This window comes from Triturus cristatus, chromosome 3_1 (genome assembly GCF_964204655.1).
Source record: "Triturus cristatus chromosome 3_1, aTriCri1.1, whole genome shotgun sequence".
Taxonomy (NCBI): Eukaryota; Metazoa; Chordata; class Amphibia; order Caudata; family Salamandridae; genus Triturus; species Triturus cristatus.
Window position 1 is genome coordinate 581218167 of NC_140583.1, and position 72089 is coordinate 581290255.

General features: G+C 44.4%; 1 long non-coding RNA gene across 1 annotated transcript; it reads right to left on the minus strand.

Annotated features, from left to right (window-relative positions):
- Positions 1-2779: 2779 nt before the first annotated feature.
- Positions 2780-59505, minus strand: LOC146860588 (uncharacterized). The gene is made up of 4 exons (XR_014979180.1): positions 59321-59505; positions 36429-36498; positions 6151-6220; positions 2780-5794 (listed from the first exon to the last, which is right to left on the minus strand). It is a non-coding gene; the product is annotated as an uncharacterized LOC146860588 (long non-coding RNA).
- Positions 59506-72089: the final 12584 nt, after the last annotated feature.

Below are 72089 nucleotides of genomic sequence, written 5' to 3' on the forward strand. Positions count from 1 at the left end.
ATCATGGGAGAATCAGACTCAAGGGGCGGTGCCACGCTCTCTTGATTTTGTTAGGCAAGCATGGGTGGTGGGTTGATAAACTGTAAGTCAACCAGGACTCCAGAGGAAACACCAGGATGCTGCCACAAACATACCTGTCAGCAGCTTTGTGAACACTTAATATGGCCAGCAGAAACAATAAGGTATGTAAGGAATGACTAACTGGGGAACCGAGATGATGGAAAACAACAAACATGAGGGATGAAACATAGAAATGAACTAATACGAAAAATTAAGAACTAGTGCATCTAGCCACTTGTTCTCAAGCAAAGACTAAACATCAAGTGAGATCTTAATTATGGCTCTATCACCATTCACCTGAAAATGATCCCACTCCAAGGAAGTGAGTGACTACTGTGCAGTTAATGGTTCAGTGTTCCTACTAGTTTCTGCTACCAAGTTTTCCAATGTTTCAAGTCCTGAGTAGCTGATGCTTCTCCTGAGTTCTGACACACAAGGGATGTGATAGAGGGAACTAGTGGTTATAGTCTAACCTGAAAATCTGAAATACTTGGGTATCCTGATAAACCGAGGATTGAAAAGAATAGTCTCGGACAGCCCACAGCTTCTCATTACACAGACAACAATACTTTTTTTGTGATGGGCCACTTTGTGCTTTCCACTATGAGGTAGAGATTAAGAGCCTGATTTAGATCTTGGCGTACGGGTTACTCTGTCACAACAGTGACAGATATCTCATCCACTGAAATATGAATCCCATAGGATATAATGTGATTTATATTTCAGCGGACGAGATATCTGTCACTGTTATGACCGAGTAACCCGCCCACCAAGATCTAAATCAGGCCCTAAGTCATTAAGATGGTGTTGGTGCCAAAATACAATTTTCTGCTAGGCATGTTACCTTTCCTAGTTCCTAACAAAACACTATTTAGCATGGACAGGCTGATCAGGGATTTTATATGGGCAAACAGGAAACCCAGACTCAAACTGGACAAATTGCAAGATGCTACAACCCCAGGGGGTCTACATAATATGGTGCATCAACTCTTTTAACTGACACAATGAACCATTGTCTGTAAAGACCCCTGGTGTGGATGATGAAAGAACGTTCACTCCTGGGTGTCAAACCTGGTATTAGGGCACTTTATAGTCTGACTCCCCCTTGATTGGTTGACCACAACATGGACAACATGTTGAGGCAGCCATTAAAGGACACAGGGACATGGTACCCATTGAAATGCATCTAGCAAAAGCCTATTTTTGAGGATTTTGTACAAGAGCACAAATAAAGGATATTTTAAATTATTTGTTGGTGGTACCATCAGAATGTTTCCAGTTTTGGTTGGTGTTTTCTAAGGTGATTTTACCTTGTGAACAATGCTGATTCTCTACTTGGATGTGATAATCAATGTTTGGGAGGAAACTATTTTCTCTCATGATTTTCTCGTTGGGGTTAAGGATGGTGCTCCAGAAGCTAAAATGACAGCCAATTGTTTTTAGGTTAACAAACACTACCTTCCTCAGCCATGTGGAAAAAAAGTCTGATTTTCTGAATAAAATGTACTTCCACCAGCAGCAGCAGATAGTCAATTTAGTGTTTTACTGCAGCTCACCACAGTGTTCTAATTGTCTGAACAACTAGATTAATAACATTCTGTATTTATGACAAAACTGTAGCGCAACTGAAGCTATCTTGCTGTAATACTTAAAGCATTTCTTTTAGAAATTAACAAAATGCGTGGATTTGTTTGTCCTAGAAATTATAGTTAGTACCCTAAAAAACTAAAATAACAACACATTTTCTATCAGTTCTTAAATATCTTTTTCATCTTTGACAGTAAAACATTTTTACCTACAAATTGAAATGTGTACTTTCAACACGAGTAGCATTCTGTCAGTTAATACCCAAGTGTTCTACTGCAGCTTCCCACACCATTTTAATGAACAATGAATAACGAGAACGCTAACAATCTGTAAACTTAAAGCATTTTCTTTAGAAATGACGATGAGTGATCTCAAAAGTTAAAATGAGGACACATTTTCTAGGAGTTCTCAACTACCTTCCTCATCAATTTCCGTAAAGCATTCCTCCATGCAACTGAAACATGTATTTCAACACCAGCAGCAGTCTAACTCCCTAGTGATCAACTGAAGTTTTACCACAAAGATGCAATGAGCAATTAGAGTGTGAACATTCTCAATATCTGACAAATATTTAGAAAATCCACTTCTTCTGCATGGTCACCTCTGATTTTTTGCCTTTTGTTGGACCTTATATTTTTGCTAGTGTTGGAACAATCTGAACTTTACACCTGCTGGCCATGGGCAAAGTGCATGTGCTCTCCCTTTAAACTTGGTTGAATTGCCATACTCCTAAATGGTATATTTAACTTACATATAAAACCCTAGTGTATGTTACAAGTTGTACCCAAGGCCTGGAAACCACTAGTGGACTGCAACACCTATTGTGCCATTTCCTACAGTGGTGGTGTAAACATGGCTTCAGACATATCCTGTGTAGCCTGACTGAAGCAGCATAAAAACTGCAGTTTGACCTGTCAAAATGAATCCTTTTGATCGGTCCAAATTTCGCTTTTAAAGATTACTAAGCCACCAGTATGCATGGTTTGCAGTCCACAAGATAGTGCCCATCTTATTTACGTATAGGACATGTAGAAACTAATGTTAATATATCCTTACAGTGACTTGTACCCAAAAGAAATTTTTTACTGTGGCATGCCTAGCTGTCCTATGTAGAAAACCAGACTACAAATTAAATCATAATACTTTATTTCAGGAATGGGACTAGATTGAAAAATAATTAAACAACTATTTTCTATAGGTGTTGAATATCAAATCCAATAGTGAAAGTTGTGTAGAAAGTTGCTTTTTTCCATGCCTTTCCTAGAGGCTTCGGACAGCCCGTAATGAACATTTCAATAGGTGTGAAAAAGATGTGAAGTGCCTCCTAAGAGCATACAATAGGCTGACATGAATGGGGAGAAGTGTCCTGAACCTGACAGAATAGGCATGGTGGGGCTGAGAGCACCATGTTTGATATTAGTGTCAAATCCTGCTTCAAAGTGAAATCCTGCTTAACGGGGTTAACATATAACACTTTGGGAGGCTTCCAGAAGACCCATCGAGCGCAAATTGCGAGTTGCAATTTCCAATTGTTGTACATCTGGCCCCAAGCACTATAAAAACACAGTTAACATGAAGACACACAATTAGCATTCCATCTTACACATCATATTGCTCAGGGCTACTCTCATTTTCCAGAGCCATGATACCAATCTTTGGATTGAAAGGATATAATTTCAGCATATGATGTGAAGTCAAAGTTTCTTGATCAGCCCCATAACCCTCACCCAAAGCAACAGACGTGCCCTCCCATCCTTAGTGAGGACACTGCACCAGTGGCGTGAGAGAGCTGATCACAGGTGCCTGATGTCTTGGCACAGTTTACTGGAGTCCCACTAATCCACTAGCCACTGGCTAGCTGTAGGAGGGTAGTGCTAGAAAGAGTGCCAGTTCACCCTGACACCCCCAGATATTACAAAAAGAAAGTGGGGGCCTGTTTCACTGGCTTCTATTCCCTTTCAAGGACTGGGATCAAGCTTCCTCTTCTCTGTCTCCCTTAATGTGCTGCAAGATACCTTTCCACACAGACTCCCACAGCACATGGGAGGGGTCTGGACAAATCGATATCACCTTCAAGGACTGGGATCAGACTTATCATTCTCTGTCTCCCTTGATGTGCTGCAAGCTTCCTTTCCTCCTTGCGCAGCTGTCTGCAATTTCCTTGTTCAAACCGCCAGCTCAACAAGACTTAAATAAACAGATGGTCCTCTCCCTAGTGCTGCTGATGCTCAAAATGGCACATTCATTTTCAGCAGAATCCATTAGCTAAAGAGAAAACTTCCTCATGTTCCAGACACGGTGAGCAACTGTCTTAGTTCACCTTCGCACCGAGAGTTGCGTCTAGCTTCCTTAGGACAGACCTGGTGTGTGCCGCCTCTTCAGTCATAGACCAGTCGTGAACAAAACCTGACCACTAAGACATTTATCACCTCTGATTGACAGGCTGATCCAATCAGAAGGTCTGCTACTTTTGAATCCTGATTACACCTCCAATCACAAACCATTCATGGTGTGTTTACTACAGTGACCAAAGCATGCACAGGATGACCTACTGCCTTCCCTTGTACCACCCCGTGCTATTCCCTGACCAGGAGGCACTGACCAGGGGGGGAGGGTTCTCTTAGCAGAGTTAGTGCAGCTAAACCCAGATAAGAGCTGAGTGTCTACCTCAGCCCACCAGACCTCTCCAAGGAATTGAAAGGGGCACAGGGGTGTTGGGATGTCCAGCAGAACAGCTCAAATTAAACACAATAGCTCAACTCATCATCCCTCCCCAGTACACCCACTGGCTCTCAAATAAATGTCAGGAAGACAAAGCCAACAGGATCCCAGGCAAGGGTAAGACTGCTCAGACGTAATCAGGAGGGTGGCCAGTGACTCACCCCTCCTGACTATAGATGCATTGCTGCCACCACTGTCAGACTACTACAGCCTGGGTAGAGAAGGCAGTAGCCACTCTCTGAAAAATAGGTGTGCACTAGGCATGCCCACTCAACCTCAGTGCCTAACTCTAGGTTGTCAATCCATGTAAACAGGGACACCCTCAGTGGACATGTATGATTGTCATGCTCACTGGGGTAGGGATCTAGAAACTATACAGTAGCTTTTAAGTGACTTGTCTGGAGATCACCATAAGGCAGGGGAAGCACTCTCTCCAGAGACATGCAGAAGAATTCCCGTCCCAACAGAAGGTCACAGCAAGTTGCCTAATTAGGAGACAGAGGAGAAGACAGTCAGTCCTAGGAAGTGGTCATAACCAAAGAGGTCCATGTGAAGCACACATCACATCAAGAGGCCTGGTCAAAAGGGAGAAGAGCCTGGCACAATGCCACATCGGGGAAGAGCAAAAGAAAGAAGAGCATGACAAGATGTCTCCATGCCAAGTCACAAAGAAGAAGAGGAAAGAGGAGTAGAAAAGAGGCATGATGCCACCTCACACATAATACCAATGAGCAGAAGTGTGGCATGAGGCCACAGTACCACATTACAAAGAAAAACTTGAAAGAAGTGGAGAGAAAAGAGTCATCACATGAAAGACCACTGACCGACATCAGTAATTATCATCATCCTCGGTCGTGGGGCCTACGATACTCCAAACAAGCCACACAGGGCCCTGGAAATCCAGGGGCAAAGGGCTCAGGGAATTCCAGTGAGAGGGGAATTCCAACCCAAGAGATGCATCTGCAGCAGCTCCATGACAGGCACCAGGAAGCACAGGGATCACAGACAGAGACTGGCTGTCAGGACTGACCAGTGTAAGCCACCCATTTGTCTAAAGTTCCTCCCAGTTATTTGCAAGATCCAGAGTATGCGCAAGAACAGTCCAATAAAATACCTTCAAAACCGCTGGTCGTCCCATTTATTTAAAGGGAGATTGATTCCTTCACAGCGGAATCCACAGCGGAATTTCAAGATGGCCGCCAGCATTGAGCAGCGAGGTTGTCGGTCTAGTTTTTGTCCCTGTTTACCGGCGCAGCTGTGCTCGCGAGTATGCTCGCGGCAAACTGCGCACTTCAACTGAGGCATTTTGGAAAACGGTCGCTTCTCTCTTGGTGGCGTTTTCGATTCCAAGGAAGTTTCCAGGTAGTGAGTTTTCCTGAGCATTGGCAGTAAGTCCTCTTCCGCGGCTGCGGTGAGTAAGCCTTACCTTTTGGAAAAAAGAAAACAACAGTATCCTTAAACAACATAAGGCTTTTGAGAGAACTTCAGTCAGAGTAAGATGTATTAGTCCTTCAGGTTTTGAGGCAAGTTCTTGAAGATGGATTACTAGTACTCAAGCCTTGTTTATTTAATTCAGTCTTTGACAGGCTTGGAGACATCATTCCTGTGACTGAGAATCTGGTAGAATAATTAAAGAACATCTTTCGGGCAACTCAATTCCACACATTGCCCACAAAGACATTATAAAAACAAAGAGACAATTGTTGGGAGAAGAGTTAAATGGAAAAGACCTGCAAGTAGGTGTAGTTATATATATATATATATCTGTATAAGGACACTTACCGGCAATAGTCAAGTTCTCTCCCTCTACTAAAGAATCTTGGTGCTTCATTGACGAGTAGACCTTCAACAACTGAAAGAAAAAGAGAATAGATTAAAAGACTGCCTAAGGTTTTCGCAAGGTAAATGAAGGAAAAGAATATAGAAAGATTTAACAATCTAGATAGACCAGAGAAACTATTTAACCCTGTGTTGCTTTTCTATTTAGTATTAATCAACCTAGAGAACCACTGAGTAGCGGAGATCATATAGGCAGCAAAGCTACAAGAGAACAGATAGCCATCTACGTAGGACAGGTAAAACTCATTTTGGTATTTGTAGGATTAATTAGAAATGTCGAGTATAGTTGTTTAAGAAGTTTTATTTTACAGGAAGGCTACATGAGAATAGCGGCAGACCTGTCCAGTTGAAGAAGAAGTGGCGTTTCTCTTTTCTTCCCAATCCCCTTTCCCCGCTCTAGTTGCCAGAGTATATATTGCTCGGGTAACGGAGTTGGGGAATCGTGGAATTAACATCGGCTCCTGCGGAGGACTAGTTCTGGGACAGGTACTTGACAGATTGAAGTGCCATTTCCAAAATACTTCCGCCTGAGCAGGATGGCTGAGGGATTGGATGTTAAGACCCTAGCGACAGTGTTAGATGGGATTCAGACACAATTGAGTGAAGCGATGTTAGAGAATAAGTCTCTTAGAGAGGAAGTGAGAAAGTCCAGTCAGGAAACTCTGTTTTTGCAACAAAGGGTGGAAGAGTTATCAGTTAGTTCAGTTTCTGGATCGAAGGAAAACAAATCCCAGACTTTTGCACCAGCTCCCACAGCTGCAGAATTAACCACACAGGTCATACATGCCATTTCTCCCACCATTCCACTGGCAGCTCCGGAAAGGTTTAGTGGGGACCCACATAAGGCACAAATCTTCCTGACTCAATGCTCCTTACATTTCCTTTGCAGGCCCATTATTTTTAAGGAAGATCAGTCAAAGGTGGCGTTCATGTTGTCCTACCTGAGTGGTGACGCAGCGCTTTGGTCGATGCCTCTAGTGAATAACAACGACCCAATTGTGTATAATTTTGATGAGTTTAAAAGGGAGTTTTTGCGGATATTCGTCAGAAGAACTGTTTCTCAATCAACGGATAATGAGCTGTTGGATTTAAAACAGGGAAATAGAGATTTGGTTGCTTATTTGGCGCAATTTAATAAGTTAATTGTTGAGACCAATTAGCCCGAAGCTAAAAGAGCTTCCATTTTTTTATCGGGGCCTCAAGGATGAGATAAAGGATGGACTGGCACAGATTCCTAAGAGACCTACTGATGTTTCAGAGTTAATTGATCTAGTCTTGCAGAGTGACCAGCGCCAGTGTGAGAGAAGGAGTGAGCGTCGGAAGGAAGTCAAGTATATTCCCCCCCGCTTCGACCGAGTCAAATTTGAAAACTCTAAGACTAAAGAAACCCCTTCTGAAGAGGAACCTATGCAGATTAGTTCAGTGCGTGGGCCTTTATCTAAGGAGGAAAGAGAGAGAAGACGATTGGGCAAGCTATGATTGTACTGTGGAGATTCCGGTCATTTTTTGAAAGAATGCTCCAAGAAACCAAAGAATAATGCATTAGTAAAAGACAGGCTCCACCAGTAAGAGGAGTTGCTCTAGTGGGAGCAGAAGAAAAGTCGACTCCTGATTCTCAATTGGTGGCGAATACATTGCAATCTTCTACTCCTCATTTAATTGTCGCCAGCTCTATCGAGTTTGGTGGAACCAGGTTGGAGGAAATCTCAGTAATGATTGACTCTGGTGCTACGGGCAATTTTTGTGACATTGGTTTGTGGAAATTTAGCTTGCAAACTGAACATTATCTGCGCCATCTTGCCTCTCCCCAGCGCCACGCACAGCGAATGCACGGCCGCCATTTTTAAGCACCCCACTCTCTCCCCGCTCATTCTCAATCGCGGCGCTTTCCCCTGGCGCTGCGAGCATCCCCCCGCGCGCCGGCCGCCCCCGCTCTCTCATACACGGGCCATAAACCCTCTCATTCAGCGCGACCCTGCCATGGGACCACATCCCACACCTGACCGACATCCCATACATGGTCATGCCCCTCTTTGATAAACCCCCTTCCTCTGCGCCCCATTGTCCGAACCGATCCCAGGCCATCACCTAGCCCTGCGGATGCAGTTTATTGCTCCTACTGTAAGGGAAACACCCCACATCAAAGGGATTACGGTGGATCAAAGCCCCTACCCCCTGAGACCCGGCCGGTTGCACACACCCCCGGGAATTGGCGGAATATCCAGCTGCGTGATAGCCATCTCCTACTGTGGGTGGGGTGGGGACTTCTACTGTAGATATGTGTGGGAACGGGCTTGAAGTGGGGGTTCCAAGGAATGTCTTCCCGTACATCAAAGCCTCAACAAGAATGTACCATATGTAATAAAGCAATAAACCTGTGTATAAGAGACCAGGTCTCAGAGATGCAGTTAGAGCACCTCGTGACGATACCTTGCTGTCTGATCTGATGTGTTCTGCTCCGACGGAATAAAACTTTGTTTCCTGCCTTCCAGTCTCCGGCGCCTGCCTCTTTCATTGGTAAATTATCGAGTGGTATGAGAGGCGATTACCGCCGGGCAATACTTGAAAGGTTATCGACTGAAACTGCCGCTACCATTTAACAATTGGCTTCCCAAACGTGGGGCCCATCAGCGACACGTGGATCCAGTGGGAGAGGTCCCGACGACAGAGTGAACGACTGCAACGATCGGGAGAGCTCCTGCCCAATAGACCCTCGTCTGGCAGCCGATCATCCGAACTTCACTGGTTCCGAGCAGACCTCTCTCGAGTGATCTACGGTCCTGACTGGGAACCATCAGGAGTGCCGCGGCAAATACGGAGAGTAGAGGACGATCGGGCGCTGGAGGCGGAAGACGAGAAACTGTCCACGCGGTCCGGGTAAGGTCGTGATACACGACAAATTGCGAAATAATTGATTGATTGTTTGAAGCTTTGGAATACTAGTATTGCTCATTGATTGTGCTCATTGATTGTTCTCTTTGAGATATTCGCTGTCTACAAACGGGGAGGAGTAGAAATACTCTCTCTCTCTCTCCCTTTGCAGATAGTGAAGGGTAGGTAACGCAGACTTTTGTCCCCGTTGAAACCCGTCGTGCCTATCTTTATCTCCCCACTGATTGATTGTCCGAACATTGATTGTTTTGAAGAATAGTGCTCTTTGAGATATTCTCTGTTTGCAAATAAGGTAGAATAGAAATATTCTGTCTAGTCTTTGCAAATAGTGAAGGGTAGGTAACGCAGACTTTTGTCCCCGTTGTAACCCGTCGTGCCTATCTTTATCTCCCCATTGATTGATTGATTGATTGTCCGAACACTAGTTGTTCGATATTGGTTCTTTTGGAGGTATTCTCTGCTTACAAATAACGAGGAATAGAGATATTCTGTCTAGTCTTTGCAAGCAGTGAAAAGATAGGTAGTGCTGACTTTTGTCCCCATTGAAACCCGTCATGCCTATCTTCTCCCCACTGATTGGTAGTTGGTTCTGCCCGGACCGCTTATTAGAGGTGGACCATCCGGCCCCACTGGAAGGCACCCATAATAAGGACATGTTCACTAAATATGGACTAGTCGCCGTAGCTTATACCAAGCTATGGCATAAATATACAAAGAAGGACCCCGAGAGTCAGTGGCCACTGATGGGATCCTTCGACGACCATAAGATAGAAGCGCTAGAAGTAGCTCTGCGTAGCAATAAGACGACGCCTACTATGCTTGACAGTATTGGCATGTGGCGCAAAGAAGCAACGCAACGGAAAAAGAGGGAAGAAGTAAAAGCAGAAAAGGAATTACGAAAGGCAGCCCACCTTGCCGCTAGAAGGTTAGAAGAAGAAATAAAGGAGAGAAGGGAAACTAAACTAAGGCAGAAGCCCGAAACATCAGGCCAGTACGCTGTTAGGACCCCTTCTTTGCTCTACCCTGAGTTATCCTCTAAACAGCGAACGAATGATGAATTACTATTAGGTCCCCCGATCATTTACATGCCCCCTCCATACGCACCCTCCCAATCGGTAGTGCAACACCCACAACCTCCAAACACGAACGAAAGCAGTACAGGGGCCTCGGCCCTCACGGCCTCCGCGCCGGCCGAGCCTCCTATACTGAACACAACGTCGGCAATAACGTTGGATGACCCTGAGATGAGAAAGAAAGATTCCACCAGAATGAATCGACTAACGAAGGATGAACGAGCAGGAATCGACAAAATAGTAAAGACTCTAGTGGAGCGTAAGGAAAGTGAGGAGTATATAACAGACGCATATAACTCGTATGCAGACAGCCGCAGACGACACTTTGTCGTACGACTTTGTTATCATGCCCTAAATGCATATGAGGATAGGTACCGCGATAAAGGTCCCGAAGGCTTAGCGACCCTATATAGGAAGGTAGACATTGGGGAAGAAGGAGAGGGCGATGTAACGAACCTCTTCACTCGTACACTCGAGGTCTATCGACACCTTAGAGAACACAGGCAGACCACCAAAGCAGAAACCCCCATAGCGACTAAGCCCCAAGAAGGAAGGGCTGATACCATGATGCCCATCAAAGAGGCTGCCCCCTACTGGGTCCCCCCACGAGGTCAGGGAACACATGACGACATCAACCACCAAGATGCGAAGGGAAGGGTTGTATATAATTGGGTCTACCAGCCATGGGACCGACAAGATATTTTGACCTTTAGAAAAACTCTACCCGACTTGAGAAAGAACCCGACTGCCTTCTACACTGAACTGGGTACAGCCTTAGGTTCTACGATAATGACTTTAGCAGATATCGACTTGTTCTTTGGGCTATGTCTGCCGGCTGATGTGTGGAAGCAAATCCGGAAAGTTGACCACGCTGAGCCGTTCGGATATACCTGGGTACAACTCGATACCATAGATAAACAGCGAGAACCGGGACAGAAACCCCCGAAAGCCATATTAGAGCTCCCAGACAAGATTGTACTTAAGTTGAAGACTCTAATCCCGGAAAGAAAGGTAGATTGGTCAATAGTGACGGCTTGTCGCCAGAAACCCCAGGAGGATGTGTCTGAATATTTCTCTTGGTTCGAGACTGTTTTCCGATTATAGTGGCCAGGACATGACCACTGCAACCGGACATCACCTCTTTGTCCAGAATTATGTGAAGGGTCTGTCACAAGAAGTTTCCCAGAAGCTACAGACCAGCGAGAGTAGTTGGGCAGCCTCCAAACCCACAGGAATTCTCCAGATGGCCCAATATTACGAAAACCAGAAGAACGAGAACGATAGGGCGTCAGAGAGGAAGAAAAAGGAACTGAAGGAGAGGGTAATGATAGCACAGTTGCAAGGGGTGACCATAGGAAGGGAACCCCCGAAAGGGAATTACCAACCAACCGCCCCTAGAAAGCTACCCCCTAGAGACCATACACCTGCACCCTACAACGGACGGAGAGACTTAGATGGGAACCAATGTGCGTTCTGTAGAGGGTTCGGAAACTGGAAATCCCAGTGCCCGGCCCTTCTGGAGCTGAACAAAAATAGGGATCCCAGAGACACAGCATATGACCCCAGAAATAGAGGACAGGGACGAGGGCACACGAACGACGCAATCAACGACAGGCCAGGCAGACCAAACACCTTTGATCGCCCCCGACAAAACCAGTGTCAGCAGTCCGACTACGAAAGCACCCATGACTTCGCATAGGACCGCCAGGGGCAAGGGAGGGATCCAGTCGAACTCCGTGTTGACCAGCAAGGTCCTTACGTCACTGCTAAGGTCTTGGGCACAAAATCTCCATTCCTGGTAGACACTGGGGCGACACGTAGTGCGTTATCCAAACGACTGATCCCTAGGGCACCCTTGTCTGGCTCACATGTAACCTCAATAGGCTTCGATGGAATGCCCTCCACTAACCCCTTATCAACACCAATCTCCTTTGACTTAGAAGATAACACCACTGACATGACCTTTTTGCTCTCCTCCAACACCCCCGATGCTATTATGGGACTTGATTTGCTAAAACATTTTCGAGCTACCATCAGATGCTCCCCAGACGGAGTTCGAGTCATCCTACACGATAACCCAGATCTGTCCAGACCCTGTCACACGCGGCGTATGCTCTCTATAACCGATGCTGACATGTCCCTACTCGACACATTACCTTCACATCTATGGGCTAAAACCGACTCAGATGTAGGGCGCATGGTGATCGACCCGGTACACATAACCGTCCGACCGGACGCAGTGCTCCCAAAGCTTCCACAGTATCGGATATCACCCGAAGGCGAGAAGGCATTGGTGGAAATCATCGAGTCCCTAGTCGAGGCAGGAGTGGTAGAAGAAGTAGTCAGTAATGTTTGCAACAGCCCTATCCTACCCATTGTAAAGAAGCAAGGCGAGGGAGATGAGAAAGCCTACCGTTTCATTGTTGATTTGCGAGAGGTTAACAAAGTAGTCATACCCCAGTACCCCGTGGTCTCAGACATCACCACCATCCTCACCCTGATTCCATCCACTGCCACCACCTTTACTGTTATTGATCTCAAAAACGCATTCTTTTCCATCCCCATCCACCCAGACAGCCGCTACCTGTTCGGCTTCACTTTAAAAGCCCGTTCGTACAGATTCTGCAGGGCACCCCAAGGCTACACTGAGAGTCCCAGTATTTATAGCCAGGCCCTCAAGAGGCAGCTAGATGCAGTCCAACTACCCGATGGAGTGGTGTTGATGCAGTACGTGGATGACATTCTTTTGGCGGCCGACACCACTCCACTTGCCGTCACAGCCACCATTCACCTCCTCCACTTCCTTGCGGAGAACGGTCACAAGGTCTCCAGAAAGAAATTGCAATTCTGCCAGCCCCAAGTAACGTATCTAGGCCACCTACTATCCAAAGACGGGAGGAAGCTTACCCCTGACCGAATTCAGACCATCCTAGAAACCCCTGTTCCCAAAACTCAGAAGCAAGTGCGGTCCCTAGTAGGCCTCACCTCCTTTTGTCGACAATGGTTGCCAAACTTCAGTCTTATCGTAAAACCTCTGCTTTCCCTGCTGGCTAAAGATGTCCCCTTCCCCCTCCCCTGGACACCCGAATGTCAATCCTCCTTCAAAGAATTACGAGACGCCCTCTGTTCGGCCCCAGTCCTAGAAACCCCAGACTACACTAAACCTTTCTCCCTCTACACCCACGAAAGGGAGGGATGTGCGTTGTCTGTCCTAACCCAGTCCATAGGCCCTAAACAACGCCCTTGTGCCTACTTCTCTGCCACTCTTGACCCTGTAGCCAGAGCTTTGCCCGAATGCCTTCGAGCAGTAGCCGCCGCGGCTATCTCTATCCGGCAAAGCGAGGGGATCGTACTCTCAAACCCCCTCACAGTATTGGTACCCCATGCGGTTGACACCCTCCTGAACCAAACCAAGACTCAACACCTGACTACCGCACGACTGACCGGTTACGAACTGACTCTGCTTGCACCCCACATCACATTGAAACGATGCACCACTCTGAATCCAGCTACTCTACTACCTCTCCCTGACACTGATCCCAATGCGTCCCCTATACACGACTGTGTGACCCTCACCGACGAACAGACCAAGAGTAGGGTCGACCTCCGAGATACTGCCTTCCCGGACCCTGACGGAGAACTGTGGGTGGATGGCTCATGCATCAAGCTCCCCGATGGCACCACCTCAGCTGCCTATGCAGTCACCACTGCCCGAACAGTTGTTGAGACAGCCCGCATCACACAGCGATCCGCACAGGCGGCGGAACTAATTGCTCTCACACGAGCCTGCATCCTGGCAGCAGGGACAACCGCAAACATCTACACAGACAGTCAGTACGCCTTCGGGGTAGTTCACCACTTTGGGCTCTTATGGAAAGAGAGGGGATTCTTGACTTCTCATGGCACACCCATCCTGCATGGAGATCTAGTCTCTGCCCTGACCGAAGCGGTCCTCCTCCCCACACGGCTGGCTGTGATCAAATGCCAAGCACACAAGAAGGTGACAGACATTATAGGACAGGGAAATGCACTAGCTGACATTACTGCCCGAACCACAGCCAAGAATAGGTCCACGACCCGTATGTACGTGACCAGGTCACAAGCTGAGAAATGGAAGGATGCTAGGGAAACGATTAGGGACATCCAATTAGCCAGTACACCACACGAGTTAACTGAATGGGCACGGGTGGGATTGAAGGACGATGATGGTTGCTGGCGGACTAAAGACTCGAACAAATGGTTGCTACCAGACTCATACTTGATCCCCATGCTGACCATGGCACACTCCCCCACACACATAGGGTCTGCCCCCATGATCGAACTCATCTCCAAAGTCTGGCACAACGACAAGATCCCAGACTCAGCCAAACGTCTGGTCCAACAATGCCTAGTATGCCTCCAACACAACCCTGGGAAAGGAACTGCTGTACCCCGGGGAGGGTTCGGGGTCCCCAATCACCCTTTTGAAGTCCTACAAATGGACTATGTCCAGTTAGAAAGGTGCCAAGGTTTGAAGTACGTACTTGTCGTTGTGTGTGCCTTCAGCAAGTGGGTGGAAGCCTATCCAACCCACGACAACACCGCCTTGACTACCGCAAAAGTACTACTGAAGGAATTCTTCCCCCGATACGGCCTTTGTCGAATTTTGTGGAGCGACAATGGCCCTCACTTCGTAGCCGAAGTTATCCAACTCATCTTAAAGGGGTTGGGTGTAAAACAGAAATTCCATGCGGTCTTCCATCCCCAATCTGCAGGCTTGGTTGAGCAACACAACGCCACCTTGAAGCTTAAGATAGCAAAAATAGTCGCCACCACAGGACTGAGATGGCCAGACGCTCTCCCGCTAGCATTGCTATCAATGCGTTCCACCCCCACTAAACACCACTTAACCCCCTACGAGGTCGTTTTCGGGCGGCCCATGAACCTTTGGGCTGCTCCAAAGCCAACATCCATCCACGACGTCCCGGACGTCCTCATGTCTGACTATTTGTATACAAATCACAAAATGAAGAGGGGGGACTGGGAGCCAATTAGAGAAGGTCCTGAACCAATGCTCCCAAAGTTATAACTTAAGATTACAATGGATGGTATCAGTTCCTATGGATGAAGGGGAACATCCACTAATTATGTGGTGTTATAAAGAAAAGGGGTAGTCTCCTGGGATAGGTGAGTGTGTGAAGAAAGAGAAAGGTACTCCTAGGTTTTGTACGTAGTGCCCTCACACACCCTTTCGAGTGTATAGCATCATCATCGGGCAATGTTGCTCCTCGTGGGGGTGGCGCTGCAGTCCCTCACGGGCCCCAAGGGGCTCTCTAGCGGAGATCTTTTAGGAGTTTGCCACAGTGGTGAGTGCGGGTATGTGGGAAAAGGTGTCAGTGAATGTGAATTAAAATGGAGCAGGAGGCCCTGTCAGTTTTATTCGTAGGACCCCTGCTTCAGAGTAAAAGTCAACGGGGATGGAGATGCACGTATGTGCCGTTGTGAGAGGGGAAATAAAAACAAATAAATTCCCACTTCTCTCAACCCGAGTGTCAATGTGATAAAGTGTAGTTTAAAAAAAGGGGGTCGACATGTTTCGCGCTACAGATTGGTCCCTAAGGGATCCTAAGCGCTTCATCAGGACCAATTAAAGAAAAAGAAATACCAGGGATCAGGAAAAGACACTCTGTATCCCTAGACAGACCTGATTGTGGTAGTGATTGGGAGGACCCGTTCTTATACTAAAGTCCTACTTATCAACCTAAAAAGGAGACAAAAAGAGGGGGGGGGGGGAGAAGAGAGAAAACATACAAAAAAGGGAGTTCAGAGCCCAGTTACATATAAATTATATATGTTCCATTTACAAAGAGCTCGAAGTCACAGGTGCACTGGTTGCGCCCAAGTGAAAAATGCATGGGACTAGTGAAGCGTCGGTGCGTCTTCGATGTGACATGCATAGTAAAAATGAACAACAGTGTGAGGTAGGTTCTACCTGAGTAGCAATGGTTGACATTATCAACCACGTGCTGTTGTGACGGAGGTGCATAGAGGAGACTATGCTGCATACTAGACTGGTATGGTGACATCGTGCGTTTGGATAGTACAACTATGCCGCCCAGTGCCATGTATGTGGATAATGGGTAGCCCCAGGGTTATTGATGTACAAGGTGGCGCTGGTTACCATCACGTCCCTTTGTGAGTACGTTCGAAACGCGGCTAACCTGGAGAACATAGAACTGAATCCCGTGCAACTAAAGGTGTTTGTGTAAGGTCGGGAGCTGAACTAACCCAAACCTGGAGTCGGAGTCTCGACCCTGTGCAAAATAGAAGGGGGAGACGTGCCCGGAAAACAGGGAGCTCAGATCGAGTGCGTTCTTGTGTAGGGTCTGGCACGTGACTAGACCGGACCTGGAGTTAGGCGTGACCGATGTGGATACATAGAAATACAAATCGGGACAAAAATCGAGACATAAAATCCCGCCTACCCTCCCCTCGTCTGAGAAGGGCTCCTTCGGTAGTGCCGCGCCGTGATAAGCTAGAAAAAACAAACAGAGTACAGGATTGGATTTACATCGGGAGGGCCCATCGGATACAAAGGGGAACCAGCCTGGCAGCATTTATGAAAGGACACGGAGTTACTTACTTCTGTTCTTCCTTCACGGGACCGGAAACCTACCCGTCCTGCGGTACTGCCGGTAGTATACCAGGTCAGGAATCGGACTTCCCTAAATACGGGAAGCAACGCGGGAAGTTGAGGCCGTGACGTCATCACGCGGCGTGAAGGGGGGATATCAGTGGTTATCCAAACGGTGGCGGCCATGTTGGAGTGGGGACGCGAGTCGTGGGATACTATAGATAACGGTACTGACTATGCTCCAAAAATAGTGAAAAGGCTCCCAATGGGTTGCTGAGATTATCATCAATCTGAGTTTCTGTACCCTATAGGATTAGGAGTCAGTGTAGTAAATTAATAAAGGCTATAGAGGTACTCCTTTAATTCTCTATGTGTGTGAGATGCTTTTCGGAAAGGGGAGGGGAGGCCATCTTGGAGTGGTGACGGGGGAAAATGTCATCTGAATGAGCTGCCAGTGGTGATAAATCGATATCAATGATATCGTAACTCCCTAGAGTGTATGCTTTGCGTTAGAAACTGGAACAGGCACAGTAGTGGGGTCGGGATTGCTGAAGTTCTTAATAATTGATATGGTGTTATATTGATGGAGAGTAAGGTGCTATAGCAGGTATCTGGTAGCAACTAGCCCTGGTCTAGGAATATTAGTGTGAAAGATCCACCCAGGGTATATCCTCGTTCAATCCTCTTTTGTTACTACTGAGTTTGAACACCCAACGTTGTTCTTGTCTAAATAATGTGGTTGCTGACCACTGGGGGTTGGATTCAATTATTGTCCATTGTAAACTTTCTGGGGGGTGATCTTTGTCCAGAAAATGGCTTTGTAGTCTGGTGGCTGTGCGTTTGCGTCGGATTGTACTTTTATGCTCCCCTATTCGCACCTTCACTGGTCTGGTGGTCATGCCAATGTACTGTAGGTTACAGGGACAGGTAATTAAGTACACGCAATTCTTGGTGTTACAGTTCGTGTGCCTTGTCTGTTTCCAGAGCCTAGAAAGTCCCAAATCTATTTCCTTAGTAGGACTGGTCTGGGGGCATGCGGTGCATGAGCCACATGGATAATGTCCAACCACTGGAGGTAGGTTCCATAATGTGGGTTGTGTCTGAATGGTTTTCTTTGGCCGTGTATGCACGAGCATGTCCCTGAGGTTCTGGGTTCTTTTGAAGGAGAAGAGTGGTTGGGGACCTGGTAGGAACTGTCCAGTTTCCAGCATCTTCCAGTTCTTCTTAATGATTTTTTGAATCTTGTTAGAATTGGGTGTGTAAGATGTAACACAGGTCAGTATATCTGTGGTCGGTTTTTCTTTTATTTCAAGTAGTGCTTCTCTGTGGTTATTTCTGGCTCGTTTTCGGGCTTGGTTAATGATTTTCTTTGGGTATTCCCTTTGGATCAGGTTTTTTGTTAGGGTGTCCGCCTCTCTCTCATATTCTGTAATGGTATTACAGTTACGTCGTAACCGTAGAAACTGACCCACTGGTAAATTGTTCCTCAAGGATTTAGGATGGTGGCTGTTGAATAGGAGGAGACTGTTCCTGTCAGTCGGTTTTTTGTAGTTAGTAGTCATGAGGGACCCATCTTTCAAAGATATGAGGAGGTCTAAGAAAGGGATAGACTCAGATGACATCGTGCCAACAAAGTTGAGGAAAGGGTTAAGAGTATTGATCCATGTGAAAAAGGTTCGGCATGATTCTTCATCCCCTTTCCAAAAGATGATAATATCATCGATGTACCTTCGCCATAGTAGAATATTAGTCTTGTAAGGGTTGCCGTCTGTGAGGATGTGCTCTTCTTCGAAGTCTGCCATGTACAAACAGGCCAGACTCGGCGCGAAAGTACTCCCCATGCTGGTCCCCTGGGTCTGATGGTAAAGTTGTTCTTCGAAGGCGAAGTAGTTCTCTTTCAACGCTATAGTAGCACAGTCACAGATGAAGGTGATAGGTGTTTCAGATGGCCATGGGTCCACGTTTCGGAGCACTTTGTCCAGGACTAGGAGTGTCGCATCTTGAGGAATGTTCGTGTATAAAGCCTCCACGTCTAAGGTGACTAGGAGGGTGATTGATTCTGGTGTTTCAAATTGTTCGATGAGGTTCAGGACTTCTGTTGTGTCTCTCAGATAGGTAGGAGTCTTAGTTACCAAGGGGCGTAGAAATACATCGCAGAACTTGCTGAGTGGTTCTAACAGGGAATCAATCCCTGAGACAATGGGCCTGCCAGGTGGGGGGGTGACCCCTTTGTGGATTTTTGGTAGGCAGTAGAAGTACGGAGTACGGGGGTACTTGTTCATGAGGAATGAAGCCTCGTCCTTCGTTATCCAGCCTTCTGCTTCGGCCTCCACAGTCAGGTGCTGTATCTTGGTGGTGAGACGTGTGGTAGGGTCTTCTTCAATAGGCTCATAGTACCTAGTATTGGAAAGTTGTCGCAGGCATTCTTCATCATAGACGACCTTGTCCTGAATAACTATGGCGCCTCCCTTGTCCGCTGGCTTAAGGACGATAGTGTTGTCCTCTGTCAAATTTTTAAGAAGAAGTCGGTCTTTTTTAGACAGATTATTGTAGGGGCGGGTACTGATTGTATTCTCTACCTCTTTCAGTACAGCCTGTTCAAAAGTTAGTACCTCGTGCAGGGTCATTGCTGCAGTGGGAGTGAATCTAGATTTTTTCTTGAGACCTGAGCCGACAGGTGTAGTCTCTGGCTTGTCTTGAAAGAATGCTTTAAGGCGCACCTTGCGAAAGAATTGATGAAGTTCTTGATGTAACATGAAGTCGTCTTCCTTTGGTGTCGGTACAAACCCTAAGCCTTTCTCCAGAAGGTTGTTCTCATCGTCAGTGATGGGTCTCGAAGATAGGTTCACCACTAGGGTCTTGTTGTCTTGCTTCTCAAGGTCATTGGTTCCGGGTCCTGCCAATGGACGGACTTGTTGTTTCCTCTTCTTTTGCCTCTGCCTCTGCCCCTCCCTCTGTTGAAAAAAGGTGGGGGTGGGTTCTGGTATTGTTGATAACTCTGTATCGGGTTCTGTCCCATGGGACCGTTCCATACGGGTTGGGGACCCATCCATGGTCCTTGATACATTGGTGTTGAGAATGGATGTGTAGGGAAGCCGTGAAACAATGGTGGTGGTGGATGTTGGTGTCTGTATCCTCCTCTTGGTTTCTGATTCCTATTGTCATAGTTGGATTCATTGCTCGATGAACCAGAGCTGCCTGAGTAATTGCTGCCCGTTTCTTCTGTTGAGGTGTCCATGCTAGGGAAGACATAGTTGTCTTTTGTATATGGATAGATCTTTTCTTTGTCGAACCTCTTTACATCCTTTTGTAGTTGATTGATTTTTTGTTTAGTGAGATATTCTTTGTGTTCATTCATTTCCAGATTTATCTCTGAAAGTTTCGATTTGAATGAAGTAATTGAAATGCCTGTCTTGAGTCTGTTCTCCGACAGGTTGATCTGAACCAATAGTTCATCAGAAAGGCGCTTTGCTGTATTAATGATCAGTATCAGCCAATCACGTGTACATTTCCAGGATATTCTTGACCATTCGCGCCGGAATGTCAGATCTTCCAAGAATATCCTTGGGGCCAAAGTTATCAGAAGGCCATTGGGGGCGATATTAGCTCTAAGATACTCTGTCATGATTGTTCCATGTAAGGCTGTTTTTATCTGGAGTTTGCGCAGATTTTGAAGCGACCTCCAGTCATCGTTACCACTGCCCGATGGTGCGCTGCCATCTTCAGCTAAGAGTGATGGTGCTCTTAAGATCTCAGCTACCATCTCGTCATCAAAACTAAGGCCTGGGTTGTCCATCGTGTACCAGGGATTAGAGATGTCTATCTAGATCGTCACAATAAACCCCCGGTAGAAGGGGGAAGGGAAACGTGTGTAAAGAAAGGAAAATAGAGGGTAGTCCCACGGCCAACGGCCGTACTTATCACAAATCACAAAATGAAGAGGGGGGACTGGGAGCCAATTAGAGAAGGTCCTGAACCAATGCTCCCAAAGTTATAACTTAAGATTACAATGGATGGTATCAGTTCCTATGGATGAAGGGGAACATCCACTAATTATGTGGTGTTATAAAGAAAAGGGGTAGTCTCCTGGGATAGGTGAGTGTGTGAAGAAAGAGAAAGGTACTCCTAGGTTTTGTACGTAGTGCCCTCACACACCCTTTCGAGTGTATAGCATCATCATCGGGCAATGTTGCTCCTCGTGGGGGTGGCGCTGCAGTCCCTCACGGGCCCCAAGGGGCTCTCTAGCGGAGATCTTTTAGGAGTTTGCCACAGTGGTGAGTGCGGGTATGTGGGAAAAGGTGTCAGTGAATGTGAATTAAAATGGAGCAGGAGGCCCTGTCAGTTTTATTCGTAGGACCCCTGCTTCAGAGTAAAAGTCAACGGGGATGGAGATGCACGTATGTGCCGTTGTGAGAGGGGAAATAAAAACAAATAAATTCCCACTTCTCTCAACCCGAGTGTCAATGTGATAAAGTGTAGTTTAAAAAAAGGGGGTCGACATGTTTCGCGCTACAGATTGGTCCCTAAGGGATCCTAAGCGCTTCATCAGGACCAATTAAAGAAAAAGAAATACCAGGGATCAGGAAAAGACACTCTGTATCCCTAGACAGACCTGATTGTGGTAGTGATTGGGAGGACCCGTTCTTATACTAAAGTCCTACTTATCAACCTAAAAAGGAGACAAAAAGAGGGGGGGGGGGGAGAAGAGAGAAAACATACAAAAAAGGAGTTCAGAGCCCAGTTACATATAAATTATATATGTTCCATTTACAAAGAGCTCGAAGTCACAGGTGCACTGGTTGCGCCCAAGTGAAAAATGCATGGGACTAGTGAAGCGTCGGTGCGTCTTCGATGTGACATGCATAGTAAAAATGAACAACAGTGTGAGGTAGGTTCTACCTGAGTAGCAATGGTTGACATTATCAACCACGTGCTGTTGTGACGGAGGTGCATAGAGGAGACTATGCTGCATACTAGACTGGTATGGTGACATCGTGCGTTTGGATAGTACAACTATGCCGCCCAGTGCCATGTATGTGGATAATGGGTAGCCCCAGGGTTATTGATGTACAAGGTGGCGCTGGTTACCATCACGTCCCTTTGTGAGTACGTTCGAAACGCGGCTAACCTGGAGAACATAGAACTGAATCCCGTGCAACTAAAGGTGTTTGTGTAAGGTCGGGAGCTGAACTAACCCAAACCTGGAGTCGGAGTCTCGACCCTGTGCAAAATAGAAGGGGGAGACGTGCCCGGAAAACAGGGAGCTCAGATCGAGTGCGTTCTTGTGTAGGGTCTGGCACGTGACTAGACCGGACCTGGAGTTAGGCGTGACCGATGTGGATACATAGAAATACAAATCGGGACAAAAATCGAGACATAAAATCCCGCCTACCCTCCCCTCGTCTGAGAAGGGCTCCTTCGGTAGTGCCGCGCCGTGATAAGCTAGAAAAAACAAACAGAGTACAGGATTGGATTTACATCGGGAGGGCCCATCGGATACAAAGGGGAACCAGCCTGGCAGCATTTATGAAAGGACACGGAGTTACTTACTTCTGTTCTTCCTTCACGGGACCGGAAACCTACCCGTCCTGCGGTACTGCCGGTAGTATACCAGGTCAGGAATCGGACTTCCCTAAATACGGGAAGCAACGCGGGAAGTTGAGGCCGTGACGTCATCACGCGGCGTGAAGGGGGGATATCAGTGGTTATCCAAACGGTGGCGGCCATGTTGGAGTGGGGACGCGAGTCGTGGGATACTATAGATAACGGTACTGACTATGCTCCAAAAATAGTGAAAAGGCTCCCAATGGGTTGCTGAGATTATCATCAATCTGAGTTTCTGTACCCTATAGGATTAGGAGTCAGTGTAGTAAATTAATAAAGGCTATAGAGGTACTCCTTTAATTCTCTATGTGTGTGAGATGCTTTTCGGAAAGGGGAGGGGAGGCCATCTTGGAGTGGTGACGGGGGAAAATGTCATCTGAATGAGCTGCCAGTGGTGATAAATCGATATCAATGATATCGTAACTCCCTAGAGTGTATGCTTTGCGTTAGAAACTGGAACAGGCACAGTAGTGGGGTCGGGATTGCTGAAGTTCTTAATAATTGATATGGTGTTATATTGATGGAGAGTAAGGTGCTATAGCAGGTATCTGGTAGCAACTAGCCCTGGTCTAGGAATATTAGTGTGAAAGATCCACCCAGGGTATATCCTCGTTCAATCCTCTTTTGTTACTACTGAGTTTGAACACCCAACGTTGTTCTTGTCTAAATAATGTGGTTGCTGACCACTGGGGGTTGGATTCAATTATTGTCCATTGTAAACTTTCTGGGGGGTGATCTTTGTCCAGAAAATGGCTTTGTAGTCTGGTGGCTGTGCGTTTGCGTCGGATTGTACTTTTATGCTCCCCTATTCGCACCTTCACTGGTCTGGTGGTCATGCCAATGTACTGTAGGTTACAGGGACAGGTAATTAAGTACACGCAATTCTTGGTGTTACAGTTCGTGTGCCTTGTCTGTTTCCAGAGCCTAGAAAGTCCCAAATCTATTTCCTTAGTAGGACTGGTCTGGGGGCATGCGGTGCATGAGCCACATGGATAATGTCCAACCACTGGAGGTAGGTTCCATAATGTGGGTTGTGTCTGAATGGTTTTCTTTGGCCGTGTATGCACGAGCATGTCCCTGAGGTTCTGGGTTCTTTTGAAGGAGAAGAGTGGTTGGGGACCTGGTAGGAACTGTCCAGTTTCCAGGATCTTCCAGTTCTTCTTAATGATTTTTTGAATCTTGTTAGAATTGGGTGTGTAAGATGTAACACAGGTCAGTATATCTGTGGTCGGTTTTTCTTTTATTTCAAGTAGTGCTTCTCTGTGGTTATTTCTGGCTCGTTTTCGGGCTTGGTTAATGATTTTCTTTGGGTATTCCCTTTGGATCAGGTTTTTTGTTAGGGTGTCCGCCTCTCTCTCATATTCTGTAATGGTATTACAGTTACGTCGTAACCGTAGAAACTGACCCACTGGTAAATTGTTCCTCAAGGATTTAGGATGGTGGCTGTTGAATAGGAGGAGACTGTTCCTGTCAGTCGGTTTTTTGTAGTTAGTAGTCATGAGGGACCCATCTTTCAAAGATATGAGGAGGTCTAAGAAAGGGATAGACTCAGATGACATCGTGCCAACAAAGTTGAGGAAAGGGTTAAGAGTATTGATCCATGTGAAAAAGGTTCGGCATGATTCTTCATCCCCTTTCCAAAAGATGATAATATCATCGATGTACCTTCGCCATAGTAGAATATTAGTCTTGTAAGGGTTGCCGTCTGTGAGGATGTGCTCTTCTTCGAAGTCTGCCATGTACAAACAGGCCAGACTCGGCGCGAAAGTACTCCCCATGCTGGTCCCCTGGGTCTGATGGTAAAGTTGTTCTTCGAAGGCGAAGTAGTTCTCTTTCAACGCTATAGTAGCACAGTCACAGATGAAGGTGATAGGTGTTTCAGATGGCCATGGGTCCACGTTTCGGAGCACTTTGTCCAGGACTAGGAGTGTCGCATCTTGAGGAATGTTCGTGTATAAAGCCTCCACGTCTAAGGTGACTAGGAGGGTGATTGATTCTGGTGTTTCAAATTGTTCGATGAGGTTCAGGACTTCTGTTGTGTCTCTCAGATAGGTAGGAGTCTTAGTTACCAAGGGGCGTAGAAATACATCGCAGAACTTGCTGAGTGGTTCTAACAGGGAATCAATCCCTGAGACAATGGGCCTGCCAGGTGGGGGGGTGACCCCTTTGTGGATTTTTGGTAGGCAGTAGAAGTACGGAGTACGGGGGTACTTGTTCATGAGGAATGAAGCCTCGTCCTTCGTTATCCAGCCTTCTGCTTCGGCCTCCACAGTCAGGTGCTGTATCTTGGTGGTGAGACGTGTGGTAGGGTCTTCTTCAATAGGCTCATAGTACCTAGTATTGGAAAGTTGTCGCAGGCATTCTTCATCATAGACGACCTTGTCCTGAATAACTATGGCGCCTCCCTTGTCCGCTGGCTTAAGGACGATAGTGTTGTCCTCTGTCAAATTTTTAAGAAGAAGTCGGTCTTTTTTAGACAGATTATTGTAGGGGCGGGTACTGATTGTATTCTCTACCTCTTTCAGTACAGCCTGTTCAAAAGTTAGTACCTCGTGCAGGGTCATTGCTGCAGTGGGAGTGAATCTAGATTTTTTCTTGAGACCTGAGCCGACAGGTGTAGTCTCTGGCTTGTCTTGAAAGAATGCTTTAAGGCGCACCTTGCGAAAGAATTGATGAAGTTCTTGATGTAACATGAAGTCGTCTTCCTTTGGTGTCGGTACAAACCCTAAGCCTTTCTCCAGAAGGTTGTTCTCATCGTCAGTGATGGGTCTCGAAGATAGGTTCACCACTAGGGTCTTGTTGTCTTGCTTCTCAAGGTCATTGGTTCCGGGTCCTGCCAATGGACGGACTTGTTGTTTCCTCTTCTTTTGCCTCTGCCTCTGCCCCTCCCTCTGTTGAAAAAAGGTGGGGGTGGGTTCTGGTATTGTTGATAACTCTGTATCGGGTTCTGTCCCATGGGACCGTTCCATACGGGTTGGGGACCCATCCATGGTCCTTGATACATTGGTGTTGAGAATGGATGTGTAGGGAAGCCGTGAAACAATGGTGGTGGTGGATGTTGGTGTCTGTATCCTCCTCTTGGTTTCTGATTCCTATTGTCATAGTTGGATTCATTGCTCGATGAACCAGAGCTGCCTGAGTAATTGCTGCCCGTTTCTTCTGTTGAGGTGTCCATGCTAGGGAAGACATAGTTGTCTTTTGTATATGGATAGATCTTTTCTTTGTCGAACCTCTTTACATCCTTTTGTAGTTGATTGATTTTTTGTTTAGTGAGATATTCTTTGTGTTCATTCATTTCCAGATTTATCTCTGAAAGTTTCGATTTGAATGAAGTAATTGAAATGCGTGTCTTGAGTCTGTTCTCGGACAGGTTGATCTGAACCAATAGTTCATCAGAAAGGCGCTTTGCTGTATTAATGATCAGTATCAGCCAATCACGTGTACATTTCCAGGATATTCTTGACCATTCGCGCCGGAATGTCAGATCTTCCAAGAATATCCTTGGGGCCAAAGTTATCAGAAGGCCATTGGGGGCGATATTAGCTCTAAGATACTCTGTCATGATTGTTCCATGTAAGGCTGTTTTTATCTGGAGTTTGCGCAGATTTTGAAGCGACCTCCAGTCATCGTTACCACTGCCCGATGGTGCGCTGCCATCTTCAGCTAAGAGTGATGGTGCTCTTAAGATCTCAGCTACCATCTCGTCATCAAAACTAAGGCCTGGGTTGTCCATCGTGTACCAGGGATTAGAGATGTCTATCTAGATCGTCACAATAAACCCCCGGTAGAAGGGGGAAGGGAAACGTGTGTAAAGAAAGGAAAATAGAGGGTAGTCCCACGGCCAACGGCCGTACTTATCACAAATCACAAAATGAAGAGGGGGGACTGGGAGCCAATTAGAGAAGGTCCTGAACCAATGCTCCCAAAGTTATAACTTAAGATTACAATGGATGGTATCAGTTCCTATGGATGAAGGGGAACATCCACTAATTATGTGGTGTTATAAAGAAAAGGGGTAGTCTCCTGGGATAGGTGAGTGTGTGAAGAAAGAGAAAGGTACTCCTAGGTTTTGTACGTTTGGATAACCACTGATATCCCCCCTTCACGCCGCGTGATGACGTCACGGCCTCAACTTCCCGCGTTGCTTCCCGTATTTAGGGAAGTCCGATTCCTGACCTGGTATACTACCGGCAGTACCGCAGGACGGGTAGGTTTCCGGTCCCGTGAAGGAAGAACAGAAGTAAGTAACTCCGTGTCCTTTCATAAATGCTGCCAGGCTGGTTCCCCTTTGTATCCGATGGGCCCTCCCGATGTAAATCCAATCCTGTACTCTGTTTGTTTTTTCTAGCTTATCACGGCGCGGCACTACCGAAGGAGCCCTTCTCAGACGAGGGGAGGGTAGGCGGGATTTTATGTCTCGATTTTTGTCCCGATTTGTATTTCTATGTATCCACATCGGTCACGCCTAACTCCAGGTCCGGTCTAGTCACGTGCCAGACCCTACACAAGAACGCACTCGATCTGAGCTCCCTGTTTTCCGGGCACGTCTCCCCCTTCTATTTTGCACAGGGTCGAGACTCCGACTCCAGGTTTGGGTTAGTTCAGCTCCCGACCTTACACAAACACCTTTAGTTGCACGGGATTCAGTTCTATGTTCTCCAGGTTAGCCGCGTTTCGAACGTACTCACAAAGGGACGTGATGGTAACCAGCGCCACCTTGTACATCAATAACCCTGGGGCTACCCATTATCCACATACATGGCACTGGGCGGCATAGTTGTACTATCCAAACGCACGATGTCACCATACCAGTCTAGTATGCAGCATAGTCTCCTCTATGCACCTCCGTCACAACAGCACGTGGTTGATAATGTCAACCATTGCTACTCAGGTAGAACCTACCTCACACTGTTGTTCATTTTTACTATGCATGTCACATCGAAGACGCACCGACGCTTCACTAGTCCCATGCATTTTTCACTTGGGCGCAACCAGTGCACCTGTGACTTCGAGCTCTTTGTAAATGGAACATATATAATTTATATGTAACTGGGCTCTGAACTCCTTTTTTGTATGTTTTCTCTCTTCTCCCCCCCCCCCCTCTTTTTGTCTCCTTTTTAGGTTGATAAGTAGGACTTTAGTATAAGAACGGGTCCTCCCAATCACTACCACAATCAGGTCTGTCTAGGGATACAGAGTGTCTTTTCCTGATCCCTGGTATTTCTTTTTCTTTAATTGGTCCTGATGAAGCGCTTAGGATCCCTTAGGGACCAATCTGTAGCGCGAAACATGTCGACCCCCTTTTTTTAAACTACACTTTATCACATTGACACTCGGGTTGAGAGAAGTGGGAATTTATTTGTTTTTATTTCCCCTCTCACAACGGCACATACGTGCATCTCCATCCCCGTTGACTTTTACTCTGAAGCAGGGGTCCTACGAATAAAACTGACAGGGCCTCCTGCTCCATTTTAATTCACATTCACTGACACCTTTTCCCACATACCCGCACTCACCACTGTGGCAAACTCCTAAAAGATCTCCGCTAGAGAGCCCCTTGGGGCCCGTGAGGGACTGCAGCGCCACCCCCACGAGGAGCAACATTGCCCGATGATGATGCTATACACTCGAAAGGGTGTGTGAGGGCACTACGTACAAAACCTAGGAGTACCTTTCTCTTTCTTCACACACTCACCTATCCCAGGAGACTACCCCTTTTCTTTATAACACCACATAATTAGTGGATGTTCCCCTTCATCCATAGGAACTGATACCATCCATTGTAATCTTATGACTATTTGTATAACCTAACTAAAACGTTGTCTGTCATCCATCAGCAGGTGCTGCACGCCATTCCCGATGTTTCCAGGGGCCCCGGACACGACATCCAACCCGGTGACTTCGTCTTAGTGCGTAACTTCCAGCGCACCAAGAGTTTGGAGCCCCGGTGGACGGGCCCCCCTGCAAGTCCTGATCACCACCCGAACAGCTCTTCGAGTGGAGGGGAAACGCAATTGGCTGCATGCACACCACTGCAAGAAGGTATCACCGACCCTGACAACCACGGACAACATCGCCGCCCAAGAAGAACTTCTGGACAAAGACCGACCATCCCTGAGCCGCTGCCCAGATACAGAGACACTCGAGTTAGTAAGATATCCTGATCCCACCGTGCCATCCAAGGAAGGATATAACTTGCGACGAAAGGAGAGAACTTCGGCTAAGCAGACCACAGGCTAAGTGGAAATCTCAGAGCGGTAGCCTAGTCACCTCAAAGGCCACCAGGAGAGAAACTAAACGAAGTCTGTGGTTCTGCCCGCTACCGAGTCTCTTGAAGGTGATGGAAGCGCCCGACATGAAGATGATGGAAGCAACCGGACGTCCGAAGATCCACTACAAAAACCCAAAGACTGACCGAATGCACAGCTTAAAGACTATTGCACTTTTCATTACCCTTCTCTTTTGCCTTCTCCTCGTGGTCACCTTCTGGATCATGGAGGAGGGCACACCCGCTCATAAGATATTGCTGACCACCGTTAAACCTACCACCACAAAAGAACACCATCTGATCTCACTTTCACCCCAACTCCGAGAAAGGCGTAAGGAGTTCTGGAATAACTCTTTTGTGCAGTTGCTCCACCAACACAATCTTGCTGCCAACGCCACTAATTGCTGGATCTGTGGATTGCTACCACATGCCACTGGACACTCTATCCCTTTCATCCCTTCACCTTTTTCTGTCCATGGTTCCTGCCTCGCCTGGCTAATCCTCCTGCAAGAAAGCTACAAGGACAATGCCACTTCCGGCAGAACCATGTCACACTTCTACCATGGGTTCTGGCTGAACAAAACTGGAAGAACTTCTGCCCTCTTCTGCCCTCTGAGATCGAACACTTCCTTTCACATGGACATCCCTGCCAAAGAACGAGTTGAAATGCAAGTGTTCAACAACCCAGCCAGACCCACCTTCTCTTACCTCCGGAAATGGACGGCCGCCATCCTAACAGTGGCCCTGTCCGTCATCAACATCACTGGATTTGTGTGCCTCGAAGGCCTGGGGGCGCAGCTGGTGGGCCACAGCTCCTGCCTCATCACCCGAACATTGGACTCAGTTGACCCACCCTCCTTTGTTGCCTCCCCGAATATGTACTTCGTCTGTGGTACTAAGGCCTACACCTGGCTTCCGAAAGGTTGGGGAGGCACCTGCTACATCGCCTTTGTCCTTCCTCCGACATATGTGGCTCCAGCAAACCATCACCGACAGAAGCGGGCCAAAGACATTGTGCAAGCCGACTCCGCCGGAGCACAGTTCATGGACGCAGTGAAAGGCCTTGTTCCACTCTGGGGTCCAATGGCAAACAGCCGTGCCATCCGCCACTTAACCCAGGCAGTCGAAACGACGATGAACATTACGGCTGGCGCCCTCGCCAACAACACCGCCGAGCTCCAGGCCGTCCGCTTAGTGGCCCTTCAGAACCGCCTCGTTCTAGATGTGGTTCTGGCTGATCGTGGAGGAGCATGCCGCATCATTGGGTCCAGCTGTTGTACCTACGTACCGGATAACTCACCCTCAGTCTACAAAGCAATTGAACACCTCCACAGACTGTCCGCAGAGGTCCATCAAGAACAAGGAGAATGGTCACTGGGGAGTTGGTTTTGGGACACTATTAAAAGTTGGGGATGGAGGCTGTTTTCATTTATCCTCATACCAATTGTGATACTATGTGGATGTTGCTTGGGGATTCAGTGTCTGCCACCTTTATGTTCGCTTTTTATGAACTGCATCTGCCCTAAGACTTTGGACTTTGAAACAGAGCGAATGAAAGCTCTGTATGAGGTGGAAGTTCGGAGTATTATGGGGATAGATCCGAACTAGGCAAGCTGGCGAGATATGTTAAAAGGGAGGACTGTGGAAATTTAGCTTGCAAACTGAACATTATCTGCGCCATCTTGCCTCTCCCCAGCGCCACGCACAGCGAATGCACGGCCGCCATTTTTAAGCACCCCACTCTCTCCCCGCTCATTCTCGATCGCCGGCGCTTTCCCCTGGCGCTGCGAGCATCCCCCCGCGCGCCGGCCGCCCCCGCTCTCTCATACACGGGCCATAAACCCTCTCATTCAGCGCGACCCTGCTATGGGACCACATCCCACACCTGACCGACATCCCATACATGGTCATGCCCCTCTTTGATAAACCCCCTTCCTCTGCGCCCCATTGTCCGAACCGATCCCAGGCCATCACCTAGCCCTGCGGATGCAGTTTATTGCTCCTACTGTAAGGGAAACACCCCACATCAAAGGGATTACGGTGGATCAAAGCCCCTACCCCCTGAGACCCGGCCGGTTGCACACACCCCCGGGAATTGGCGGAATATCCAGCTGCGTGATAGCCATCTCCTACTGTGGGTGGGGTGGGGACTTCTACTGTAGATATGTGTGGGAACGGGCTTGAAGTGGGGGTTCCAAGGAATGTCTTCCCGTACATCAAAGCCTCAACAAGAATGTACCATATGTAATAAAGCAATAAACCTGTGTATAAGAGACCAGGTCTCAGAGATGCAGTTAGAGCACCTCGTGACGATACCTTGCTGTCTGATCTGATGTGTTCTGCTCCGACGGAATAAAACTTTGTTTCCTGCCTTCCAGTCTCCGGCGCCTGCCTCTTTCATTGGTAAATTATCGAGTGGTATGAGAGGCGATTACCGCCGGGCAATACTTGAAAGGTTATCGACTGAAACTGCTGCTACCATTTAACAGGTTTTGCAAAAAGGTTGGGAATAGCTTTTGTCAAGAAAGAAAGACTGAAGCAGTTCGTGCAGTAGATGGTTCCAATTTATCCTCTGGTCCCATAGTACATGATACGGAGGAGATTAGGTTAACTGGGCCTGGTAGACATGTGAGCATTTTGAGATTTAGTCTCATTGATGCCCCCCAATTCCAACTCATTCTGGGGTTACCGTGGCTTACTGAACATAACCCTAGGATTGATTGAGCCAAAAGAACTATTGAGATGTATTCCGAGTATTGCAAGAGTCATTGTCACAATTTGAGATCTGAATTCACATCCTCTTCATCGCCGCAGTACTTGGCTAGTCAAGCCAAAATGATTTTTGTTATGGAAACACAGGAGATTCCAGAGGAATACTCGGATTTGGCAGCAGTGTTTGATGAAAGAGAGGCCAATAAATTACCTCCGCATCGAGATTACGACTGTAAGATTGAGTTGGGACCTGGGGCTTCCTTACCATGCAGTCGCATTTATGCTCTCTCAGAAAAGGAGAATCAACATCTCAAGGAATATTTAGAATTGTATCTAGCAAATGGTTTTATTCGTCCTTCTCAGTCACCAGTTTCTTCTCCACTATTTTTTATTCCTAAAAAAGACAGAAGTCTGAGAACGTGCATCGACTATCGAGCATTAAATTCTGTAACCAAGAAGAATAGATATCCGTTGCCATTAATTTCAAAGTTATTGGATCAGGTAAAGGGAGCACGTGTATACACAAAACTAGATTTAATGGGGGCTTATCATCTCGTGCGAATGGTGGATGGAGATGAGTGGAAAACCGCCTTTCGGACAAGACTGGGCCTTTTTGAATATCAGGTCATGCCCTTTGGGTTATGCAATGCTCCTGCAGCCTTCCAGCATTTGGTGAATGATGTCCTGAGAGAGTATTTGGATCGTTTTGCCGTCGTCTATATTGATGACATTCTCATTTTTTCTGAAAATATGGAAGAACACATTCAACATGTGCGAGTCATTTTGAAGACTTGCTGAAGAAAGGGGCCAAGTTTGATTGGACAGCTGAAACTGAAGAAGTGTTTAGTGGATTAAAAAAGGTTTTTACCTCAGAGCCCGTGCTTCTGCATCCTAACCCTAAAGAGCCTTTCTTTGTTGAAGCTGTTGCTTCCAATTTGGCTATAGGGGGAATTTTATCTCAGAGGGACAGATCTACGGGTCAGCTTCATCCGGTTGCTTATCGGTCTCGGAAGCTGACTCCTGCTGAGTTGAATTACTCCATTGCCAATAAGGAGTTATTGGCAGTCAAGGATGCTTTTCAGGAGTGGAGGCATTATCTGCTGGGTGCTCGACATGAAGTCACTGTGTTCACAGACCATCGGAACCTCCAGTTTTTAAAATCTGCTCGCACTTTGACCCCCAGACAGTTGCGTTGGTCGTTATTTTTAGCAGACTATAACTTTGTGTTAACTTACAAACCTGGTTCTACCAATGGAAAAACCGATGCATTGTCGCGTTTGGATACAGGAGAAGATTTTCCGATCTTGAAAAAAGAATTGATAATCCCAGAGGAAAAGATGATTGGAGTAATTCTGTTTCCAGAGTTTGAAGAGCAGTTAAATCAAGTTCTAGCTTCTTTCAATCTTGCAGATTGGGTCAAACAGGATGAACATAGAGAGATCAAGAATGGCCGACCTTATTTTAAGGGGAAACTTTTTATCCCCGATGTTGAGCTTCAAGCATTGGTGGTTCGCCATTTTCACGATGATTTGCTGGCTGGACACAAGGGAGTGAAGAAGACGCTGGAATTAGTTCAACGTGAATTTTGGTGGCCTTCCATGGAAGCTCAGGTGGGACAATATGTAGCCTCTTGTGAACAGTGTTTGAAGGGAAAATCAGTTAGAAGGGCTCCTCAACGTTTATTGCTACCCGTGCCCCCGGCTCCTTATCCGTGGCACACAGTCTCCATGGATTTCATTGTAGAATTACCCTCTAGTCAGGGCTTTTCCGTCATTTGGGTGGTGGTGGACCATTTCACAAAGATGAGTCATTTCATTCCTTTAAAATCAATTCCAAACGCCACCTATTTAGCTGCCTTGTTCACACAACATGTAGTTAGACCACACGGTATTCCCAGGGTAGTATTTCCGACCGGGGCCCTCAATTTATCTCTCATTTTTGGAGATCATTCTTAAAAAGACTGGACATTGACTCTCGTTTGTCTTCCAGTTTCCATCCTGAGACTGATGGTCAAACGGAAAGAGTCAATCAGGAATTGGAGCAGTATTTGCGATTGTTCTTGATGGATCATGAAGGGGAGTGGCCAGATATAATTATGTGGCTGAGTTTGCTTATAATAATGCAGAGCATGCTTCTTTGGGTTATACTCCTTTCTATTTAAATTCAGGTAGACATCCCAACACATTTGTAGGAAAACAAGAGAGTGAGGTTCCAGCAGTGGAGGAAGTAGTTCAGAATCTTCAAAGGGCCTATCTACAAGCTACGAACAATTTAATTAAGGCCAAGGCTTCTTACAAGAAACAAGCCGACAAGAGGAGGCGTTCCAGTCCCATTTATGAACCTGGGGAGGAGGTTTGGATTTCTACACGAAATCTGCGTTTAAAGGGAAACCGGAAGTTCCAACCTAGATTCATAGGTCCTTTCTTAGTGGAGCAAATGATAAATCCAGTTAGTGTCAAGTTTCAACTACCACAAAAAACTTAGGTTTCATTCAGTGTTCCATGTCTCCTTACTAAGGAAGAGTCCACCGAATTTAGGAAAGAAGGGTCCTCCCATGCCAATTCAAGTCCAGTCAGGGGAACAGTTTGAGGTTAAGCGAATTGTAGACTCTAAAGTTAAGAAAGGAAAATTGTTTTATTTGGTGGATTGGAAGGGTTTTGGTCCAGAAGAGAGAAGTTGGAAACCAAGGAACCATTTGCGGGCTCAACGATTGATTAAAGAATTTCACAGGAGACACCCTGATAAGCCCAAAGAGGGTGAGGGAGGAGTTTTGGTGGGGGGTACTGTCAGGACTGACCAGTGTAAGCCACCCATTTGTCTAAAGTTCCTCCCAGTTATTTGCAAGATCCAGAGTATGCGCTAGAACAGTCCAATAAAATACCTTCCAAACCGCTGGTCGTCCCATTTATTTAAAGGGAGATTGATTCCTTCACAGCGGAATCCACAGCGGAATTTCAAGATGGCCGCCGGCATTGAGCAGCGAGGTTGTTGGTCTAGTTTTTGTCCCTGTTTACCGGCGCAGCTGTGCTCGCGAGTATGCCCGCGGCAAACTGCGCACTTCAACTGAGGCATTTTGGAAAACGGTCGCTTCTCTCTTGGTGGCGTTTTCGATTCCAAGGAAGTTTCCAGGTAGTGAGTTTTCCTGAGTATTGCCAGTAAGTCCTCTTCCGCGGCTGCGGTGAGTAAGCCTTACCTTTTGGAAAAAAGAAAACAACAGTATCCTTAAACAACATAAGGCTTTTGAGGGAACTTCAGTCAGAGTAAGACGTATTAGTCCTTCAGGTTTTGCGGCAAGTTCTTGAAGAAGGATTACTAGTACTCAAGCCTTGTTTATTTAATTCAGTCTTTGACAGGCTTGGAGACATCATTCCTGTGACTGAGAATCTGGTAGAATAATTAAAGAACATCTTTCGGGCAACTCAATTCCACACATTGCCCACAAAGACATTATAAAAACAAAGAGACAATTGTTGGGAGAAGAGTTAAATGGAAAAGACCTGCAAGTAGGTGTAGTTATAGTTATAGTTAGGACCCTGTTTCCATAGGAAAACCGCAACATTCTATTTTGAATAACTTTGGCGCCGGTCGATGAATCCTCGCGAAATTTTCAAAATAGGTGGGGCGCTATGCTCCGCTCCTACCCTGAAAGTCTCGGGGGGATTCGTCAAGCGGGGGCTGAGATAAAAGGGGGGTCCCAAAACGCGTTTTTCCCATGCATTTTTCCATAGGACCTTTAGACACAGCTACAGCCCGAACGGCTGAACAGAGTTCCTTGAAATTTGGCAGAGAGGTAGTCTACAGGTCAAGGAAGTGCCTTTTGTAGGTTTGGTGTAAATCTGTTCAGTAGATTCTGAGAAAATAGCCTTTAAATCAATATGTATATCTGAGCCAGCTTACGGTGCGCTTACGGTGCGCTTACCGTACGCGTACGGTGACGTGCGCGAGCGCGATTCTGATTGGCTGTTCGATCTAAGTAAACATTCGAATCGGTCGAAACCAGGAAGCGGCGGCCGCCATTTTCTCTCTCGCACTCTGAGGGGGGCAGCAAAAACAAAGACAAAAACCATCTAAAGGGGCAGTATATTCAGTTCTTAACCACCCAGCATCGATGTAGGTGTCCCCAAACAACCCCCAAGGCCATTTCGAAAAATCGCCGATTACGCTTACCATACGCGTACGGTCAAAATTATATAAAAAAAAAAAAATATCCACACTCTCCCCACCCCGTGTGCAAGTGGTGCCCGAAGGGCACCATTTGTGCATTGCATACAAAACAAATAAAAGTACAAATTAATACCTTTTCACAACGAAGCGCATAATATGTCCCCCATGTGCGCACGGTGCGCGAAGCGCATCGTGCGTACATGGCCCATCCCGCATAACGTGGCCACGCGGTGCGCGCAGCGCACCGCGTGACCACCGTGCGTGCACGGCACTAACTGCGTAAAGTGGGCGCGCGGTGCACGAAGCGCACCGCGTGCTCACTGTGCGCGCACGGTGCGCGAAGCGAACCGTGCGCGCACGGAACGAACTGCGTTAACTGGGCGCACACGCCACGAATGGCGTACAGTAACTTAGCATTTAAAAAAACGTACAAATTCACTGAAAAAACCATAGGTTTCACACACGTTATAGTTAGGAATTAGCATTTAAAAAACCTTGCAAATTCACTGAAAAAACCATAGGTTTCACACAAGTTATAGTTAGCTGTACATTTCACTCGTAAAAAACCAATGAAATTCCCCCGTTATAGTTAGTGCAGGCAACTATAACTCACGCGACCGCAATCCTCTGCTAATGACATATGTGTCTTTATGAAAAAAAAATATTTGTAATATATGTATAACTAAAATTTAATGGAAGAAGACATGGGCAAATAAGTGTCTAAATACAGTATTAGCATCAGCAGAGGATTGCGGTCGCGTGAGTTATATTTGCCTGCACTAACTATAACGGGGGAATTTCATTGGTTTTTTATGAGTGAAATGTACAGCTAACTATAACTTGTGTGAAACCTATGGTTTTTTCAGTGAATATATATATGTATAAGGATACTTACCGACAATAGTCGAGTTCTCTCCCTCTACTAAAGAATCTTGGTGCTTCATTGACGAGTAGACCTTCAACAGCTGAAAGAAAAAGAGAGTAGATTAAAAGACTGCCTAAGGTTTTCGCAAGGTAAATGAAGGAAAAGAATATAGAAAGATTTAACAATCTAGATAGACCAGAGAAACTATTTAACCCTGTGTTGCTTTTCTATTTAGTATTAATCAACCTAGAGAACCACTGAGTAGCGGAGATCATATAGGCAGCAAAGCTACAAGAGAACAGATAGCCATCTACGTAGGACAGGTAAAACTCATTTTGGTATTTGAAGGATTAATTAGAAATGTTGAGTATAGTTGTTTAAGAAGTTTTATTTTACAGGAAGGCTACATGAGAATAGCGGCAGACCTGTCCAGTTGAAGAAGAAGTGGCGTTTCTCTTTTCTTCCCAATCCCCTTTCCCCCCTCTAGTTGCCAGAGTATATATTGCTCGGGTAACGGAGTTGGGGAATCGTGGAATTAACATCGGCTCCTGCGGAGGACTAGTTCTGGGACAGGTACTTGACACTGGCCACCCAAAGATCATTGAAGAAGGCACGTGGAGAACAGTCCTGATGGCCAAAGCAAATAGACCCTGAAACAACCGCCTTTTGTGGCTGCGTGAGCGACTTCGATGTTGTCCTGTTTGCAGTTCTCAGTGACGCACACAGTCCCATGGTAGACTGGCAGAAAAGAATTCAAGGAAATTCCTCTGAGAGAGGAGTCCTGCCACAAGAGCGAACGTTGAAACTCATTCACCAGCGGATCCCGGAAGCATCATGGCCGTCGAGGAAGACTCTCAACAACCGCGCTGTCGTCCTCCATCTTTGCAGTTTAGCCATCTATGGAGACAGGACATTTTCAAAGATATCTCTGCAGCGGACTCCACCACGGCTCCTAATGCACCATCCAAGTAAACTGTGTAAATAGACTCGAACATCGTGAGACCAGGCAGGACACAACAACAGTGCCCATGCGGACTGTCTGCAGAGAATTAGTGGTGTTTTGTTGTTTGTTCTTTCCCACAGGTTGGACTTCATCTATTTATTTTTGAATAACATTTGGGAGGGATTTAGTGATCTGCTAGACATGGTCTGGTGTTCCATCATATACCATATGCAACCAATCACACCCCGCGGGCTGGCCTCAACACCCACCCCAAACCCATCCATCACAGGTGTGTCCGGTAAGGGGACCCTGCAAATAAAAGGGGTCTGGGCGCATGTGCCCTGGGCCAGTTCCAGTACCATACACTGTGTGTCTGTGTGGTCAATAGTGTTTCATTAGGGCCTAGGGCCTAGGGCCTAGGGCCCCAAACCCTGCAAAAGCTGAGCTTGTATATTTAATATTAAACATGCCATCAGTAGATGGCTAAACATGGCCACTTACCGGATTACCGGATGTTTAAACACAATTTAATTTGTTAAATATCCTACAGTGGCCATCCAAGGAAACTTCTCAAGCTTCCTTGGGCCTCCTTTCAGTTGGAAGGGGGCTATTGCTTTAATTGCAGAAATTGAATTACGGCTCCATGAATTATAGCTCAATTCCTTGCAGTGTTGCGATTTTTTTATTTTAACAAAGAACATAAGCTAGTGATTTCATCATTAGTGATGCCTGTTCATTGTTGGGGAGCGTGTAACCACAAGACCCAGACACAATCTGGGATAAGGGAACCAGAGGCACGGGGTACTGGGAGCAGGCAGCCTCCAACAGAAACTGTTTACCACAATAGAGCCGCTCCCAGTAAGGTCTCGCTAGTGCTAATGTAAATTAATTCGTGAGTGCAGACATCTCACCAAAAGTGAAGGACTGGTCTCACACACCACCTGGTGTCATGCTTCATCATTGACCAGTCCACGCCCTCTAAAAACTTGGTGTTCACCCCTGAAAACATATATGAGAGCTGCCCTGGGATTACTGGTCCATTACCATGATATGCCAGATGGCTAGCTGCACACCACAGCGCTTCATCTGCTCACATTGGAAGTCTTAGTCAAGCAAAATAGTAGGGCTCCAGGGAGTATCGAGTGACCACAAGTGTCGCAAAGGAATCAGTGAGTGTGATTTAACAGAGGAGTGAGTTAATTAACTGATGAGTGTATAGTAAGGTGTACAAAGAGACAGACATCTGCTCTGAAACTTCTCTCCAGATTGACAAGCGTATATACAAAGATGTACATAAGAATTGTACGGTGAATCGTACGAGGACGTGTCGGACACATTTTCCGACCCGAGGACGTGTGGGGAAATATTCCCAGTGCGGTTCGTATGGACTTTTTACCATGCGAATCGTGATTGCCAGTTCGTACGGCACTTGTACGATTCGTACGGTAAAAAGACCCGATACGAGTCGTACGGGGACATTTTTTACCGGATCGTGATCGGCACCAAACTGTGTGCACCACCCCACAGCAGGGGTGGAGGCAGACGTTTCACCAGATACAGGGGGTGGTAGAGGCCTTATTGGGTAAACCAGAGTTGCAGCTCACTCCAGCCACCCACAACATCCCCAACAAATGCCCATGTGAGAGAGACAGAGTTACTGAGAGTGGAGAGCAACTGATACTGAGGGTGGGGAAGGGTTCACTGAGGGTGGATTGATGCAGCGAGGGTCAGAGAGGGTGGGGGTGCACAATTGTTTTAATTGCAGAGATTAGAAGGTTTAGGGTGTAGGAAGGATTGGGCAGTGAGCTTGAGTGTATGGCGAATCAGGAAGAGAGAGTGCTAGGAGGGACTTAGAAGGACAGAGAGGGCTGAAGGTAATGCACTCAGATCTGAGGTGCACCAGTGGGGAGGATTCTCAGAAGGTTGTACTGAGATATTTAGTGAGTGCGGAAGGGTTAATGTATTGTAGTGAGGGTTGTAGTGAGTTCTAGAGTGGGAGTGTGTTTCAGAGTGCTGGAGTCCAAGAATGTGTGATGTACAATTTACAGGATTACAAATCCCAGTTCATATTTCAGTTTTCAAGCCTTGATCAAGGAAGCTGAGTGGATGAAGTTACACTGCGTGGAAAACATGAAGACGATCATTCAGAATTTAGTGTCACTGCAGTGTCCTGCATGGGCGAATGTAGCACTTACCTGAGCCGTCTGACTGCCAGGACTCGCCCGGGTATGACTTGGTTCTGACTCCTGAGCCCTTTTAGCATGCATACGAGAAGAAATCCCGGGGAATTAAAAGTTCAGAAAGCCCCCTCAACAAATGTCTCATGCATAACACAGCCTTCCAGTGCAAGGCCAGGTGCATGCACCTGTGCACGAGGTGCAGTTATCCTCTGCAGAACTTCGCTGCAGAGTTACTCCTGCATGCGCCCCTTGCTTATATTCAGTCAGGCCCTAGAGGATGGGGTACCCGAGCCAAAATCAACCTGGGGAGGGGCCCATGTGTGCGCCATCCTCTAAATATCTATACAAATCTCCCCTGGACCTGGTACCCTGGGGGGGGGGGGGTGAAAACATGTGTAGGAAACCACGGCAAAAATGTTTATCCAAATTGGGCCCCAGGGTGTCAGGGTCTTCCTACCCAGCCCTCCTTGTTTTTTTTTTTTTACACTTTTACTTTGGACTCGACAGAGTCCGAGTACCAAGATGGCTGCCACTACTTCCTGGTTAAAGTGTTGGCAACCAATTAGATCTCATTTTGAGATTTCTGCGATCTGTGTCCATAGATATCTATAAATATTTTATCTTTAATAACTCCAAAACTACAGAAAGGATTTACATCAAATTACAAAAAGGGTTCTTTCTAGACCAAGATGTAGCTTTCTACCAAATTTGATGTAATTCCGTTCAGCAGTTCGGGCTATAGTCGTCTTCAAAATCCCTATGGGAAATTGCATAGGGAAAACACATTTTGGGACCCCCCCTTTTCCTTGCCCCCCACCAGATGGATCACTCTGAAACTTTCAAGACAGCAGCTGAACATTTCGTGAAGATTCGTCAAATGGCGCCAAAGTTATAAGCAAAACAGAAAATGGTTTGTCTATGGAAACTAGGTCCTAACTATACCCACATACTATATATATTCATTGAAAAAAGCAAAGGTTACAGGGACATTGTAGTAAGGCTCACATTTCACTCGAACACAACAGCTGTTATAGTTAGCTGAGCTAACTATAACTTAGGCCCCCACAATGCACTGCTTATGATCTTATATATTACATCACTCATGACTTGGTCAGTGACATCACTGATGACATCACTGGTGACATCATCTGTGAGTGGGTGTGTTAGTGTCTGTGTGGGTGAGTGAGTGAGTATATGAATCTCTGAGTGTGTCTGAGAGTGCATGAGTCTCTGGGTGTGTGAGTGAGTAAATGAGCCTGAGTGGATCTGTGAGTGGGAATCGGAGTCAGTGAGTAGGTGTGTGAGTGTCAAGTGGGTCTGTGAGTGGGTGCATGAGTGTCTGGGTCTTTGAGTAGGTGCATGAGTCTCAGAGTAGCTTTGTGAGTGGGTGTATGAATATCTTATTGGGTCTGTGAGCAGGTGTGTGAGTCTCTGAGTCCACCTGTGAGTGGATGTATGAGTGTCAGAGTGCTCTTTATTTTCCCTCTTCTGCTGTGTTTTGATTTTCTGCTTGTGTTTCTGCCCTCTAATTTTGCCTTTTCTGCTCATTTTTCTGCCCTCTGTTTTGCTTTTTCTGCTTTTTCTGCTTGTATCTTCCCTCTTCCCGCCATTTTCTCAAGACCTGGGTTTTAGACTGAGACCTTGCACCCCATTGCACAGATACCCCCAGGGATGACAGTGCTGCACTCTACAAATGCTGATTGATTGAATGAGTGATGACTGCACAAATCTAGTAACCCTGTTTAGATCTAGTGCCAAGGCACCATTGGAGTAGGGTGAATGTGTGTTATTGTCACTTCTAGAAAGCATTCAAGAGACCGCTTGCCTCATCTTTCTATTGCAGCGACCTTCTTAAGAAAGAAGCGAAAATCATGTTTTCTATGGCCCTTTTTTAACATATGAGCAATGTGTAACATGTAAAGGATAGGATACTTTTTAAGTTTGGATGGATAATGGCCAAGCAAATATCTATTTACATTGCATCCTAGTAAAATGACACATTGAAGGCCTAGTTAATCTGTGAGAAAACAAAAAAGTCAGGGCGGAATGCTGAAATTAAAATCAATTGCATTTACTCAGGCCGCTGCCCCCTGCCACAATTGGAAGCAGAAGAATGAAAACCATGTGGTCAGCACCTACATGCCCCATCGCACATTATTTGTGCCACATGCACCCATCATTTAATATAAATATTTTTAAATTATGCAGTTGATTATTATGGAGTCCTACAAGAAGCCCTTCCTGAAGGAGCAACTTGCAAGGCTTTTTCATACTAGATCTGTATAATTGAAAAGATCTCGAGTAACACTTTCTTTGAATTTAACACTTCCAAAACCTGTTGTTAATTTACAATTGACTGATGTTGAAAATCATTACTTTTGCAGACCTTGTCCAGATTATGGCTGATCATTTTCTATAAACTTAAATCTCCCTGTTTAATGAATTTATGAATCGCATTTTCAACATCAAGTGTTACCGAACACATGACTGGAAATTGTATAAACAGTCATAACTGCTATGCTTTCACGTCATGCTAACCTATGTCACATCATGCCTAAGCTAAGCTTGACTAAGCTAAGAAACATGCATGCCAAACTACTGTCAGAAAGTGTAGCATTTCTCTAAGTGGCCCACTAAGAGGTCTTCTGTTCCCAGATTAACATTTTTGGTTGTTTTCTTAAACACGTGCTTTTCATTTAAAATACTAGCCCCTTAATGCTCACAAGAACCAAGCATTTTGTGAAGCCAGTCAACGGCATCATAACTTGTTGCACATTGCATTAAAGTGGGGCCCGGCCCCATTTGTCATGGGGTGTGGGAGCCGTGCAGCCTCCCCAGGGCCGATTTTAGCCCCATGGTCCTCATTCCCCAGGGCCCAGCCATTCATGAATGGGGGACGGGGCCATGTTGCCCCCTTGCCAGGCTGATTTTCACTCCGGGTACACTATAACCTGGGGCCCGGCCATGTTTCACTGGGTGACCTGGAGCCTATCTGGGGCAGCTAGTGCGCTATGGGACCATGAGGGGAGAGTCAAGGCCCCCATGGTCCCAGCCGGTTCCCCGCCTCTTGTGGGAGCCGGCATTGCTATTTCACTCAGGGAGCTACTGAAAATGCAGCTCCCTGTGTGCAAGAGCAATAGTTCCATCTCTTTCCCTGCCCGCATCCTGCCAGTTGATGGCCTATCCAGGTACACAGAACACCCCTATTCTTTGGCTGTCTGTGAGGAATAAACAAAGTCAACTACACACAGTCACGTAACCCAGGAACTGACTGTAGGCACCAAACAGCTAGAGCAGGAAAATACCAACTTTCTAAAAATTGCATTGTCAAAATTGTAACTGAAAATCCAACCATTAAAGAGGATTTTTAATTACACTTTCTCAGACCAAACATAAAAAGGTTAACCTGCTCACAATCAAGACTTAGCACTTATTGAATGTAATAAGTAAACCAATGTTATCCTACAAGAGAGAGAGACCTTGTAGTAGTGAAAAACAAATTTAAGAGACTTTTCCATACAAGGGCATGTAAAAGTTAAAAATACATGTCCAGCTTTTTAAATATGCTGAGCCCTGCTCTATGGGCTATTTAGGGTCAACACTAGAGGTGACTTATATCTATTAAAAAGGCAGGTTTAGGTTTGGTAAAAGGTTTATTTTGTAAGCCTGGGCAAAGCACTACGCTACGCTCGCGTAGTTTGCGAAGTTTGAGCTACTTCGCACTATGCGAATTGCACGTAGCACAGTGCGAACACGCGTAGCGTAGTGCAGCGGTCATTTTTTGCTTGCTCGCGGTCCTCAATGTCAAGTTGGCAACCGCGAGCAAGCAAAATGACATCCCGGCGAGACTTTTTCCTCGTTCGCGATCAGCAACATCAAGTTGGCGATCGCGAGCGTGGAAAATAAACCACCCGGCGAGATTCTCAACACGAGGAGGTCGGGTTTCTCATTGCGGGTGGTCGCGTATGCTCGCACCAGCTCGCGATGAGAAACTACCAGTCCGCATTGAGAAAGCTGCCGCTCGAGTAAAAATCTACTCGAGCGGCAGAAAACTACAGCTCGCACTGTGCAAGATGCCGTTTTCAATGATTGCACAGTGCCGGTTGCTTGTCCGCACTGTGCAATCATTGAAAACGACATCTTGCACAGTGCGAACAGGGTACTACGCAGTTCGCGAACTGCTACGCGTAGCTCGCGTAGTGTGAAGTGCACATTGCGTAGCTACGCGTAGCGCTACTTCGCGAACTACGCCCAGGGTTAATATTTTGTCACATCGAAATAGCAGTTAAAAACTGCACACACAGGCTGCAAAGGCAGGCTTGAGACATGTTTAAAAGCTACTTAAGCTGCTGGCCCACTAGTAGCATTTAATATGCAGGCCCTGGGTACATGTCATACCCCTGTACTAGGGACTTACAAGAAAATTAAGTGTGCCAGTTGGGTGTAAACCAATTTTACCATAATTAAAGGAGAGAGCACAAGCACTTTAGCGCTGGTTAGCAGTTGGTTAGCTGTTTGTTGTACATTCTTGGTCCAAACATTTAGTCAATAAATGTACATACAGCTATTGATGGTGTAGACAATATGTGGTCCAAATCCTCATTTGGTCAAAGGATACACAGGTGAGCAAGCAGGGTGAGGCTCATCATAATCGTACAATATTAGCACGCTTGAACATCCGTCCGCATATATTAAACATACTACAATAAATAATGGCATTATATAATATTAATATAGCATAGCCTGAACACACAGATATGAAATTAATGAATATTCAGCCAGGAATGACCTGTTCTTGAAATAATTCCATTTTCATTTTCTGGAACCAGAAAGAGCACTTTTGTGCTTCTGACCTATTTCCTAACTACATCTGTGCTAGATGTCCATTAAAAGAGTTTTAGAGTTTACAAGTCAACAAAATTGAAATAACTCTTACACAAGCAGATATGTCATTGTTAAATGACAACAATGCAAAAACTGACAGAGTACAAAAAAACACACAAAAACGGAAATATGCAAGCTAACATTATCCAGCATTTTAATCCTTTTCAAACCACTTTTCATATGAATACCTTTCATTAGCAGCAGCAATGTTTTCCTCAAAACAATTAAAGTAAAGAAAAAAACTAGCTATTTAACTGTTGTATTATAGTTAAACTTTAAAAGACTTTTCTTTATAGTACACAACTTCCTTAACCCCTTCCCCGCTCATGACGGAGCCGCTCCGTCATGAGCCACGGTTGCCGTGTGCTCATGACGGAGCGGTTCCGTCATGTCACGGCCGTTGGCGGCCGCTCCGCCTACGCGGCGCTGTTTCCCCGCCTGACCGGGGGGACAACGCAACAGGGCGGAGTCATGACGGAACCGCTCCGTCATGAGCACAGCTCAACCGTGGCTCATGACGGAGTGGCTCCGTCATGAGCACAGCGCCACCGCGCTGCCCCCCCCGCGCCCCCCAACGCTGCGGCGGAATTCCCGCCGCAGCGAAGGGGTTAAATATGCTTACAGATTGTTAAACTATAAATGAATATGCATCATTTACATTACAAGTGAAAAACCATGTTAATAACATGGAAATTCTTACCTAAAACAGCATCTGTGAATATAAAAGTACACCGCTATTTGGGAAAATCAATGGTCAAATGTAATATTCATAGCTTTATTAATCAGAACACAATATTTTTTCCCATCTGAATACCACACTGAAAGATCTAATTAAAGACATAGAAGAAACTCAACTACAATTAAACAAAACATTATGAGTTTTAACACTGAATAAAATAATAATTGATTTAAAAATAGTTGCCTTTTAATTCCAATGAAACAGTGCATATTGACACGAACATGTAATTATGAAACCAAGTTAAAACAAAGCAAACAATAAACAGTAAATGGATTTGATGAATTATACATAAACAACGGAATAGCATTGCACCAGGGAATAACAACTACTAAAAAACAACCTATTATGTGAAAAAGCAAGCACTCTAAAACTACTCTATATAAAGTCATACAGTTTGCTTTAAATATCTACCAAAGACAAGAGAGTAATTAACCACTATGACACATCTCTACTTTACAGTCCAACCACAAACAACATTGACTGTGAAAAGAACATGCAGGCCACAAATAGATAAAACGTTGGGGAAAACAAGAAAAGTGTTGTTAACCTAGCCTAAATGGGAGACAAAATAACAGAGCCAACGCCCTCTGGAATGATAATTGAGGAGGGAAATGACAAAAATTCGAAGCACATCATGAACATACTCTATACATAAAAATCAAATGGCCTACATTTGTCTTCACAGTTGATCAAGATAAACTTGAAATACACAGAATAAACCCTTTCCTTGGCTGCACAAACAAAAACCAAACTATTCCCTGTTGAAAAATGTACCACAGTTAAGCCTAATAGGCATACAGAATGATGCTGCACAAAGCATCACAAAACACACCATTACATAAAACAATAAAAATGTTTTGAATAGTGCCAAAGAAAAGTCCCTAAAAACAACAACTTTTATAATCAGGATGAGACATTAACTCTACCCAAAGATTAATTACATATGGTAAGCATAATGGAAAGGAAAAACGGATATGATTCTTCAAACAAAACGCACACCCAAAAGTATAATCAATCTAATCTGACAGCACTTGCAACTATCAATAAAAAAAGCATCAAAACCATAAAAAGTTACAATATCTACGACTACTGGACAAGGCAAGGTTGCTAGAAAGTTGGCAGCAACGGCAACAACAAAGTCCAAAGTTTAAAGTCAATACGAGAGGAAAAACATTTGATACTTGTAGGGCAAGTGTTCAACAGCAAATTCACATAGAGCACAGTCATTATTGACAAAGACTGCCCAATATGGTATCTGCCATATCTAACATATTTTATTTTATTTATTTATTTAATTTATATGGCGCAACAGCTACCCAACAAGGGTTTCCCGGCGCCTGGACAAAAGCTGAAATTGTGATAATTATTGATTGAATAGCCAAGTCTTCAGTGAACGACGAAACTGGGGATACAAAGTTTCCCTACGTATGGCAAGAGGAATTGAATTCCAAAGAGTAGGATCCAGAAAGGAAAAAGATCTACCACCCATTCTGGAAAGTCTGACCCTAGGAACTTGAAATTTTTCAAGTAAAGCAGAGCGAAGATGACGGGTCGGAACATAGGGACAGACAAGAGTCTGCAAATAGTCCGGTGCTAGACCCCGTTTTATCTTAAACATAAAGCACAATGCTTTAAACTCGACCCGCTTTTCAATTCGAAGCCAATGAAGATCCCGAAGATGTTTAGAGATAGAAGAACATCTGGGAACCCCACAGAGGAGTCAGGCAGCAGAGTTCTGTACGAGTTGCAGCCTACGGGACACAGCCTTATTCGCACCCAGGAACAGAACGTTTCCGTAGTCCAGCCGTGATGTAATAAGAGCATGGACTACGGTTTTTTGGGTATCTCTAGGCAGCATCCGAAGAATTTTATGCAACCATTTCAAGATGGTGAAACAAGTAGCAGCAACTTTGACTGCTTGATGATGCATCGTCAAAGAGTCATCAATGTAAAAGCCCAGGTTACGAACATGATCAACAGGCCGAGGAAGAGTACCCAACTCATTCGGCCAATGAATGGAGCGCCAAAGATCTTTCTGCTTACCTAAAATAAGGACCTCAGTTTTATTGGCATTGAGTTTCAGATAATTTTTACTCATCCAGATGGCAATTTGGCGTAAGCCCGACTGGAGGGCAGAAATGGAGCAGGAATCGGATTTCGAAAGGGAGAAGATGATTTGAGAATCATCAGCATATGTAAAGAGAGACAGTCCAGCATTGTCAGCAATATCAGCAAGAGGCCTGACATACAGATTGAAGAGCAAGGGGCTCAAAATGGAGCCCTGAGGAACTCCAAAAGGCAATGGAAAGACATTAGAACTGCCGATGCAGAAAAGACTTGAAAAGTGCGTTCGGCTAGGAAGGAAGTTAACCAGTCCAGAGTAGAACCGCAGATACCAAAGGATTTCAAAGTGTTAATTAGTATAGGATGGGAGATAGTGTCAAAAGCCGCGCTCAGATCAAGTAATATGAGCGCGACTGTATCACCAGCGTCCAAAAGAAGTCGCAGTCTTTCTGTAACCCCTAAGAGCGTGGTCTCGGTCGAGAAGCCAGCACGAAAACCAGATTGTGAGGAGTGCAGGATTTTGTTAGTTTCAACAAACTTGGAAAGGTGTATATGAATATGCCTTTCCAATAACTTAGAAAAGAGAGGCAAGAGAGAAATAGGTCGGAAATTTGCAAGGACTTTGGGGTCAGCAGCAGGCTTTTTTAACAAAGGGACAACCATTGAGTGCTTCCAGACAGGTGGAACAGTAGACGCTTGCAAAGAAGAGTTAAGGACTTCCGAAATAACCTAAAGATGAATGTGATCAAGTTGTTTAATAATGGAAATGGGTAAAGGGTCATTGGGGGAACCAGATTTTATTGTATCAAGAATAGAAACCAAAGAGTCCGGTTCCAAAGGAGGCCAAAAGGCCAATTGTGAAGATACATTAGGATGTTTTAGAAAAGTGCTAACCGAAATTGAAGGTGACATCATGCAGGTCAGGGAGGAATAAGCAATTTCAGAATGTATATTCTCAATTTTATCTGTAAAGAAAAGGGCAAGATCCTCACATAAGTTCTTGTCTAATGGCAGAGGCTTAGCTATAGTTTGGGCACCGGCTAGATTTTTTACTAAACTGAAAAGTGTCTTAGGACGGTTTGTAGCAGTTGTGATAGTTTTACAAGTGTACGCAGCTCGCGTAGATTTACATAAATCATGGTATGTTTTAAGAGATTTTTTATATACTATTTTCACATCAGGGGCATAGTTTCTTCGCCATCTCCTTTCTAGTGCTTTACATTTAGATTTTTCGACTTTGAGAGTATCAGTATACCATGGAGCTGGAGGGCGATGATAAGTCAATTTTATCTTTGTTGGAGGAAGGCATTCATCCACAGCATGGGACAGCCAGTTATGAATATTATTTGCAGAGACATGTACCTATGGTGTAACAATAGGAGTATTTTCACTAAGCAAAGTGTTCAAAATAGTGATATCGATTTTTTTCCAGTCCTTATTAAAAAACATGGACCGGGAAAAAGCAGAGGGCAAACTAACAGGAGCCGGAATTGTGAACTTCAATAAGAAGTGATCCGACCAAAGAATAGGTAAAGCTGGTTCACATTCAATAGAAGAAAGATTAGAAAAAATAGGATCTAAAAAGTGGCCAGCCTTATGTGTAGGGCCGGAATTGCAGAGAGTAATATTCATGGCTAAAAAATCAGCAATGAGATTAGAGGACATAGAGTTTGTGGCGTCTTCCAAATGAAGATTCAGATCACCAATTAGAGAGAAATTAGTACAATTCATTAGTAAGGAAGATACCAAACCAGGCAGAGTAGCAGAACACGAAGAAGAGGGACCAGGAGGGCGATAAACCAAAAGCTCCGAGAAAGAGAATTTAGGAGTAAGTGTAAGTTTGAACAAAGCAGCTTCACAATTTGGAAGGTTAACAGAGTCCAATTTGCATTGAAAATGTTGTTTATAAATAATAGCAATCCCCCCACCTATCCCAGTGGCTCTATCCAATCGGGCGATGGCATAGTTAGACGGAAGGGCAGTAGCAATATCGGGCCCTGAACTGGCATGAAGCCAGGTCTCAGTAAGAAAAAAGGCATCCGGTGACTCCTCCAGGAGAAGGTCAAAGATGAATCTTTTGCGCTGGGGAAGTGAGCGACAATTTAAACTTAAAAATCGAAACTTAGGAGAAGAGTTCTCTGACATCGTAATTTATCTACATTCATAATCCAAAGACTGGACCAAGGAGAAAGAGCAATTGACACCTGAGCAGGTATGAGAAATAGCGTTGTCAACAGCTAATTGAATGCAGTCTTCTTGGCAGGGCGGCCGTAGAGCAAGGAGTTGTGCGGTAGAATAGACTAACCTTGGAGAAAACAAAGGGGCAGGGGTCCAAGCCCCAAGCCCCGGTCGGCCGCGGACGGGTGCAGACGGGCTTGCCTTTAGCGCGCCTTCGGCGCGCCCGCTGCGCGGGTCGATAGGCATGAAAGATAAAGCCTTCAGAGATCATGTGACAGAGCGCCCGCAAATCCCCGCCTCCCCGACCTCAACCCAATCAGATTATACTGCTATCTCCCTCCACAACAAACGGGAAAGCCCGTGGTGGAATGGGGAGTTGGCGGAGAAATGAAACAACGGCGACAAAAGCTTCACACTCAAAAACATGCATGACCACAGTCCTATCTTCCACAAATTATTATTTTGTTAATAAACATGTTAACATACTCATACCTGAGTGGCTCATTGATAAAAACAGAAATAGTATTACAATTTGTAATTCAGTTAAATAATACAATAGTGACACACTGTTCTTTAATTGATGGGTACTATTATCAAGTACAATAAGAAAATCATCACAACACATGACTCTATAACACTGTGCAGCATAAATACGAAGACAGAGAAAAGGGCTTGGTAGCATATCCATCACTATCAACCTGTAAAAGCGGCTAGAGAACCCTGTAGTACTCCTGTGCATGATTTAATTGAAAGATTGAGGTTTAATGTGGTGATGTGGTGTTCTGGGGAATTGTAACCCTACAATATGTGACAAGCTTCGAAAACAGCTAGTAGACCTTGTCTTGGATCTCTTTATGAGTCTTATTAAATATAAACATAACTACTATTTAGGTTATGTTTATATATTGGTCTAAGGAATGATCCAATCATAGCTCTTTTAACTTGCTCCTGTAGTTTTCGTTTTTCTTTCAGTTTATTTTTTTATTGGCTTTTGTCAGGCTACAGTCATAATCATACCAAATACACATAGGTTGTAGGTGGTTTTGGTTCACAAAATTATTCTTTCACCATCTAGTGGTACAGTGAGTGAGTGAGAATACTTAAAAAAAATTTAAAGGCAGGCCAAATTAGCATAAAAGTTTAGTTTTAACTTCCTTATGAAAGACACCATGATTGACTGTCTGCTGAAAAGCACTTGACAGACTGTTCAACAGTTGATGGATTGGACATAAAAGGTCCTGTACTCAAACAGGCTCGCCTGAAACAAACAATAGTTAATAAGGACAGGGCTCTAAAGTGCATAAAGCAGGTTGAAACATGTGAATGAAGTTTAGAACAGATGCCCTGGAACGGAAACCATATCTTTCTATGATCCCTGAAGTATGAACAGGCGTGTAGCTTGGTTAGGAGGAATGTGGGGGTGCAAGCTTAAGATTTCCCAACATTCACACTGGCATATTTTGTTAAAATACATTATGAGAAGCAGGATACGAGGAGGACTTCAGAGGCAGGGGAAAGAGAGAGGAGTGTTGATTGTTTGGGGTACTTAAGACACAATTGTTTTCAAACTAACCACGTTTTAAGGGAAATTAGATAGTCTGTTAGTATGTGTATGTTTTTGTGTGTGTGTGCATGTACACATCCAGGGTGAAATCTAACAGATATCTCACCATACCAAACTGAAAGCACCTGTACCCAGCTATTTACTACAGAATATATTATTAGGGAGGGTGTAACAGCCCAAACACCCCCCCCCTGAAGCTGCGCCACTGATTATGAGGACAGTCACCTGGAGTCTAGACATGCTGCGGCAATTTTTCTACAATTTCAGTACTAGGGACCACTGGCTAAACCAATTCAAAAATTCTACAGTTCAAGGGTCAAATACCATGTTAATATCTTTACTTAACTTCCTTGAGAAATCACTGCTTATTGCCACACATATTCCTTATTACAGTCCATGTGCAAAGGAAAACAACTCTTGAGCACTAGCCCAAAAGCATATCTAACACATTTTGTCACTGTGCAATATTATTCCATACTCTGGGAAAACAAAATACTACAGAAATATTTTTTTTATACACAGGTATAGCTAGTATACATGCAGATAGATAAAAAGTGATATGCAATTAATTACAATTTATTACACTTTTTGGAGAGGCAGAGGAGTCTCATGACATTAAAGGGTCTGAATGTTGTGAATCAATACGGAACCAACAATCAATGCCATAAATAGTAGAATCATCTGCAAGAATAACACATATAATACAGAGAGAGCATTTCCATTTCTGTAACCTTTTTACCCACCATGTTCCATGGACCTGCCACTCCTATCTACTCTGAGTGTTCTGTTGAGCTGCCACTCCCCTCTCACCTGCCTAGCATTGTCAGATGACTGTAACCTGTCCCTGCCACCTCCACCCTGCCTGTCCACATGCCATGCCCCTGTCTCCTTCCTCCTGTCCTCCATGGTCCATTTTACTGCCACACCCTTCTGCCCTCCCTGGACTGTTGTGCTGCAACTGCTCCTCCTGCCTGCCCCTCGCAGTCTGTTGTGAGGCCCCTTTCCCTGAACTCTCTTGCCTGTGCCTAGGTCCTGACCCTCCCTTCTATCCTCCATGGTCCTTTGTGCATGCCCCTGCACCCTCCTTCTTGCCCATCATAGCCATTGTGCTGCCCTAACCCTCCCGCTTGCCATACATGGTCTTCTGTGCTGCCATGGTCCCTCCCACCTTCCCTATGTGGTCAGCTAGCTGCCCCTGACCCCCTCCCACCTTCCCTCCATGGTCTGTGTGTATGCCATCATTGTCTCACTGTTGCTCTCCATGGTGTGCCTTGTTTCGAGTGCCCATCCTGCCTGACCTCCATGGTCATCTTGCTGCTCCTGGCCTGCCCCCTTGCCCCCAGCCCTCTGTTTCCATGTGCAGACCCCTATTTCCTCCCTCCTGGCTTGTCTGTTCCATTGTAATGCCCCTGATCCGTCCCTCCTGCCCTTTATGGTCTATTATGCTGCAGCTTTCTCTCCTGTCTGTCCATTATGGTCAGCTAGCTACCATTGCCTCTTTCCCCTCTGTTCTCTTGTCCATGTGCATGGTCCTGTCCCCTCCCTATTGCTTTTTATGGATTGTTGTGCTTCACTCCCGTCCCGCATGCCTTGTGTGGTGTATTGTGCTGCTGCAAACCCTGATGCCTGCCCTGTAGGGTCAGTTTGGTGCACCTCTCCATGTCCCTCCTGTCCTCTGTTATCCGAGTCCATGTCCCTACCCCAATTCCTCCTGCCTACCATGATCCAATGTACCATACTTGCGAACATTTTGAACTTGGTAAGAGGGAGAATTTGAGAAAAAACTGGGGTATTGATTTTCCCCTTTGAGTTACATTGAAAAAGAGGAGATTGTAGACAGGAGACAGATCAAATAAAGCCCATTTGAGCTTAAAAACATTGGACGTTTCCTGGCTGAAACGGGTCTGTTGGCATGTATGGTTGTACTACCACTGCCTCTTCCTTCTGCCCACAATGGTCTATTATTTTGCCACAGCCTCTCATGCCACTCCTGTATTGTTAGTTTGTTGCCCCTGCCCCCCTTTCCACTGCCCTCCATAGTCTGTTGTGCTGCCACTGCCCTTCCTGCCTGCCAGTGTGGTCAAATTGTTGCCTCTGCACTCTCCTACCTGCCTTAAATTTTCAGAGTCCGCGCCCCTGGCCTCTGCCTCTCAACAGTATCCCAATGAACAACTAGATTGCTAACATTCTATATTTATTACAAAAGTGTGTAACGCCTGACTTCATCTTGATGTAATCAAAACTGTAATACCTAGAGCATTTCCTTTAGAAATTACATATATGAGAGGGTCTTATTTGCATCAAAATTATGGTTAGTGCTCTAAAAAACTAAAATGAGGACATATTTTCTGAATTTTCAAATAGCGACAAAGAACTTTTAAATGATTTGTAATCTTTGTTTTTTTATCCAGTTGACCACTTGATTAAATGTTGCACTTAGGGGAGAGGATATGGTGTTACTTCCAGAGCTGCAGACTTTGCAACTGGGAAACCAGGTTGGAGTTTCTGCTTCAGCTCAACATTCTGTGATTCGGGTCAAATCACTTAATCTCCCCATGTCTACAACCAAAACAAATTTGATCTTGTGTGATGTAACCAATGCTCATGTAAAGCACTCCAATACCTGACAAGTCTGCACTTTATAAAACTGCAAATACACAAAAAATAAGTGTTTTGCACACTTCTGTCATTGGGCTACATGTAGGCTACATCTGGGTGATATTTGTGCTGCATTTGGGCTCTTTTGTCTCTGGTGGCCATCTTGGGAGATTGATTTGTTATGAAGATTCCTAATTTCCTCATTTACTGCAGTCTCCTCAGTAGGAAATGCTTTCAGTTTTTTACTTTGATTCCATCAAGAAGGTATTCAGATATGTCACACATTTGCCATAAATTCTGAATGTTAGTACTCTAGTTGCTCATTAGATCACTGTAGTAAAGCTACTGATCACCACGGAAGTCTGCTGCTGGTATTAAAAGTGCATGTTTCAGTCTGCATATCAGAATTTTTTAATGAAATAGAAGAGGATTTGAGAAGTCACTCAAAATGTGCCCTAATTTTTCTTTCTTCAGCACTAATCATAATTTCTATGGCAAAATGAACCCCCTCATTGTGTTCCTTTTTAAATAATATGTTGTAAGTGTTACCAGTTTATTCCAATCAAGATGGCTTCAGGTGTGCCATACTTTTGTCAGAAGTAAGACAGTAAGCGCTCTAGTTGTTCTTAAGAACACTCTGGGACATTCTGTCTTTGGGCTATACTTGGGCTACATCTGGGTGATATTTGGGCTACATTTGTGCTCTTTTGTCTCTGGTGGCCGTCTTGGGAGATTTATTTGTTATGAAGTTTCCTAATTTCCTCATTTACTGCAGTCTCCTCAGTAGGAAATACTTTCAGTTTTTTACTTTGGTTCCATCAAGAAGGCATTCAGGTGTGTCACACATGTGTCATAAATTCTGAATGTTAGCACTCTAGTTGCTCATTAGATCACTGTAGTAAAGCTACTGCTCACCGGGGAAGTCTGCTGCTGATATTCAAAGTGTATGTTTCAGTCTGCATGTCAGAATTTTTTTATGAAATAGAAGAGGATTTGAGAAGTCAAAATGTGCCCTAATTTTTCTTTCTGCAGCACTAATCATAAATTCTACGGCAAAATGAACCCCCTCATTTTGTTCCTTTGTAAATTAAATGTTTTAAGTGTTACCACTTTATTCCAATCAAGATGGCTTCAGGTGTGCCATACTTTTGTCATAAGTAAAACTGTTAGCGCTCTAGTTGTTCGTTAGAACACTCTGGGACATTCTGTCATTGGGCTATACTTGGGCTACATCTGGGTGATATTTGGGCTACATTTGGGCTCTTTTGTCTCTGGTGGCCATCTTGGGAGATTTATTTGTTATGAAGTTTCCTAATTTCCTCATTTACTGCAGTCTCCTCAGTAGGAAATACTTTCAGTTTTTTACTTTGGTTCCATCAAGAAGGCATTCAGATGTGTCACACATTTGCCATAAATTCTAAATGTTAGCACTCTAGTTGCTCATTAGAACACTGTAGTAAAGCTACTGCTCACCAGGGAAGTCTGCTGCTGGTATTCAAAGTGCATGTTTCAGTCTGCATGTCAGAATTTATTTATGAAATAGAAGAGGATTTAAGAAGTCAAAATGTGCCCTAATTTTTCTTTCTGCAGCAATAATAATAATTTCTATTGTTCCTTTGTAAATTAAATGTTTTAAGTGTTACCACTTTATTCCAATCAAGATGGCTTCAGGTGTGCCATACTTTTGTCATAAGTAAGACTGTTAGCGCTCTAGTTGTTCGTTAGAACACTCTAGGACATTATGTCATTGGGCTATACTTGGGCTACATCTGGGTTATATTTGGGCTACATTTCGGCTCTTTTGTCTCTGGTGGCCATTTTGGGAGACTTATTTGTTATGAAGTTTCCTAATTTCCTCATTTACTACAGTCTCCTCAGTAGGAAATACTTTCAGTTTTTTACTTTGATTCCATCAAGAAGGCATTCAGATGTGTCACACATTTGCCATAAATTCCGAATGTTAGCACTCTAGTTGCTTATTAGATCACTGTAGTAAAGCTACTGCTCACCAGGGAAGTCTGCTGCTGGTATTGAAAGTGCATGTTTTAGTCTGCATGTCAGAAATTTTTAATGAAATAGAAGAGGATTTGATAAGCCACTCAAAATGTGACCTAATTTTTCTTTCTGCAGCACTAACCACACTTTCTATGGCAAAATGAACCCCCTCATTTTGTTCCTTTTTAAATTAAATGTTTTAAGAGTTACCACTTTATTCCAATCAAGATGGCTTCATGTGTGCCATATGTTTGTCATAAGTAGGACTGTTAGCGCTCTAGTTGTTCTTTGGAACACCCTGGGAAGCTGCAGTAGAACACAAAGGAATCAACTGACAGTCTCTGCCCTTTTTCGGATGTACATGTTTTACTGAGAATGTCAGACTTCATTCTCACATGACTGAGAAAAATAATGTGAATTTACAGAAAATATGCTCTCCGTTTAGCTTATAGATCACCTTCCAAACCTCTGTGGGAAAAGCATGAGGAAATAGTTTTCTCTCAAACATGATTCATGATATCACAGCAGGAGGCTTTTTCACATGGTAAAATCACCTTAGAACACACCACAATTCCTAAAATGAGTATGGTACCATCGACAAATGATTTATAATGTAACTAAAGTCTTAAAACCTTCTATTAACTGCAATGCTTTTTAATGAGGTTCTATCATGTATATTGGTTCCAAGATGGCTGCCAACACTTCTTGGATGAAGTACTGACAGCCAATCAGATCTCAGGATGAGATGTGTGGTTAGGCTCCGCCCAGATATGTATGTGATTTTGATTTTGATTATCTCAGGAACTACTGAACGGATTTACACCATTTAAGCAAAAGGCACGAGTCTGAACTGAGGACTACCTCTTTGCCAAATTTGGTGTAATTCCATTCAGCAGTTCGGGCTGTAGCTGCGTCAACATGTCCTGTGGGAAAATGCATGGGGAAAATGCGTTTTGGGACCCCCCTTTTTTCTCGGCCCCCGCTTGACAAATCACCGTGAAATTTTCAGGATAGGAGAGGACCGTAGCTGGCCAAAAGTTTGGAAAATTTCGCGAAGATTCATCAATCGGCGCCAACGTTATTCCAAATAGAATGTTGCGGATTTCCTATGGAAAATAGGTCCTAACTATAACTACCTACTGGCGACTGCCAGTAGGTAATATATATACATATATATCTGTGTGTATATATATATATATATATATATATATATATATATATATATATATATATATATATATTCTCTGAAAAAACCATAGGTTTCACACACGTTATAGTTAGGAATTAGCATTTAAAAAACCTTGCAAATTCACTTAAAAAACCATAGGTTTCACACATGTTATAGTTAGCTGGGCATTTCCCTCGTAAAAAAACAATGAAATTCCCCCATTATAGTTAGTGCAGGCAACTATAACTCACGCGACCGCAATCCTCTGCTGATGACGTCAGATATTACATCACTGTATTTAGACACTTATTTACCCATGTCTTCTTCCATTCATCTTTAGCTATACATATATTACATTTTATTTTTTTTAAGAAAGACACATATGTCATCAGTGATGTAATATCTGACGTCATCAGCAGAGGATTGCGGTCGCGTGAGTTATAGTTGCCTGCACTAACTATAACGGGGGAATTTCATTGGTTTTTTACAAGGGAAATGCCCAGCTAACTATAACATGTGTGAAACCTATTGTTTTTTAAGTGAATTTGCAAGGTTTTTTAAATGCTAATTCCTAACTATAACGTGTGTGAAACCTATGGTTTTTTCAGTGAATTTGTACGTTTTTTTAAATGCTAAGTTATGTATTTATTAATATATTTTTTTAAACAAAACTTTTTCACGGTGCGCGCACGGTGCGCTTCGCGCACCGTGCGCGGGCGGTGGGCACGCGGTGCGCTTCGCTCACCGCGCGCCCACTTTACGCAGTTCGTGCCGTGCGCGCGCGGTGGGCACACAGTGTGCTGCACGCACCACGCATCCACTTTACGCAGTTCGTGCCGTGCGCGCATGGAGCGCTTCGCCCCCAAGGGCCAAATACATTTTTTTTTCGATAAATCGCGGAGTGCGCGCACGCTGCACGAACTTCGCAGAATTTTTTCCGTTTGGGTGGTGCGCGCAACAATGAATAAAATATATAAAAAATATGTTTTTTGTTTTTATTAATTTGTTTGTTCATAACATGAAAAATGCATTAAAACACACTATTATTCTGCACATATCTGTAATAGATTCATTACAGATATGTGCAGAATAATATTGACATTCATTGTTGAGCTCTGTTATTTTTTGACTTATAGACACATATTTAGACATTGTTTCTATTTTCCATGATTGCCTAGGTTGTTATTTTTTCAATATATCTTACCGTGTCCTAGGAATTGAAGCTATCAAGGGGTCCTTGTTAATTTCACACACTCACTGAGGGACAGACAGCCCATATACACAGCCCTAGTGGAGTGCTGGAGATTGAGGTAAATATGCGACTTGATCTCTGTAATCTTATTTCTTTTACCAGGCTTCTTAGGCTACCCTGCCAAATAGTCTCTTTAACTTGGGTGCACCCTCCAGGTAGGCAAATGATGAACTGTCTCACTGAAATGATGGGGCATTACTCTGTATAGTGATGAGGATACACTCCTTCCTGATCGCTAACAAGAGAACTAGGGCCTGATTTATATCTTGTCGGTATGCATACTCTATCATAACAGCGACAGAGTATGCTTATTGCCATGATAATGGTCCACCCGCCTGATTTAGATGCAGACGAATAATATTTTTAAAGACAGCAGAGACTACTTCATCTCAGCCGTGATTAAACTCCTCTGTCTGCCCTGTGGAATAAGGGTCTTCGGAGGTAGACCTGTAACTCCGCCCACCTGATTTAGCTGAGTAGAATTAAAGGTAAGTTTTCACTGCCTGTCAGCACCAGGAAAACCTGCTAAATGCTCCAGTCGCCATGGGAGGGAACTCTCATGACGAGGGAAGCCTTGTCTTTTTTATTTTCAAAAAGAAAGTCCCATTCAGGGATTTTAGATTTGAAAATAAAAAATTGAAACTGGTGCAGGCCTCTGATATGTTGATGCAGCCCTGCAACAAACATTGAAATATATTGACAGGAACCGCTGTGAATGGGGACCTACTATACAATGTCTACCTCTCAGGCATCTAGGTTGATGCTTAGTCTGCACCAGGAAAACATTCACCCTGGATAAAGGAGCTAGATGAATGACACAAGCTCCTATTCTCTCACAGTGATCTGGTGTCTTGTCTACTTCCAGGTTTCCTGCCAGCACACTCGGAGCCATACTGGCTGCACGTATGGGATCATCCCATTCTCTGGAATGGTGAATGGTACTAGGCTACTCCAAGGGATCACGTTGAACCTTGAGACCCCTTGCCTGGCTCTGAGGTTCCACCTAAGGTCCTGCCCTCCTCTCAGCGACCTTTCCCAAGCTGGGCCTCCCCAGATGCCTCACTTCCTGGTACGCAGAGCCACCTGCCTCCCTCGAGGTATATTCTCATTCCTTGCTCGCCATACTCGACTCCCCACTCACAATGAACATGCTGTGCTCATCTCTGACTCGCAACAGGCATATTGCGTGTCGAGTCCTGCCAGTACAGATCATCAGACCAACCTTCAGTTGACAAAAGACAAAAAAACAAGTTCTGTACAGCACCGTCTACAGGCACCTAAACCCAGTTCACCTTCACCCTTCTAATACTGGCAGTCACACCGGTGACCTAGTCATTAAATGAACCTGCTCACCTACCCCGTAGGCAGAGTCTCCTGCACAAACATGGCTGCTCTGAGACAATACCAGAGAGTTCTGGGCACGACGGTTGGTTGGCTGTGGTCTGTATATCCTCATTTATGTGTGGCTTCCTGGCGAGGCTGAGTAACGTGACAGCTGTGCCCCCTTAATGCCTGCATGCCAGCATTTTACTTTGGTTCCATATGGAGCCAATCTGATCTTGCTTGAGTCTAGGAAGGTAAAATAATATGATTAAATCACAGGGAGAGTGGGTGGGATGCAGCTGAGCAGCTGTGAAAGGTATCTGTACTTCATTGTTGAAAGAAAAAAAACAGCCTGCGCTGACTAAAGCATACAGGAAGTGGTGGGACGACGGAGAAATGAAAAAAAAATGTCTGGATTGAGATGCAGCGTGTGTGTGTTGAAGGTGGGGGGAGGGGAGAAGTGGGCAAAGGAGAAGGGAGGTGACTTTCAGGATGGGGAGCCCAGACATGCCAGGTTTCCTTGGCTGGAACTGGCTTGTCAGGAGCCCCACGGCATTTAACTTTTGATTTCCTGCTTTGCTGTCTGGCAAAGAGGCTGAACTTCGCTTTAGTAAAACAAAAAGCACCATAAAATATATTTAACGTTACAGAGATGACCTTTGAGTACCATTAAGCGTGTCCCTGCTGCACGAGCTGAAAAGTTAATAACGCAGGAGGGAATCTAAAACACGAGTCCCGTAATAAATCTACCGCAAAACCAAATGCTTTTCTCTTTCGAGCTCGCCTTCTCTCTCTCTCTCTCTTTCTGTCTGCCTCCCTCCCTTTCTTTCTCCCTCTTCCTTGCTTTTCCTGTTTCCTTTCCTGTGTCCCTTCCACTCTACCGATGTCTTTCTACCCCACCACACCTTATCTGGCTATCATTTTGTACAAACCTGGATAGTGGGCACGCCAGCTAAAAAAAAACAACAACAACAATACAGCTGTGCGCCATAAATAAATTGTGTGAAGGAGTCTCATTTGGCATCCAAGGCTCCATTACAAATATGGATCGCTATTGATTGCTCCAATGTCTAATGGAGCTGTTTTACCTTCTTACACGCTAATGCTGAGTTTTCATTTGGGAGGATGGGCTAGATTGACGTGTCTTCTCTACTGCACGCAAGCTCTATTCCTCAAGGGCCAATTTCCTCCTAACTCAAGACACCTCCAACACAGTAACCCCTTTGCTGTGGATGTGCATTTTAAATAGAAGTGGGACAAAGGGGTCCAGATGATACATGGTAGAGGTCAGTTTTGACTTCTTGAATTATCTCTTGTGTGTTATTTATTTATTATGTTGAAAATTGTTTGTATGATGCTACATGTTTTAGAGGAAATTACGCCTAGACAGATCGGTGGTCTGATGAAAAGGTATTTTGGACAGCAGGTCCCTTGGACCAAAGTAGGGTGCAGCACAGACTACAAAAATATGCTCAATATGTGTGAAAAAGCCGCTTTATTGCAAACAGGTGCACCTCACAAAACATTTCCCTTGGCCTTTGCTTAACAAAGCTAAACCTCACCATACATGAATTCACCTATCTTGCCTCTTCCCCTCTCCCCTAAGGTTTCCCCTTTTTTCCTTTCCTTGCAACTATTTAAAACCCCCTACTAAGTCATTAACTGTTGAACTTTAACCCGGTAACCTCTTACCTACTTCTCAAAACATCTATCTAACTGAGTATCGCCTATCTTAATTTCCCCTTATTGCCTTATCTCGGATTAACTTGTTCCAACCATAAACTTAACCCGTAAACGTAAAAAGCTAGCTACCAAACGCCTTGAACCTTCTTCAAACGACAACCATTTACATGATTTCCACTTCAGCGCATCTGTGCACAACAAAGATGTCCATCTCCCCAAAAATAACTGGCCCGAATATTAGGATTCCCCACCTCCCCCCAAACGGTGAGAAAAACTGCCTACCCAACCCAGCACCGGCTGCAGTGTAACCTTAGTAAAATGGTGACATGGCACTCAAAATATTTGCTTAAATATCCCCACTCCCCCAACCCCAAAAATGCCCAACGAGCCCAATTGTGCTCTGGGCCGCACCACAGGCCCAAAAATCCCTGGGGTGCAATCCTCCCTAGCGGTCGGCTGACACCCCAATGCCCCACTGTGAGAGTAGTACTAGAGATGCTGTTACTCACATTTGTAAAGTTAGCCTTACGGGGGTACAGCCTCAGGTGGCTCTGTATACGTGGAAGCCTGGCATAACAACAAAGCATGTAGACTTTGTCTCAGCCCAGAAGTGAGTTAAAGTTAGTTGTATACGGCTGGGGTTCCATGTTTCTGGAACTTTACAATGGATGAGTCTCCCTTATAGGCATGAGCACTTGCAGACAGGAAGTAGCTATCAATGGATCACATGGGAGAGAGGATATTGACTTATCATCAAACAGACTTTTTAAGCTCACTAATGCCAGCATGGTCACTGCCCACACCACCAAACCCTTGCTCATAACATGCAAAGTGTATTATAATCTCTCCTACAGTCCTCAGTTTATTTGCTTCCCTATACCCCAGTCAACCATCACCCACCGGAATATCACCCACTTCACCATCCCCATATTAATTGCTGCTATCTCAAGACTATCTTCTGTAGATATAAATGCAGCTGCTGATGACTCGTGAGCACATGCATTTTAAAATAACCATGTTCTGCACTGAGCTAGACTATGCACAGTGTCAATAATTGTTGAAAACTCACAGCAATACTAGACGGAGCTGGAGGCTTAGCTCAGTGTAGCGAAACTGGCACTGACCAAAATATTATAGATGATGCAACCTTTTTATTTAGAACTTCAGGAAATCATGAGTCTTGCAAGGACCACTTGTGTTCATAAAAATTTCAAGAGGAACAGAGGAACAGAAAAAACGTATTATAAAACTCAAAAACATTATTTTGAACATGTTACTTTCTTGAGCAAATTCCTCTCCTAGTTGTTCACATACCATTCTATGAAAAAAGCATTGAATCAGAAAAGAACTGTAGATGTAACAGGAGCATTAAACACTTTAGCAAGTACAGTCTGGGGCTGCTTGTTTGCCCGCTCAGACAGCAGGTGGCCAAGCAACTCAGACTGGACTGCTCCTATTCGCACAGCAACAAGGATGATTGTGCATGGCTGGTCTGAAGTGGCATAGTCGTTTGTAAAATTATTGACTGGAATGCACACCGAGCAATCGCTATTGTCTGGGACTTTTACTGGCATTCCCACATCATAGTTATGTTTTTCAATAAATGCGCAATTTTCTGCCTATTAATCCAGATCTCTTTTTGATTAATTGTCTCACCAACGGAGGGGTTTAATCAGGGTGAAGACGGAATAGTCTCCTTGGGTTTAAACCTATGATTTGCCTGCATCTAAATCAGGCGGTCAGAACATTATCATGGCAGGAGTAAGCATTCTGTTGCTGTTACAACATACCGCTAACATATAAACCGGGCCCTAGGTCTGTTGTTAGGGATCAGGAAGGTGTATCCTCTTTGCAATACAGAGATATGCACCGGCTTGTCAGGGAGACAGTTCACCATTCGCCTACCCAGAGGATGCACCCAGGTTGAAGAGACTATGTGGCAGGGTAGCCGATGAAGCCTGGTAAAATAAATAACTTAGAGAGATCAAGTCACATACTTACCTCAGTCTCCGGTACTCCAACTCCACTAGGACTGTGTGTTTGGATTGTCTGTCCCTCAGTGTGACACAACCATCTCTAAACTGTCTAGGAGGGTATATTCTCTCTAAACAGGTGCCCACAATAAGGTTGTCCCATTTGAGACTACTGGGCGCACCCCATGCCAGGTAAATAACACAATAAAGGAAAGATGGCACGAAATCTTCAGTTGTGAGGAGTTACTCAACAGTACCTGGACTGCCTAAACAGCAGCTGGCTGCACTGTGTTTATTTAGATCATACAATGAGGGTAAGCACATCGGGCACCTTACACTGCAACACACATGCGAAGAACCTTAGGCTTGTTGTGCAGTTGCTGATCCTACCCTAGTTGGACAGATAATTAAATACGTCCTTGCACCCCTCATTTCACACAGTGCAAGTGACAAGGTGCTCACTCACCCTGCGGGACTTTCTGGCTGTGGCTTTGACTTTATTGCCTCAGGCAGATTCTCAAACATACGATTTTTATTCGGCTCAATGTCCAACAATTATCACAGTCATCTCCCTCTGACATTTCCTCCTCCACAACCTGTGGTAAACGGGTAATCTGTCACAAATAAGAATGAAAAAACTCATATATTTATTCAATTCAGTCAGAATGGGTGAGAAATGAGGGTCCCCATGCTTGCCATAACTCATCCTTCACTGGGACAGGCCTTCTTTTCTGAATATCCCCAAATTCGTCATATTAACTGGACTCTAAAATATTGAAAAAAAAACACACAAAGGTTTGAAGCAATCTATTGCAGCTTTGCCAGTATAAAATTTTTCCCAGTGTAGTCGTGTGCCAATACTGCATAGGGCACATGAAGCTTCTGGAGACAGGAGTGTTTGAGAAACTGTAGATGACAAAGATGTGCACTATATAGGCCTCATTCGTCTTCAAAATAAAGAAAAAATCAACGTAATTAATGCACTTGTCCCCACTAAGTAAGACAATGTTAAGACGTGAAACACAGTCAACTTGAGCGTTATGCCAAAGTGCAACAATCTGGCTTGCATAGCCAATCAGGCAAGCTGTCATCAAAGTGTCATCTAACAGTCTTCATGCAAGATATTTTCATAATGCTCCTTATGAGTACAATGGCCCTACATACACCACGCTGAAATGAGTGAACAGTTACGAGGACTAGCATTTGAAATCCCTTTACCCATCCAATGCTCATACGTTGCAAAAATAACACTTGATTTCATGAGAGGTAGGATACAGAATACTGCTAAACTACTGTCGTTGCACAATTACTGAATCAAGATATAGAACTACCTTACTTTTTGAGAGAGCGCATGACCCATTTAAAAATCAAGACACTTAAATGTGTTTCGCTTTAACAAATATAGAAGTGATTTACATGTTCCTGTGACAAGAAGAAGAAAGACAGCTTTAGAGGTCAAAAAATTAAAGCACATCATAAAATGCATTGCTCTAAACCTTGATCTTGTTAAAAGAAAAGTATTGTTAGTGAGTCATATAACGAGTAACTTGTAGAAAACTGATCTTGACATTTACTAAATAACAAATGAGACAGCGACATTTTGCAACACTTAAATTAATAGGAAAGACAGCTGTGGCATGGAATAATGCACTATCCAAAGTACAGAATATTTGCGCAACATACTTTGGGCCTTATTGTGAGTTTTGCAGTCCCATGGACTGTTGTATCAGTGGAGGCGGTCTGAGCACTGTGAGTTCACTGGTCTGATTGCCTTATTACGAGTCATATGGCTCAACTTTGCGAAGACCACCGCTGAATCACCGAGACCGCCAGCAGACTGCCTAACTCTGGGTTTGCAATTGGGGAAAGGCAGCCGTCATAGGACGGTAAAGGGGAGCTGCACTGCCGTACACATTATAAGTTGCCTGTTCCACAAGCGAACTGCGGTGGTCCGACTGCCCTTTCTTTTTCTTCCAGGCAAATTCAAATGTGGGTCTCTTTCTCCAGGTTCCCCTTCACAGCAATATCTTCACCACGAGTATTATGGGCCTGTGTGCGGCTATATACAGGTGAGTCCTTTTCGTACCATATACCCATTGCCAGGACTGTCCACAAATGGGCCGAACCCCGGTAAAGGGTTTATGATATTGTTCCACATATCTCATGCACATGTGTGCATCCGACACATATGCAGTCGAAATGAACACACAGGCATCAATATATTTGGTAATAGTACTCACAACCGCTGCAACATCCCCAACTCCACACTGCCAGTCCAGTGGTCGACTCGTGATATGGCAGTCTTTGGACCGCCAGCACCGTGGGCTGCTGGTGGGGGCAGAAGCAATCCTAAAGCGGCGGACCACCAAACTAATAATAAGACCCTTTTTCCGGATCACTGACATAATATCGAGACCAAAAATATCGACTTACAGTATTATCCAAAATGTAATATCATTAAAGAAAATATCAAGTCCCTATACTTAATTTAAAAAATCACTAATATCATACACATCAATATCGACATCAAAAATGTCTAATCTAACATATATCAAAAATAAAAGTGTCAGAAACAAAAGTATTGTGACACATAACTAACCATAGACTATGTCAAAAATATTGAAATCAACAATATCGACAACATAAATATAATTAAAATAAGTAAAAATAGCAGTAAAAATTATGAAAAACACAATATTTAAACCAACAAACAACAAAAAATATATTCTACAATAATACCTACAATATATAAATTATAAAGTTACTTAACCAAAATAATACTTTTAAAGTATATCAACAGAAAACTTCTATAAATTATATATTACACATATTTACAGCCCGCTAACATGCAACATATATTTATATTCGCCAAATAACATTATTTATTTTCTTAAAATAAACATGTATATAATATTAAATAAATGTAGTTATCTCTAATGCCAGCAAAAAAAAAAAAAATTGCCATTTTCCAAATACAGACATAACTGAAAAAATAAATTAAATAAAGGTAAAACAACCAATAATATTAAACTATACAAAAGTATAACCAATAAAATAGCTTAACCAATTAAACAAACAATATAAAAGCCAGAGTAATAAAAGCAAAAATATCTCAAAAACAGCAAAAATTTGAGGAGGAGGAAACTCTGCTGGATTTTCCCTGCAAAAGACAAGACTGCAGCATATCAACCGTACAATACTGCCATAATTTTTAATGTCTGTCCTTTTCAATAGATTATCCAACTTTCAACTAAAGTTCATCAACAACTAAACATCAAGAAAAAAGTTAGGATATTTAAAAACTGCTTTAAACATACCTCAATAGCAAACAGATCAAAGTCCTACTAACCTAATCCTCATAAATCCTCAAATACATAATGTATTCAATAAATAAAACTCCTTTTTCTTTTCCACCAGAATAAAACACCTCTTTCACGAAGAAGCTTGCCGAAGGAAGAGTCTCTAAGAACACAAACCTTCTCTGGACAACATACAAGTACATTTTAGAAAAAATAGAAAATGTATATTATACTGTATATTAATAAAGAACATTTAGTAAGCAACTATTGCTCTATCTTCATATTATTACTGTAAATAAAGACATAATGAAAAAGGGTGCAACATTTATAACATCACTGAAGAGGAAACTGTTACTGTGTTACATGGGATATACCTACAGTTCAGAAAATGCTTCTACCGAACATTTTTTTGGGAAATCTGCAAAATAATATTCTAATGCATGTTACGTAAGGGCAACTACTAAAGAAACTGTAGTATTTAATATACAAGAGCATACCCACCCTCCAGTGTAACAGAAACCGAAGTGAGAGAAGTGGTGAAAAATATAAGAGAAGCAAGCACTAGTAACCAAGGACCCACAGCACAAATATTGTTATACTACCCCACATACCAGAACTTATAACAGGCCCGTTACCATGAATTCCCACCTTACAATGCATCATAACATGAAATAAAAGGGCCACCAGTGACACCCCACCTGTTCCTAAAACATACAGGGATATAGACATCCCACCACACCTTACAATGACCATAGAGAAGAACAATTCCTATTATCTGATGACAAAATGAATGACAAATGTGTACTAATCTTTGCCACCCCTAAAATCTTACTCAAGCTAGCCCAATGTCAAACATGGATGATGGATGGCACATTTAAACTGTGTCCCAAACCATTCTATCAATTATACACCATATATGGTGAATTTAAAAAACAAACATACCTTTTGTGTATGCATTTCTTCCAAACAAACAAGGTAGTACCTACATGGAACTGCTAAACCATATTAAGCAACAAACAAACAACCACTCTCCCCCAAAAATTATTATTGAATTTGAGCATGCTGTGATCCAATCTATCCTACAAATATACCCGCACACAGCCATACAGGAACGTCACTACCATTTTAATCAAAGTATATGGCGTCACCTACAGAAATCTGTACTAAGGGCTGGTTTACAAGTTTGGCAGTCCCAAAACTGCTGTGGTGTCAGCGTCAGAACAATTGCTGCACCACTGGTAGTCCAACCGCTGTATTAGGAGACATGCGGTTACACATGCAAAAACAACAAAAGACCGCCACGGTCCCGCCGCCACTGCCAGGCAAATCGAAATAGGCCAATGAGACTGGTAGAGGCTCAGACCGCCAGTGTAACCACGGTCCAATTCTGAGTTGCCTTAAAGACGGCATGACCATGGTGGTCCAACTACCATATTTGAGCAGATGGAAAGGGAGAGATAAAAGGCCAAAACTCACATCTACACATCATGTGCAGTCATGGAGCCGATCAGGAAGATTCTAATGCTGTTATACCTGCTTGATCATGTCCAAAACCCACACCATCGTGAACGAAACCAACGGTAAGTCATACTGCTACCTGTTTCCGTAGACTCCTCAGCAAAATGATTCCCCGCCATGGACCAGGCAAGGGTGTTGGGGTTCCTTGGTCAAACATATTTTCTGGGACACTGTTTGGGATTGTTTTCCATGTATATCCCAAATACCTCTGTATGATGCCCTTCTTGGCCAATTCACTGATACTGCACAGGCACACTATACTCAAATGGACATGTGTTTACTACTAATAATCAGTGATAGTGATGTGTGCATTAAATTGGGCCACACAACAGCACCTTCTCATCAATATCACACCTATTAATCTCTATGACAAACTCACATTGCACACATCCCAGGTCCTATTTTGATTTTAAAGATGCATCTGTATGTATTTGTCATTAAAGTGAAATGCACCTTCTCTGCTACAATTCTGAATTGGACTCTCACCCATCACCCACATGAAAAGGCAATGTCAGTAAATGGGATTACAAGGTAGCAGTGTGAGAAGCATTCTTAGGGCACAACGGAAACACTCTGCAGAATAGGCATGCCTATATCAGGGGTAACCCTGAAAGACTAGGGCAAAGTACATTTTGCACATGCCTGAAAAGCTCAATGTGCACAGGACCTGTGAATTGAAGTTTATCACGGACAACCAATAGCATAACAAAGTGCCATGCATGTGTAGGTAATGTGTAAGTACAAGTCATGAAAGCTGACAGCATTCGTCACCCATCTAGCGAAATTAGGTGTAAGGTACAAACAGGAAAAATTGACACATGTCCATACAAAACTCCACAAAGGTATGACCACTTAACACCCTCCATGTGTGGGTAAACAAATACCCAACTTGAACGCAACAAAAGAATATCCAGCCTACATCATAGGGAGAAGTGCAACATAACAGTGACAGAGGCCAGGCCAAGCTGAAATACTTACCATATAACATGTCACCCAATGCAACGTCTGCCCCATTTGGATTTCATCCCACATAGACATCCATCCAACATTTCCCCTTGCCCTGTGTAACTCCAGCACTAAGTCCAAGGTCACATCATACTAACCACTTCAACTGGAGCAGCAATCAGTGATGAAAGAAACACAACTGTAATCATATATCGCTAACTATACAAGAATATCAAATAGTTAGAAACATAATGGAAGGACCTATGTCTTCAAAACTATGAAAAGATTTTAATGACAGTATGTCACAACGGGATGTAAAACAGAGGCCAATAGCCAGTTTATTGTGGATCCATGTGCCAAAGTGTAATGCTGTGCCACCAAACTTGTCCTTACTGACACTGCTAGGGAACCTCCTCCCAAAGGGGCATCCATTGTGCATAGCAGGCACCTCAAAGATGATACTTGGGTGGGGGTGGCTGCGGTTTAGGGAGGGGTGGGGTTTTTTGGGAGGGGTTTTCTTGGGTTTTTGGGGTTTGGGGCTGTGTTCATTGGGGTGGGGATTCAGTTTCTCAGGGCTAGAGTGGGATGTGGAAGTGATGGGTTGGACTTCAGGAGGATTATTTTTGTCCTTTTTGTTTTTGGGCTACGTGTAGCTGGGTGGGGATCTGACTTCTCAGGAGTGGAATGGAATATGGAAGGGGTGGGTTGGGCTTTAGGGGAGGTTTCCGGGACTTTGGGAGGGGTTCCAGTTGTGTCATAACCCCAGACAGGCCCAAAAGCATTGATGGAGTATTCTGCACTCCATCCTTATGTTAGTTGATCACTATGCATACTTTGGCACTTGTAGTACACCACTGTAAAATGATGTAACCAAATAGGATGGATACAATTTTGAGATTTACACAATCCTCACACAAGGCCAAGAGTTCAACAGATCTACCTATTCTTCATAGCACATCATGATGTCATGAAGGTCAAGTTAAAGACCAATGTACCATCAATTATGATGTCACATGCAAATGCTCGTTGTACACAGATGAGACTTTGGACTCCAAATTATATCATATGTCCACTACCTGAAAAGTCTAATGAAAGTTGTACAGACGTAGTTTAACTATGTATCACATGTAGTATATAAAATTGCTGTAAACCGTTCAGGTCCAAACATTTGGGAAATAGATACTCAAAATTCACACAGCACAAGACTTCAAATAGCCATATAAACATCACCAGTCCTGCTTGGTACAGGGGATAACACCATTCATAGATTGTATACCTACAAGCCAATACACCTCCCTGCATATCTATGACATGAACATGTGGGATCAATAGAGTCCCAATGGGATGGCACATCACATCACTCTTTGGTATTGCAAACTCAGATTGCATTGTGAGGATGAGTGCAGACACTTACATATATCTCACTCCCTTATGCATGTCACCAGTCAGTGAAGGAGTGTTTTGAAATACTATTGCCGATGAACCATCAACTGGCAAATGCACATTGGCCAACATGTAGGCACTAATGCTGATGGCACCAGTGATTTTTGCACACTCATTTCACTGTGTTACCAGTACTTAACAATGGGACATGTTTTACAGTCACTGCGTGAACTGTGCATTCTATGTCACATGTAATAGGGCCACCATCACATGAGAGACAGTAGTGAGGGAACATAACTCCTTACACAAAGACAACAAGTTGCCTGTGTGGTATAATTGTCACTCAGAACTAACAACATGAGATGACTACTCACTTCACTCAGCCAGGTGTCTGCTCAAAAAAGAAAATTGGATGCGGACAGGACTCTGCTGTATTCCTGGCCAGAAAGACAATAGACACTGCACAGCAGCAGGCACTTATCATACCTACACAAAAAATGACTAATCTTGTGTGTGACACATGGGCCACTGCCAATATTGTTTGGAAAATGCCTTTATGTAACACACAAAGTTGGCAAATTAACATGTATGACTCTGGCCAAGACTCACCCCCTTGAAGCTGCTGTTGGGCCCTTAACTGCTCATCAAGCTCCGGGTAGGCTACCACCAGTATACGGGCCATTGGGGGGGGGTCAGGGTTCGGCACGTGCCCGTCCACATTGGGAGGACTACCTCAGCTGGACCTCCACGATCTTCCGGGTCCAGCGCCTTGAGTCCTCCCACCTCTTCCTGCAGTGGTCACTACACTAGTTGAAGACCCCAAGGGTCCGCACCTTCTGGGTGATGGCTCTCCAAATGTCTGTCTTCTGATGGGCGTTGACCTGTATGGATGCAATAGATGTAGAAACAGATTGTAACTGGAGGTTTTAGGATATATGTATGGTTGATACACATTTTGTTGACACCTAGCACGAACATTCATCAAGAGTCAACACACTACATGTGTAAATGCCACATTCTAAGCAAGCACTTCTAAAGCATGAATACACTCTGCTAACTCACCTCAATCCTGGTCATGACCTATACTGACTGAGCCAGCCCACTAACATCATGTAGCCCAGGGCCATCCTATATGGAATATGATTTGAGGTACCATGACACATAACACACCATTTTAACCTTCTGAAGGGTAAGTGCATCACTGTACAGACACCTTTACTGCCAGACCTATTGACTTGATGCAAATGGCTCATAGAGTCAAGTACCATAGTATATACAACATTCTAAGACTAAGGTAACAATAAAAGGGCTGGCATGTGTGTCACTGAGAACTTCCTCTCTGTGGGATGTGTGAACATGTGGACTACTTATTCGGATATCGTACTACCTCAGAATAAGTTTATGTGATATGTACTGCCATGGCAGAACACAGTTTTGCCATACGACGCACTGTAACAAGGATGGCATTCAACATGCCAATGTTTGTGTTGTGGGATTGGATTTGATGTCACAAAGCTGATGAATCACATTTCAAAATCTATTCAGGAGTAACCAGCTATCTATACTGTTCATGTGTCAGATGTGCAATAGGCCTGTTTAGTGGAAACATGACTTATGGAAAATTGACAGCAGATCTGAATGAGTAAGGAGACTGTTGTAAGTGAAAGACAACCATTGACAATGTGGGTCAATGGAAAGAAGTATCAGGTTAGGGAGTTACCTCAATCACCATTCCAAATATGGTCCATGTAACAGCTATCAGGGCTACTAGTAGTAAAGAAAACTCGTATTGGGAACATCTATGCAGGTCTACAGGGAGATTACTCTGGGCATCAGTTGTCTTGCCACAGTAACTCTGCCCCAGCCTGTGCCCTGGCCCAGACTACCCACAACTCATTGACAGGCCTTGATTTCTGCTGGCTGAGCATACTGATCCCACTTGAACCTTGTATTTCCAGCAATTCACTACATAAAAGTGAATCTTCTGCCCATCTAATAAGTG